The sequence below is a fragment of the Prunus dulcis genome, chromosome 3, assembly GCF_902201215.1.
Source record: "Prunus dulcis chromosome 3, ALMONDv2, whole genome shotgun sequence".
Taxonomy (NCBI): domain Eukaryota; kingdom Viridiplantae; phylum Streptophyta; class Magnoliopsida; order Rosales; family Rosaceae; genus Prunus; species Prunus dulcis.
In genome coordinates this window covers 13,659,091-13,730,653 of record NC_047652.1, presented here as the reverse complement: position 1 = coordinate 13,730,653, position 71,563 = coordinate 13,659,091, and the positions used below count along the sequence as shown (strand labels likewise).

The 71,563-nt window shown below is 37.6% G+C and overlaps 4 protein-coding genes and 1 long non-coding RNA gene across 8 annotated transcripts; 4 read left to right on the top strand and 1 right to left on the bottom strand.

Annotated features, from left to right (window-relative positions):
• The first annotated feature begins 13,392 nt into the window (after window positions 1–13,392).
• Window positions 13,393–16,309, top strand: LOC117620664. 2 transcript variants are annotated; one of them, XR_004584831.1, is made up of 4 exons: window positions 13,393–13,700; window positions 13,825–13,872; window positions 15,048–15,148; window positions 15,711–15,745. It is a non-coding gene; the product is annotated as an uncharacterized LOC117620664 (long non-coding RNA). The 2 variants fall into 2 exon arrangements; XR_004584830.1 differs by lacking the exon at window positions 15,711–15,745 and adding an exon at window positions 16,070–16,309 and having other exon boundaries at window positions 13,394–13,700.
• Window positions 16,310–18,577: 2,268 nt separating this feature from the next.
• Window positions 18,578–24,246, top strand: LOC117621238 (2-hydroxyacyl-CoA lyase). The gene is made up of 2 exons (XM_034351593.1): window positions 18,578–20,233; window positions 23,612–24,246. The coding sequence occupies exons 1-2, from the start codon at window positions 18,809–18,811 to the stop codon at window positions 23,924–23,926; spliced, it is 1,740 nt and encodes a 579-aa protein (XP_034207484.1). The 5' UTR covers window positions 18,578–18,808; the 3' UTR covers window positions 23,927–24,246.
• Window positions 24,247–38,901: 14,655 nt separating this feature from the next.
• LOC117621805 (protein DETOXIFICATION 8-like) lies at window positions 38,902–42,710 on the top strand. Its single transcript, XM_034352351.1, has 7 exons — window positions 38,902–39,141; window positions 40,098–40,642; window positions 40,925–41,011; window positions 41,115–41,171; window positions 41,309–41,547; window positions 41,733–41,938; window positions 42,648–42,710. The coding sequence occupies exons 1-7, from the start codon at window positions 38,902–38,904 to the stop codon at window positions 42,708–42,710; spliced, it is 1,437 nt and encodes a 478-aa protein (XP_034208242.1).
• Window positions 42,711–48,791: 6,081 nt separating this feature from the next.
• On the top strand, window positions 48,792–52,034 carry LOC117622663 (protein DETOXIFICATION 12-like). 3 transcript variants are annotated; one of them, XM_034353419.1, is made up of 7 exons: window positions 48,792–49,105; window positions 49,605–50,149; window positions 50,434–50,520; window positions 50,634–50,690; window positions 50,788–51,026; window positions 51,289–51,352; window positions 51,461–51,576. In XM_034353419.1, the coding sequence occupies exons 1-6, from the start codon at window positions 48,878–48,880 to the stop codon at window positions 51,306–51,308; spliced, it is 1,176 nt and encodes a 391-aa protein (XP_034209310.1). In that variant the 5' UTR covers window positions 48,792–48,877; the 3' UTR covers window positions 51,309–51,352; window positions 51,461–51,576. The 3 variants fall into 3 exon arrangements, with proteins under 3 accessions (XP_034209310.1, XP_034209307.1, XP_034209308.1); XM_034353416.1 differs by lacking the exon at window positions 51,289–51,352 and adding an exon at window positions 51,711–52,034 and having other exon boundaries at window positions 48,793–49,105; window positions 51,395–51,600; XM_034353417.1 differs by lacking the exon at window positions 51,289–51,352 and adding an exon at window positions 51,711–52,034 and having other exon boundaries at window positions 48,845–49,105; window positions 49,771–50,149; window positions 51,395–51,600.
• An 11,016-nt stretch (window positions 52,035–63,050) lies between these two features.
• On the bottom strand, window positions 63,051–66,433 carry LOC117620522 (nicotinamide/nicotinic acid mononucleotide adenylyltransferase-like). Its single transcript, XM_034350603.1, has 10 exons — window positions 66,134–66,433; window positions 65,855–65,918; window positions 65,445–65,518; window positions 65,185–65,270; window positions 64,737–64,820; window positions 64,514–64,598; window positions 64,334–64,413; window positions 63,846–63,947; window positions 63,410–63,468; window positions 63,051–63,332 (listed from the first exon to the last, which is right to left on the bottom strand). The coding sequence occupies exons 2-10, from the start codon at window positions 65,911–65,913 to the stop codon at window positions 63,230–63,232; spliced, it is 732 nt and encodes a 243-aa protein (XP_034206494.1). The 5' UTR covers window positions 65,914–65,918; window positions 66,134–66,433; the 3' UTR covers window positions 63,051–63,229.
• Window positions 66,434–71,563: the final 5,130 nt, after the last annotated feature.

The window sequence follows — 71,563 nt, the reverse complement described above, 5'->3', positions numbered from 1 at the left end:
TAGGCCGACATATCCAAAATTCAGCGCGATCCAACGATTACACGACACTGCACCCACGGATCGCGCGATATGGAAAATCCGTTCGGGGCTCAAACGGACTCCGAATCGAGATCCGCGAAATCCCACGCGCTCGTGACGACACGAGGACCTCAAAACTGGCCAGAGCCGTGCCACCACCCTGGGCCACGCGCCGCCACACGCGCGGGACAGATCGGGTGTCCAAAGCGATTTCGGGTGGCCGAAAAATCTCGGAACCAAGACTCCAAACTCCTACCCTAGGTAAAACACCCCATTTGGAGTCACTTTTGTTCTTGGACCACCCCCAAAAAGTGACCGGATACAGTAGTTTCGAAGGGCCGAAGTTCGGCCGAATTTTCAAGTTCAAAATCGAACCCCTTAGAGCTAAAATCGATCGAACCCCATACACCCATCAGCTAGAGCACGAAAAATAGCTGAGAAACCATACCTTACTCGATCGATTTGGTGGAGAAACGAAGGAGAATTTCGAGCTGGAAGTTTGGGTAGCTTCGGACGAACCTCCGTCGGAAAACACGATTTTCCGGCCAGCTCAGGGCGGCCCCGGGGTTGAGGTCGGTTGGAGAAGGTAGGGGACTCGATGGCGGTTCCAACGCCACCGGTCCCGTGGCCATTGGAGCTTGGAGGCGGCGCCAGCACCCTCTGGAAGTCGGCGGCCCGTTTCGCGCAGAGTCTGGGTTTATATAGATTCAACTTCGAAATATTTACGGTTATGCCACTGAGACTCTTTTGACCATAACTTTTTCGTTACAACTCCGATTCGGCCCCACTCCGTGTCTACGGACTCCTTTCGCCGGTGCTCTACGCAATGGTGCAAGCGGAATTCCCAAATTCTTTCTCAATCAAAAAGTCAAAATTTCCCCTATTAAATAATACAAGGGCAAAATTGTCTTTTCGCTAAAAGATATTTTCCTTACTTTTTAGATATTTTCTTTCTTTTTAGATATTTTATTTTGGGTTCTTACATGATTTGTTGTGATGAGAGTTAACAGAAGAAGATAAAGTAGTGTCTTCAAGGTTGGTCATAGCTTAGGATCGATTTGAGCACTAGCTATTGCTAGGCTCTGATACCATGTAGAGAAAGAGGTTTGAGGTAAGAGAGAGAAGTAACAGGTAATAGGCAAGAAATATGAGAATGACCCGATGAGGGTTCTGTGTATTGATATTGCTTTATATAGTTACATGTGGTTGACAAATACAAGGATATTTACAGTAAGTAATTTACGATAGGCTAAAATAAAGGTCCATAAGTAGTACGTAAATAATAGCAAATCAATGAAGAGTAATCAGCTATGATGTAGTGATACCTGGGCAATGACTTCCCAAAATCATGGTCATGACGTCTAGAATCATGGCTAGACAATGGCTGTCTTTTCTTCAGCGATGGCCAGGATTTGCAGCTCAGTTTAACTTGGTGTCGCCGAGGTCTGCCAGGATTTGCAGCTCGGTTTGACTTGGTGTCGCCGAAGTCTGCCCGGATTGCGGATCAAGCTGACTACGGTCCCCTGAATCCTGCCAGTTTGCGGCTCGGGTTGACTTTGTGTCACCGAGACCTGCTAGCGGATCAGGCTGACTATAGTCCCCTGAATCCTGCCAGTTTGCGGCTCGGATAGACTTTGTATCGCAGAGACCTGCCAGGGGAATTGACGGAATTACAGGGGTACATCCGAGTGGTAGTTTTAATTGATTGCAGTGCTTTTATGCAAGGTTTGAGTACATTGCTTTTATGCAAGTTTGATTACAGTGTTTTTATGCAAGTTTTAATTTCAGTGCTTTTATGGGAGATTTATCGAGTTTGAATATGATTTACATATAAATATATAAATCTGTGAATGCCTTGAGTTTAGTATGCTTCAAATGCAGAGTACGTATTCAGTTTTATTTAACTATTTTTACAATGGGGGTTAGTATATTCTTAGGATATTTTGTGAACCTTTATTTTTGTCCACTCACATTTTCAAATGTTTTGCGCCCCCAGGCTATAGCGTGCACAGGAAATCCACCACCGGGCCATCTTGCCTTCCGCTCCTTCTTGTTACAAAAGTGTTGGTTTGTAAAAAGATTAACTTATCTGTATACTATTAGAATTGCTCTGATATCTGCCCTAGATTGAGAACTGGACTGGGTATTGTATCTTAAGTATGCTGGCAGTTGGTTGTGTGGATATTTTTGCTCGTTTTGACAGGTGAAAATTTTGGGATTGAGCAAATTACAGGGGAGACTCTGCCGAATTTTCGGCAGGAGTTGAGGTCAAAGTACAGTTCGAAGGGTAAATAGGCCAATTGTGCCCGACACTCGCCAAGTGTCGGACATGCACAGGGTCCGACTCGAATTCCAAAGCGGAATTTGATTCGGGTCCTGTCAATTTGGTATCAGAGCAAGGTTTCACGTCCTGTAGACTTTGCACTTTGTGCATTCTCGTTTTCTTTTGAAATCCGTTTTCGTGACAGGACAGATGGGCCCTAAGGGTGGTGGTGTCCGTAGGGGGACTAGACAGTTGTCCCGACGTAAGGGGATGGGATATCCAGATCGGGTGGGAACTGCGCCGGTATCTGAACCGGTAGAGTAGTCTTTTGTTAGAGGCTCGTCAGGAGCCGTACCTGTTGTACCTAGTATGCAGGGAGATCTTAACGTCCAGTAGACTTTGGAGTTGTTAGCTTAGGCTTTAGCTAGGACTGGGCAGCCCAGAGATCCATCCATGAGATATGCGGACCAAGCAAAGAGGATTGGGGGGCTACAAATTTTGTTGATGGTGGTACCCTGCAGTAAATGAGGATTGAATTGAAAGGATGGAGCAGATCATGGAGGTCATGGCTGTTCCACAGAATAGTAGGATTACCCTAGCCATCTCCTTCTTGAACAGAAATGCCAGACATTGGTGGGACTCGGTTAAGAAGAGATACCGGGATCCTTTGACTATTACGTGGCAAGTATTTTAGAGCCGCATTTGATAGTCAGTACTATCCACAAGTCTATAGAATGTGAAGATGCAAGAGTTTTTACAGCTGGACAAGTGATAATGTTGTATCAGAGTACGAGAAAAAGTTTTAACCGTCTAAGTATTGTTTTCCACTAGTAAGGATTGAAAGTGAGAAGTACCACCTTTTTACAATGAGGTTAAAGGCCTCCATCAGAGGTATTGTGATCAGTCAGTAGTTGATTAACTTTGGTGATGTGGCGATGTCTGCCTCATTACTTGAAAGCAGCCAGATGATGGTCAGACACGGGGTGACATAAGTGGTACTAGTCAGGGATTATCTAAGAGAGGTAATTACAGTTCCAGATCATCGAGTGGCCGCAACTCTGGAGGCTACTGACCTGGATTCAGTTCCAATGGAGGTTCCAGCCAAGGTAGTAGTTTTGGAAACCACTCTTGGGTTAGTGCAGCCAAAGGTATTAGAAGACAGTTGTTGTCAGGATCTGGCAGGAGGAGTCACCCCTAACGTGCCAGGTGTGGTAGGTCCCATTCTGGGCCTTGCCAGAAAGGGCACTACTGGAGGTTATTACTGTGGACAGTCTAGATCTTTTCGAAAGGATTGCCGCTGTCCCCTCAGCACAGAGAGATCACAGCTGTATTGAAACAGGTATTCATGGTAGATTACAGGAGATACCACAATCTATGGAGGCTTTGTCCAGTGGTGGAGCCCAAACCAGTGTAGCCAGTCGAGGCAGCAGTCAGCCGAGGGGACATGGTGAACGTTCTAGGGCCACAAGCAGAGCATATAACATGTTCCAGCAGGAAGCATATGCATTACCTGCTGTAGTTACGGATTTAATTCCCTTTGACATGGTTGACTGGATGTCATCTTAGGGTTAGATTGATTGGCCAGATACCGTGCCTCAGTAGATGGCCCAGGAAAGAGTGCTCAGGATATCTAGCACGTGTAAACAATACCAGAGATAATGAGATGAAATTGAAGATATTCCAGTAGTACAGGAATTTACAGATGTTTTTCCCGAGGATCTTCTTGGATTACCTTCTCATCGAGAGATCGAATTCATTTTGAGTTCACTTCAGGAATGGAGCCCATTTCTCGGGCACTGTACAGAATGGCACCAGCAAAGTTGAAGGAGTTAAAGACTCAATTGTAGGAATTGATAGAGAAGGGATTCATTCAGCCTAGTTTCTCTGCTTGGGGTACTCCAGTGTTATTTAAGATAAAGGATGTCACCATGAGGTTATACATGGATTCCAGATATTTGAACAAGATTACAATGCGGAATAGATGTCCATTGCCTCGCAGTAAGGAATTATTTAATCAGCTAAAGGGTGCCGAGGGCTTTTCTAAAAATGACCTGAGGCCTGGATATTATCAGTTATGAGTTAGAAAAGAGTATGTGCCTAAAACAGCTTTTCGAATGTGGTATGGGCACTATGAGTTCCTGGTCATGTCATGCGGGTTAAGGACTGTCCTAGCTGCATGTTGGACCCCCCTTGAACAGAGTGTTTCGGCATTACGGAGATCGCTTCGTGACTGTGTGCCTAGATGACATTTTGGTGTCTTCTAAGAGACAGAAGGCACATATGAAATATTTAAACGTTGTACTGCGGACTCTGAGAAGGAAGCAACTTTATGCCAAGCTCAGCAAGTGTCCATGTTGGGTAGACAGAGTGAGTTTCTTGGGACACATGAACTCTGCAGAGGGCATTTTTGATTGATCCTCAAAAGATTGAAGCAGTAGTGAATTGGCTACGGCCAACCAGTGTTGCTGAGATACAGAGTTCTCTGAGTAAGCCGAATATTACTGTCGCTCCGTGGCAGGGTTTTCCACCATAGCGGCACCTCTCATCTCTTTGGCAAAGAAAGAAGTTAAATTTGCATGGTCAGATAAGAGTGAATAGGGTTGTGTTAAACTCAAGATCAGGTCGACCACTGCTTCGATTTCAGTACTTCAGGAGGTTAGTGGGAACTTCGTGAGCTACAGTGTTGTTTTGCAACAAGAACTGGGGTTTGTACTGATACAGCATGGTAGAGTGCGCACCTATTCCCCTAGGCAACTGAAGAAGCATGAGCTGAATCATCCTATTCATGAATTGGAGTGGGCCGCAGTAATCTTTTTGTTTAGAAAATGTGGCGGCAGTGTCTTTATGAGGAAATATGCCAGCTCTTTACAGATCATGAAGGTTTACAATGTTTATTCACACAGGAGGAATTAAAATTGAGGCAAAGAAGATGGTCAGAGTTGATAAAAGATTAGGACTACACCACCGAACATCATCCAAGAAAAGCTAATGTTGTTACAGATACACTCAGCATGAAATCCTCAGGAGCAGTAGCTTATCTCCGAGGGAGATATTTACCAGTGATGATAAAACTGAGGAAGCTCAAAGTTGGGCTAGAAACGGATAATCAAAAGGCACTGTTAGCCACCTTTCAGGTAAGATCAGTGCTAGTAGAACGAATACCCGCAGCTCAATTTCAAGATCTTTGATTGGTACACTGCGAGTGGAGGTTGGTTCTATGATTCTAATAATGAGGTTCTAAAAATGGAGATTCTACTAGTAGTCTTTTATGAAGAAAGAAATAGCAGAGTATGTCAGAAGGTGATTAATTTATCAACAAGTGATAGCTGAACGACAGGAACCATCAGGGTTCTTGCAACCACTTCCGATTCCTGAAGGGAAGTGGGAGCAACTTACGAGAGATTTTGTGTTCAACTTTCCCGAGCACAGAGTAAGCAGGAAGGAGTGTAGGAAACTGAGGATCAACTCAACAAGTTTGCTCATTTTCTGCCGGTGAGAGCCAAGTATAGTTTGAACAAACCGGCTAAGATTGTCACAGATGAGATCGTGAGACTTCAAGGAGTAACAGTATCCATTGTTTCAGATCGAGAATCACAGTTTACATCCCGTTTTGGACCCGGTTAAAGGAAGCTTTTGGAACCAAATTGCAGTTTAGTACTGCATTTCACCCCCAGATAGATGATCAGTTTAAAAGAATGATTCAGACTTTAGAAGGTTTGTTGAGAGCTTGCATACTGCAGTTTCGGGGTGACGGGGATGAGAAATTACTACTTTTAGAGTATGTCTCAACTGACAATTGTCAGACGAGTATCGAAATGTCTCCAACTGATCCCATGTATGGGAAATAGTATAGAACACCCTTATATGAGGATGTAATGGGTGAGCAGGGGTTAATGATGTCGGAAAGTTTGGTAGAGAACAAAGAAACATATTGGATGTATTTCATGTCTCGACGCTCCGGAAATACATTTCTGATCCTTCTCATGTTTTGGAGGAACAACCGATAGAATTACAAGAAGATTTGACTTATGTCGAGCAACCAGTTCATATTTTAGATCGGAAGATGCAAGTTTTGCGTTCGAGGGAGATTCCACTTGTGAAGGTCTTATGGAGGAGTCATGATGTGGAAGAGGCCACATGGGAACCCGAGGACCAAATGCGGGAACAGTACCCTTATCTCTTCGAGTAACCGGTATGTAAATTTCGAGGACGAAATTTCTTTAAGGGGGGTAGATTGTAATAACCCAAAACAAAAATTCTGAGTTAATGAATAATTTATTTTGAGAAAAGACAATTTTGCCCTCGAAATATTTTATTAAGGAAAAGGTGACTTTTTGATCTAGAAGGAATTTGACAATTCCACTTCCGTCATTGCGTAGAGCACGGTGAAATGAGTTCATAGACACGTAGTGAGCCTGAATCGGAGTTGTAACGAGAGAGTTATGGTCAAAAGAGTCTCAGTGGCACAACCGTAAATATTTTGAAGTTGGATTTATAAAACCAGCTCAGCCTCTTTCTCTCTCCTCGCGCGCGACCTCTCTCTCTCCTCTCCCATTTTCGTGTCGTCGCCTTCCAGAAGACGCCGGCGCTGCCACAGGGCACTATCGGCCACGGGACCGGTGGCGTTCGAACCGCCGCCGTCTCCCCTTCCTTTCCCAACCCTTCCCCGCCTGCGGCACCGCTGGTACTGGCCGGAAAATGCGAAAAACCGACGGGTGTTCACCGAAACTTCACAGCCGCTGATCTCCCTCCTCCGGCCACCATTTCCGTCGACCCAGGTATGGATCTTGAACCTCTCGAGCTGTTCTAGCTGCCTGTTGGGTAGGAATAGATCGATTCTCAGTGTAGCTATTGGATTTTTTATTTTGAAAATTCGGTCGATTTTTGGCCTCCGTGATCGGCCACTTCCAGTCAGTTTTTGGGGTAGGTCCAAGAACAAAAGTGGCTCCAAATATGGTGTTTTACCTAGAGTAGGAGTTTGGAGCCGTGGTTTGAAGTTTTTCCGGCGAGGTGTAATCGCTTTGGACACCCATCACTGCCGGCGCGTGGGTGAGGGTAGTGCAGTGGCACTGTGTCTGTTGCGATCCTCAGGTTGTCACGAGCGCGTAGGATTTCGCAGATCTCAATTTGGATACCGTTTGAGCCCCGAACGGATTTTCCATATTGTGCGATTTTCGGGTTCAATACTGTTGAGCCGTTGGATCACGCTCAATTTCAGATATGTTGTTCCAGATAATTTCAAAATCGTGTAGGATTCGACGGATTGTGAATCGGAGTCCCGGATACTCCGAAATCACGAACCCTGGGGCTAGGGTTTAGAAATTTTACGATTACACAATCGTGGTCAATCCGATCGTCAATTTCAGACCAGACTTGCAGGACTTGGTTAGTTAAATGTGAGGAACTTACAGGAATTCTCAGATTGGTAATTGGAGGTCGTGGACCCCCCGGGGTTCCGTATCGACCAATATGGAAGTTTATCGCTTAGTGAAGTCTCGAGTCTTTTCAAACGGTTTTAAACATCTGAAATGCCTAAGTGGGCAGAAAAATGACTTTAAAGTTAGTGCACGCACTTCTAGAAGTCAGGGGTCAGGGTTTTACTTAAAAACTTATACCGAGCAATTTTATTAATTAAATATTCCTGATGGTTTACCCAAACATCCGGGACCAGGCAGACCCGCAGAAGAGACCTTCAGGAGGTCTAGCTAGCTCAGACCAGGAGTGAGTGGGCTTTTCTTTTATAAATGATTTTATGCAAATAAATTTCCTTATTTGTATTGAGTATAAATTTTCTAGCATGCTTTGTTGAATTTAAATATCTTAATTGAGATTTTTATCAGATAAAATAGCAGCATAGTTCCAGATTTAACAAAAATTCAGCTATTCATCAGATCTTTCAGAAATATTATCATATTTATATATTATATTTTCTCAGAGTTCTTGATTTAATAAAAATTCAGTTAGTCAGCAGATTTTCCAGACATGTTATACTTGCTCCGAAATGTTATATTATTTTAAACCACCGTGAGTACCCAGCTACATTTATTACCCTCAGTTATGCCGATGTCTACAGACATCCAGTTTACTTTCAGTTTTGTCAGTGCACTTGACATTTGCCTCACGAGTTTCGGGGACGCCCGGACCATGAGTGCCAGGATTTGCAGCTCGGTTTGACTTGGTGTCGCCGAGGTCTGCCAGGATTTGCAGCTCAGTTTGACTTGGTGTCGCCGAAGTCTGCCAGGATTGCGGATCAGGCTGACTACGGTCCCCTGAATCCTGCCAGTTTGCGGCTCGGATAGACTTTGTGTCGCCGAGACCTGCCAGGGGAATTGACGAAATTACAGGGGTACATCCGAGTGGTAGTTTTAATTGATTGCAGTGCTTTTATGCAAGGTTTGAGTACATTGCTTTTATGCAAGTTTGATTACAGTGTTTTTATGCAAGTTTTAATTTCAGTGCTTTTATGGGAGATTTATCGAGTTTGAATATGATTTACATATAAATATATAAATCTGTGAATGCCTTGAGTTTAGTATGCTTCAAATGCAGAGTACGTATTCAGTTTTATTTAACTATTTTTACAATGGGGGTTAGTATATTCTTAGGATATTTTGTGAACCTTTATTTTTGTCCACTCACATTTTCAAATGTTTTGCGCCCTTAGGCTGTAGCGTGCACAGGAAATCCACAACCGGGCCATCTTGCCTTCCGCGCCTTCTTGTTACAAAAGTGTTGGTTTGTAAAAAGATTAACTTATCTGTATACTATTAGAACTGCTCTGATATCTGCCCTAGATTGAGAACTGGACTGGGTATTGTATCTTAAGTATGCTGGCAGTTGGTTGTGTGGATATTTTTGCTCGTTTTGACAAGTGAAAATTTTGGGATTGAGCAAATTACAGGGGAGACTCTGCCGAATTTTCGGCAGGAGTCGAGGTCAAAGTACAGTTCGAAGGGTAAATAGGCCAATTGTGCCCGACACTGGCCAAGTGTCGGACACGCACAGGGTCCGACTCGAATTCCAAAGCGAAATTTGATTCGGGTCCTGTCAACATACCTCCTTCTCTCTCTCTTTCTCAGCTCTCTCTTGTGACTTTGTTTTGTTTTTTTTTTTTTTCTTTCAAAGATCCGAGAAACAAATAGAGAAGATAAAAGGAAAGAAAGAGAGAGAATAAAGATGGCGGAGAGAAAGAGGAACAAGAAAAGAGAGATAAGAAATAAAAAGAAAATTGGATAGAGAGAGAAGAAAGAGAAAGAAAAGAAGAAAAATGAGAGATAATACAAAAATGACAAAGAAGAAATAGAAAAGAGAAAAGAGAAGGGTGAAGGAAAGGAGGAACCCATTTTCGAGAGGAAGGAAGACAAGGTTTTGGGCTTTTTTTTTATTTCCTTGGTCAAAGTTTTGATTGTGCTTAATGGACCAGTGGACTGACTTGTGGAGAGTCTTGAGTTGATTTCTAACTTAACTATATTAAATTGCAAATATAAGCCCATTTTGAAAAAAACAAGGTTGTGCTAGAGCCCACCCCAACCACCCCCTGGTTCCGCCCTTGACGACGATGACGACAATCCTCCAGTGCCAAGCTACGATGTTGATCAATTATTGGAATAATATATTGTTTTCGCTTAATTACAGTATTATGTTCAATTTCTATATATGAAAAAAAAAAAAATTAAGAATTCTCTTTCATACTTTTTAATGATCCGATCCATTTCCACATATAGTATGAATCAAAATCATGGTATTAATTAAACATCAGCGTGGCTCTTGATAATAAATATATCTTACTAATTAGGTGCTTAGGATTCAATCCAATTCGTCCAAATTGATATATACAATTTAATTTTGATCAATAATTTAGTGTGGTTCTTGATAAAAGACATCACATATATTTTACTAATTAGGATGCATGGCATTCCCATGATCTCTTGCCTCGTTATACAAATAATACATTAAACTCCTTATTGCATGCATGTTAATTACCACTACAATTATCAAGCTTTTTCTTAACTCTTATATTTCTGTTAAAAATATATTTAAAATATATTAAAATTTGAAGTTCAATGAAAACGTGCTAGAGTTCGTTGGCCAAACAAAAAAACATTAAAACAAACAGTTGGCCAAAATAAAAGTTTTTCTTTTAATTAAAAAAATACGTTTTTGTTTGGTCAAGTTAAGTGTCGTGATTCAAATTGGACTTTACATATGGTGACCCTATTTCTGATCCAAATTCCTATATCATTCAATCATAGGACCACTCCATATTTAATTTGAACACGACTCAACACCCACTCAGTTAATCAAGTGTGTCAATACCTTCATTCCTCAACCACAACACACCATCACAACAATTAAAACAATACTTCAGTATCCAAAAGTCACACCACATTATGGAATACACATCACAAGGGGATCACCACATCTTCACTGGTACAAAAATTGCAAACAACGGGTGGTTTATGGTCTAAAACCGACGTCTAGTCGACCGTCGTGGTTTACATAGTCAAACCACGGCGAACTGCCTTTATTCAAACGTTTCTACGTTGGCTTTTTTTTATTATCTAAAACTTGACGTAGTTTCAAACATTACCACGTCATTTTTTTATAAAACTCGACGTCGTTAATAGCTTTTCACAGTGTTTTCTTACACAAAACCGAAGTATGATTTAAAATATAAAGCGTTTTTTCTTTAAAAAAATGACGTTCATATAGTTACAATTATAGAAAAGTCGTAATGTGAAACAAATTTGTACGGCAAACTTCCTTAAATAGTGCCGTGTGATTGACATACTGCGTCACTTTTTTCAAAAAAAAGATGCATGTTATCCAAATCTATGACAAATTTTTTTTTATATAAAACGATTTGTGAATCAAAATCTATGGCGGTTTTTATAAATAAAACCTCCTTTTTGAAGGTTATTGCCAGATTTATTTTTTAAAAGCAAAGCACCGTGTGATACCAATTTCGAACGCAATTTTTTTAGATTTGGTTAAAAAGATTGAGGATGTAATAACCCAAAACAAAATATCTAAAAAGAAATAAAATATCTAAAAGTAAGGATAATATCTTCTAGCAAAAAGACAATTTTGCCCTCGCATTATTTAATAGGGGGAAAATTGACATTTTGATCGAGAAAGAATTTGACAATTCCATTTACGCCGTTGCGTAGAGCACGGCGAAACGAGTCCGTAGACATGGAGTAGACCCGAATCGGAGCTGTAACGAAGAAGATATGGTCTAAATACCGCGAAGGGCAAAACAATAATTTGAGAAAAAATCAGATTTTTTATCTCTTCTCTCTCCTCTCCCCCGTCAGTTTTCTCTCTCTCCTCTCTCCTTCTCCCGTCGCACCCAGCATTGCGACTCTTCAACTTCTCGGCGACGGCCCGGCCACCACAGGCCGAGCTGATCTCCGCCGTGGGCACCGTCGGCTCCGCCTCCCTCTCGCCGTCACGACCTGACCGTCCTCCATTCTTGGGCCGCCCGGAGCTGGTCGGAAAGTCATGATTTCCGACGGATGTTCACCCGAGTTTCATCGATCTTCCAGCTCGATTTTCTTCTTCGTTTCTCTACCAAATCAATCGAGCAAGGTATGGTTTCTCAGCTATTTTTCGTGTTCTAGCTGATGGATGTATGAGTTTCGATCGATTTTAGCTCTAAAGCGATCAATTTTCGACTTGAATTTTGGCCGAAACTTCGGCCGCCGTGATCTACTGTTTCTGGTCACTTTTTGGGGTATGTCCAAGAACAAAAGTGACTCCAAATGGGGTGTTTTACCTAGGGTAGGAGTTTGGAGTCTTGGTTTCGAGATTTTTCAACCACCCGAAATCGCTTAAGACACCCAAATCTGCCCGCGCGTACTGGGGCTCGTGGGCGAGGGGGGTGAAGTAATTCTGTGCAGTTTTGTGACCCTCGTGTCGTCACGAGCGCGTAGGATTTCGCGGATCTCGATTCGGAGTCCGTTTGAGCCCCGAACGAATTTTCCATATCGCGCGATCCGTGAGTGCTGTGTCGTTAAATAGTCGGATCGAGCTGAATTTTGGATATGTCGGTCTACGTGATTTCAGGATCACGTAGGATTCGACGGATTGCGAATCGGAGTCCCGGATACTCCGAAATCGAGAACCCTGGGGCTAGGGTTTGGATTTTAAGCGATAATGCGATCTTGACCAATTCGACCGTCCGTTTCGGATCAAACTCACGGAACATGGTTCCTTCTCTATCAGGAACTTTCAGAGAAGCCCAGATTGGCCATCGGAGACCGCGGACCCACGGGGTCCCGAATTGGCCTGTTTGGTGGTTGATCGCTTAGTCAAGCGTCGAGTCTTCCAAAATTGATTTAAGAGTCCGAAAGGCTAATGTGGGCATAGGAGTAACTGAAAAATTGAGCGGACGTATTTCAAGGAGCCGGGGGTAGGGTGTTTAATTTAAATTCTTTTTATTCAGCAGTTCATTGATTTATTATTCATGGTTAATCAGGCACCAGAGGTCCGGTCGACCTACAGGAGGGACCTACGAAGGGTCCAGATAGCTCGGATCACCTGTGAGTGGACTTTCTTTCATAAACGATTTTATATGCATGAGTTATATCATAAATGATTTATATAAATGAGATTACTTAAGTGATTTATATAATGATTTTATACAAATAAGCTTTTACAAATCAGTTTATATGGGTTAATGTCATTATTTGATCTTGAAGAAGTTTTATGAACTATTCATTTCGAACGTGATTTGTACTGTACAATACTTTGATTTACGTGTTGTTTAGTTACTGAAGCTCAGTAATAGGGGTGGGCATAAAAACCATAAACCGATCAAACCGACCGAACCAAACCAAACCAAACCGAAAAATAAGGTTTTTTTGACCAAACCGAAAAAGTCAACGCTGGACCTGAACCGAACCGTTGACTTCGGTTCAGGCTTCGGGTCTAAAATTTTTTGAACCGTTGGACCTGAACCGAACCGATCATTATTTAATTATATATGCATTTGACACATGGCGTTGTCTCATTGGCTTAAATAAGAACTTTGGGTGGGTCTGCTTGCACTATATTAGAACCTCTCTCAATTATTTGTTTATTATTTTGTCAATAACCCTCTCAGACTCTCATTCACTCACTCGGCCGTCTCTCTCTCTCTCTCTCTCTCACTCACGAAACTCACGAAACCAAACCCTACACTATTTCTCTCCCGATCTGAGACTAACCCTCACCTCATCGGCCGCCGTCGGTGCGCGCTCTCTGTTTCTCTCTCGACTCGTCACTTGGCTCTCTCTCACTCTTAGTCACATCTTTAAGTCTCTTAGAGTCGCGCGAGACTCATTCTCTTTCTCCAAACCGAACCAAACATCATCCAATTTTATTGGTTTTTGGAGCGAATCCTTGTAAATTCTGGAGGGCTCTGGTTCATTCTAAGGTAATTTGTATGTATTTGGTTTGAATTCTTAGTTGTTTTCATTTTCCCTAATTTAGTAGATTATTAGGGTTCTGAAATTTTGGTATTCTGTTGTAATTAACACAATTTGTTCTTAATTTTGCAGTAGTTGTGCTTAGTCTCTGTGGGTTTGGATTAATAGGCAAAATTGAAGGTATAAATATTTCTGTCTCAATCTCTATTTGTGGCTTAAAATTGAATGTGTGCATTAGAATTACATATTTTTATATCATCAGCTCCACATGGCTTTACTTTCGATGTATGGATTTTTGGTATTTCTTTCTTTATGCTTATGGTTTAGGCTGTTTAGGGGGTCCAATTTGAGCTGGATTGTTCCACAATCTTGTGTGGCTTTATTCTGCGAGAGGCCTAAGTTGTTTGGTGATAGTAAGAGGGGTGTGGTTCTGGGGATAATTCTTTCGTTTCTATATATTCAGTTTGGAGAGTTGTTTCCTAGTGCCTTGTTCTGTTGTTGTGGATGCTTGTTTTTGCTGCTTTTGCTGAGAGTTTTTTTTAGTGTAGTGGACTTCTTGTCCTCTGTTTTTGTATTTGTTTGCTTTAATCAATGAATTCTGTTTCATATAAAATAAAATATGATCTAGTCATTTAGTGTAAAGTTACCTAGGAGGTACCTGTTAGAAATCCATGCAATATATAAAGTGTTAACCTTGCTCATAAATATGGTATAATGTTCATTAAAATATTAATATAAAAGAAATGAACGGATTTTTGAAGATGCGAGGGGGCAGAAGTGGAGGAGGTGCGGGAAAAAGCAAAGTACTGGGCAGTGCTGTAGGCTTCTGTTTCTCCTATTTTTGGGAATTCATCTCTTTCAACCATTTTGCTTGATTGGGCTGCAGTGTCTTCATTAGGATTGTTTTTCTCATAGTTGTAAATGTCGGTACTAGTTTTCTTGTTTCCTTCTATTATTGCTGGAATACTTGTCCACTTTTCTGTATGGTTTTTTAATGAAAAAAAAATTTCTCCCTTTCTTTAAAAAAATATTTATATATATAATATAAAAGAAATCTGCATATACTGCCGCTTTTTAATTATTTATTATTGCAAATTTGTGGACCTAGAACCTTAGGGGAAGTAGACGATTGGGTAACTAGTTCACTTATTTTATTTTGATGTGATTAAATTGCACTTTAGATGATTATTGAAACTTTTTTGGGTAGTTAGTTTAATGTGTTTTTCTGGTGGAATTTCATTAATTTAATAATTTGTTTGTAACCTATCTTTGCTGTTGCTGTTTTGAGTGAAGCTTGTTTATGGAACGAATGAAGTTTGTTTGTAACCTAACCCTTTTTTTGATTTCATTCACAGTTGTTTAGCGTCGCTGCTGCTGCTGCTGCTGCCTGCTGCCTCCTGCTGCTGCTGCTGGTATTCTGAGCTTTGAAAGTTTGGAAAATTTTGCTTAAATGGAGGTAAATATTCGTTGCTGCTGCTAATCTCTTTAAATCTGTTTCTGTAATCTGTATAAATCTGTTTTTGTAATATGTTTAAATCTGTTTTTGTAATCTGTATAAATCTGTTTTTGTAATATGTTTAAATCTGTTTTTGTAATCTGTTTAAATCTGTTTTTGTAATCTGTTTTTGTTTAAATCTGTTTTTGTAATCTGTATAAATATGTGTTTGTAATCTGTGTTTGTAATCTGTTTTTGTAATCTGTTTTTGTTTAAATCTGTGTTTGTAATCTGTTTAAATCTGTGTTTGCAATCTGTGTTTGTAATCTATTTTTGTAATCTGTTTTTGTAATCTGTTTTTATAATCTGTTTTTGCAATCTGTTTTTATAATCTGTTTTTGTAATCTGTTTTTGTAATCTGATTTTTGGATAGGATATATGTTTAGGGAGTTGTATGCATAGGAAAATCTGTTTTGACAGTTTAAATGTGTTTTTTTTAATAGGATATATGTTTATGTTTTAATATGTTTATGGTTTTAAATATGGCTGTGTTTAAATATGGTTTTAAACTGTTTATGAATAGGAACCTGCTTCTAATGAGGCTGAAATGCATGGGAATGATGATTCTATACCTTGTAATGATGCTGTTGTACCTCCTACAGCAGCATCACAAAATCCATTGAAATGGGTAATATTTTCATTTCTATATGTATATTTGAATCCGATTATTTTCTTATTTTTATGTGTTCTAACTCAAATTGGTTTGATTTATTTTATTATATTTTGTAGAAATGGGGAGTAAAACATCCATGACAAATTTGAATAAGACTCTCCCTTCTTAGTGTGATTAAGATATGTTGGAAGGGATTTTTATTGCATCTTATTTTAATTATGATTTGTTGATGGTGAAACTTTGTGTTAATTCTTTTAAGTGTTGTGTAGGTTGCTTTGTGAAGGCTTTTGGAAGAATGGATGCAGCATATTTTTTTGCAAGGATATTATCTCTATGTGTATTTTTGTGATGGGTTGTAATCTTTAATGTCATAAGTTTAATTTGGTTGGTGTATTATTTTTTGTAATGGTTTGTAAGAGATTATATTTCCTTTCCTTGGTTGGTTGGTTGAATGTGTGTGTGAGATTTATTTAGTCTAGAAACTTAGATTGGAATGATGGATTTTTATAGCTTGAATGTCCATAATTTCAGGTTTTGAAAGACAAGTAAAAAGTGTTTTGGGCTTGTTCATAAGAATTTAATAGGTTTTGGCAATTTGACAACAAAAAAAAGGGTTTTGGCTGAAATGAAATCGGATTGGGCTTTGTTTTGCTAAAAAAAATATGATTTGGGCTTTTTTTGGCCCCAAATAAATCAGATTTAGGCTTTTGAAAAATTGTAAAAATGGGCTCAAGCCCAAACCGAGACAAAGCTGACCCGACCCGAGAACCGAGCCCATTTTCGGTTCGGCCCATTTTTTGGATTTCACCCTATACCCGACCCGACCCGAGAACCGAGCTCCACTTCGGTTTGGCTTGCGGGTCGGCCAAAATTTGATCCGACCCGAACCGTGTCCAGGCCTACTCAGTAATATAAAAAGCAGAGTTTGAGAACTCTATCAGATGAGATAGCAGCAAAATTTCAGTTTCACAAAAAGGCAGTGAGTTATTAGATTTTTCTAAAAATAGTTTATTTTAGAACCACCATGTACCCACCCTTTATTTGGTGATTACCCAGAGTTAGACCGATGTCTACGGGCATCCAGTCCGATTTCAGTTTACGTCAGTGCACTTGACTTTGTCTCACGAGTTTCAGGGACGCTCGGACCGTGAGTGCCAGGATTTGCGGCTCGGCAGACTTGGTGTCCCGAGACCTGCCAGGATTGCGGCTCGGCTGACTTTATGTCCCCGAGACCTGCCAGGATTACGGATCAGGCTGACTACGGTCCCCTGCATCCTGCCAGAGCGACTCGAGCTGACTTGGTGTCATCGAGGACTCTGCCGGCGGGACAGGCTGATCATAGTCCCCTGATTTCGCCAGTTTGCGGCTCGGGTAGACTGCGCGGCACCCGAGACCTGCCAGGGGAATTGACGGATATGACAGGGGTACAAATAGGTGGTATTTTCAAAGGATTTTGAGTTTTCTTTTATTCAATTATGACTTTCAGTTATTTTATATCAGTTTCTTTGATATTCGTGCATTTATATCTTTACATATTTATTCAGTTATACGAGCACATTCATAAGTAGGTTTTTACATGCTTATTTGAACACCTTGTATTGAAAGATAGACAAACCCTCGATTTAGATCCTTACTTATTTTTAAATGGGGGTTATTATGTTTATAAAATTGTTTTCAAGAACATTATTTTTGTTCACTCACATTTTCAACCTGTTTTTCGCCCCCAGGCACTAGAAGTGCGCAGGATCCACCACCGAGCCATCCCTAGCTTCCGCGCCACCAAGTAAGGTAGAGTTTTGTGGAAAAAAAAAATTCTTGAAACCCTGTGAACTTTAGAATTTGCTATGATATCTAGTTTTAGTGGAAAACTGAAGCTGACAAATATTTGGTTATCCTATTCTGGTAGTTGGTGTGGATTTATTTGATTGTTCAACAGGTGGAAAAATTTGGGTTTGGTCAAAATACAGGGGAGACTCTGCCGAATTTTTGGCAGAAGTCTAAGAGAAATTGTAAAAAGCTTTTGAAATGAGAAGGGTAAAAAGGTCATTTGTGCCCGACATTTGCCAGGTGTCGGACACGCACAGGACTTGGCTCGAATTTCAAAGCGAAAATTGGGTCGGGTCCTGTCAGAGGATCATACTAGACAATACTCATCATCAATGTCCTCAACCTTTACAAGTGACTAATCTACTACTAAGCCCATGTCTTTGACAAAATGAGTAAAAACTAGAATAATACTAAAAAACTTGCCTTCCTCATAATACACCTGCCTTTGACATTAAGATGCAATATTTTTTAGATGCATCTTCTTTACCAATTTTGTCATATTTCAAAAATTCGCCACATCTATACAACCTACCACTATCGATATACAAAATACACAAAATAATCACTAGCTAGGCTAACTAACATAGAACTAGATAGCTAGTAACTCACAAATATTGCCCATTCATTTCTCACTTCATCAAGTCGTTGTGGAGTCTACGTGTTATCTTTTCTCTTCTCTCGCTGTAAAAGATTAGACATAATTTTCTCCCAAATTCCCTTGTTCATTTTCTCTCTTTCCTTTTCTGTTGAATTATTTTCAAACAACTGGCGACTCAATTTTTAAAGGTGCATAATTAAAGACTTGTGTATACATAAATAGACGTAGTTTGAGTGTACAAAATTTGTATACGAGGTGCAATCACTTGCGTCTGCCACTTTGCCTCCTTTAACTGTTCCATTCATTCGTTGACAGACCGACCGTCCACCAAACCAGAAAAGCGCGAGTGGCTGACACAGCATATTCCAGATACCCCTCTCAAATTTGCTTTCTCCATCTACCACTACCATCCATCTCCGCCGCCACCGGGCCCAGACAACAACGCACATTCCCAAAATCAGTCCGTAATTACAACCCTTTCATAAGGGCATAGTCGTCATTCAAATTCCATATCTATATATACCACTCCACTCACACATTCCCCTCCCCCCCCCCAAAACCAGACACTCCACAATCAGCCACAATGGCAGATTCGTCAGACCCGAATCCCCCAACCACCCACAATTCCCAAACCATCCTCGATGGCAACCAGCTGATCGCAAAGGCCCTTGCCCGTTTCGGTGTGGATCGCATGTTCGGCGTCGTCGGCATCCCTGTGACCTCGCTCGCAACCCGTGCGGTTTCTCTCGGAGTCCGATTTATCGCCTTCCACAACGAGCAGTCGGCGGGTTACGCCGCCTCTGCCTACGGGTTTCTAACGGGTCGACCCGGTGTCCTCCTAACTGTATCGGGCCCCGGATGCGTTCATGGGCTCGCGGGTCTTTCCAACGCCATGGCCAATGCTTGGCCCATGGTGATGATCTCCGGTTCGTGCGATCAGAAAGATTTCGGCCGAGGCGATTTCCAAGAGCTCGACCAGATCGCCGCCGTGAAACCCTTTTCGAAATTCTCTGTGAAAGCTAAATCAATCAAGGAAATACCGGATTGTGTGTTTCAGGCCCTTGCTAAAGCCGGTTCGGGCAGACCCGGTGGGTGCTATTTAGATTTTCCGTCTGATGTTTTGCATCAAACAATTTCCGAGTCGGATGCTGAGAGCTTAGTGGCTGCTGCGGAGAGGTTCCGAGAGCTGGAGAAGGTTGTGAATGTGCCAAGTTCGCAGATTGAAGAAGCGGTTTCGCTGCTTCGACACGCAGAGAGGCCTTTGATTGTGTTTGGGAAAGGAGCGGCATTTGCGCGAGCGGAGGATGAGTTGGGTAAACTGGTGGAGCGCACTGGAATCCCATTCTTGCCCACTCCAATGGGAAAGGGGTTGTTGCCTGATACTCATGAGCTGGCGGCGACGGCAGCAAGGTCGCTGGCAATAGGGAAATGTGACGTTGCTCTTGTTGTTGGTGCGAGGCTGAATTGGCTTTTGCACTTTGGTGAGCCGCCCAAGTGGTCCAAGGACGTGAAGTTCATTTTGGTTGATATTGATAAGGAAGAGATTGAGCTCAGAAAACCCCATTTGGGTTTGGTTGGAGATGCAAAGTTGGTGTTGGAAAAGATCAATAAAGAGATTAAGGATGATCCTTTTTGCTTAGGGAAGTCTCATTCATGGGTTGAAGCTATATCGAATAAGGCCAAGGACAATGTTGTGAAAATGGAGGCTCAGTTGGCTAAGGAAGTTGTGCCATTTAATTTCTTAACGCCAATGAAAATTATTAGAGATGCAATTTCAGGATTGGGGAGCCCTGCTCCTATATTAGTTTCCGAGGGGGCAAACACTATGGATGTCGGTCGGGGAGTGTTGGTTCAAACAGAGCCTAGGACCAGGCTGGATGCAGGGACTTGGGGGACAATGGGGGTTGGTCTGGGTTACTGCATTGCGGCTGCTGTGGCTTCTCCTGACCGGCTGGTAGTTGCAGTGGAAGGCGATTCTGGATTTGGGTTCAGTGCAATGGAAGTTGAGGTATGATCCCTTACTTGCTGATTCTTGTGAAATATGGGCTAATGCTTTTTAAGAATGGTAATTTTTCTGCTAGTGTTATGTTCAATAGATTTAATTGCTTAACTAAGCATAACCTGTTTGTTTTACATTAATAGTTTCATACGAAAGCATACAAAGTTTCTATGTTATTTTTTCTTTCCTAGAAACTGTTTTAATTTTTAGTTAGTCAATTCTCAATGAAGCTCTAGAGAGCTGGAGTGACTTAAGCTGATTCTTTCCTTTCTTATACCAATAAGCTTCTTTTGTATCCGTGGATTGTGGCTCTCAAGTTCATTTGAGCTCTAATTTTTGGTTGTTGGTTTTGATGCACTTCCCTTTGGTCCAAAGGATGTGAAAGAAAATTTGATGATCTTATGATTGGAATAGAGGGATTAAAAACTTTGGCGCTCTGATACTTTATTTAGACATGTTTGCTGGATTTATCAACCTAGGAATTGTTAATTGGGGCGGGGAAACAAGTATTACACATATGGGTGGCTTAGATGGGCGTGGGGCTCTAAGAAATGGGTGGCTGAAGTGAGTGTGGGGATTAAGAAATGGGCTGGATTATGTTTGGAGAGATGGAGAAGGCTGGGTCTTGAGGGGACAACACGCATACAAGGTTTTTCGTCTGAAACCAATCTTCATAAATAAGACTTAGAAATGGGATGGGTTATGCTTGGATAGGTGGAAGGAGTTGGTCTTTGAGGGGGCTACCCATGCAGTTTTTAGTTCCAAACTAAGAAGCACGGATACGCGGACTTAGGTCCGTATCCCGTATCAGATACGCAGTCGGATACGATACGCTCCGATATGCGTTGGATACGTATTGGAGTCGACGGATACGATCTTTGACTAACGGATACGCGTATCCTAGGTTCTGGACACGAGTATCAGACATTTCAAATACGTTTCTGGTCAATCTTGAAGCCAGAACCCAAAGAGAGGGAGAAGGAAAGATTAGAGAGAGAGAGGAGAGGAGGAAGAAGAAGAAAAGATAGGACGTACGTTGGCCGCTGCGTATGAGGGAGGGAGAGAGAGCGAGATGAAGAAGAGGAGAGATGGTGGAAAAAGTTAAAGGAGCGGCCCAAGCTCGAGGAAGAAGAAGACCTAATTTTTCATTTTTTAATATAAATTCTCAAATGAACGACGTCGTGGTTGTAAAAAACATAGATATGCTGACCAAAAATAATTAAAGATCTGTTTATGGGTTTTGGGTCTTAATTAATAATATTAAAATGGGCCTAAAAAGATATGAAACAAGCTATACAGGCCTAAAAAATATAAGAACCAGAAAAGAAAGCCCAAGAATGATACACTATATTTATAATTTATAATTTTATGTTATTTAAAATATATTTAAAATTATATATGTATTTATTATTATATTTTAATTTCCGTATTCATAACGTACCGTATCCTAGTTTTTGGAGATTTGCCGTATCTTTGTGTCGTGTCGTATCGTATCGCCATATCCATATCCGTGTCTGATTCTTAGGTTTCAAACCAATCTGCTTAAGGGCTTTCAAATTTTGCAGGGGCCATGACCCCCTTTCGTCTCTATATAAAGTTTGCTGTTGGTTTTCCTCTGTATTTTTTTTTTCTTTTCTTTTTGAAGTGAAACAGAACTTTATTAAAGTAGGAAAGCTGATTACAAAGAGTGGATAAGGAATCCACAATCTGAAGAGAAAAGAGAAAGTACAATAAAAATCAGCTGAAACTGATGCCCATAAAGTTGCCCAGAACCTCACTGTGTCCCATAGTTCATCTACCCCGGCACCCTTATAATCCTCAAAGATTCTTGTTTTACGCTCCATCCTAATGTTCCAGAAAACTGCCAACAAGAACAAGAAGCAACCCAAGGGAAATATCTTCCCAAGGGCTACGACTTGAGCTTCTCACCAAAAGATTTGCATCCCACTCATTAGCAGCCTCCTCAAATTTACTCCTAATCACCTTATGGCACAATGAACTTGTTTCCGTTGGATTCCTCCATAACCACTGAGCAAGTAAAAGCTTTATTCCTCTCACTTGAATTGCCCACATCTAAACCCCCTTTGTCCTTACTTGTGGCCATCATCTCCCACCTTACTAAGTGATCTTTCTTTCCCTCCTTTTATTCCTTCCCACAAAAAGCTTCTCATTAACTTTTCCAACTTACTACCACAAGGAATTCTGAGCAGGGACATATAATAAATAGCAATACTGCCCAAAACAGCTTGAATCAATATCAGCCTTCCACCTCTAGATAAAAATGCCTCCTTCCAATTTTGAAGCCTCGTTTCCACCTTCTCCACCACTGGATCCCAAAATTTGAGTGCTCTAGGTCTAGGGTTCCCTCCGAGTGGAAGACCCAAGTACTTCATTGTCCATCTGCCCACATCACTCCCCCATGATTATGCCGGCTTAGCAATTTTCTCACAACTTGAAGCATTTAAACTTTTACTGGTTATGAGGTGAGCTTTCCTATGAGAATGAGTTTCTATACTTGATTTCCTATGCAGATACTATGCTTGTCTCTTATTGTTAGAGCATAAGGTTTAAGAGACTTGAACAAATATGAGGCATTTGCTATCTTCGTCTTAGTTTTGCTGGGAGTGAGAAAGGGTGGTTAGCGGCTTCCAAGGGTCTTTTGTGTTGTAAAATCTTATTCATTTGTCTTCAGCATAGTCTTTGGTATGGTTTTTGGTAGAACTGCAGATTAAAATAGTTTAGTCCAGGTTCAAAAACGTCAAAGTTAGTGTGATAGTTGTAACAGCTTAATTAGAATGCTGTACAAGGTTTTGGTGGTTCTTAGGGAAACATAGTTCCATACTTTCATTACATTGGCGGTGCGCTGAGAATCCTTGCGAGGGTAGGTTTCTTCCTGTGGTTTTACCATGTAAGATCTTGTCCCAAAGTTGGTATAAGCTTTAGCCATATTTTCTTGTGAGAGATGTTGGTGGTAGTGCCTTTGGTTCAAATTTTAGAAGAGGGTTAGGTGGTCTTCTGTATAATTAGAAAAAAATAGAAAGAAAAGAAAAGTTGATGAGAACTTGAACGGGACATATTACCAGACTATTTTACCCATTCAATTTGCCTTTGTTGGTTCTATACTATACGTAGCTTCTGTTAAGGAGGTCAGCGAGAGAGATGTAAGCAATTATTTTGTTATACAGCTTAATTGTTTTCACATGATTATCACTCTCATCTTCTTTTCTGTAAGCAAGAACCTCTTTGAACTTTACATAAGGCCATTTATGTTTTTGTTTAGTCATTTTTCTTCACTGATTATATTCATCTTAGTGCCTGCCTGTGTGTTTCTTTGGCTGCACAAGAGACAATATTTCATTTATGCACACTTTTTCTTGACCTCTGCAGACATTGGTTCGATACCAGTTCCCTGTTGTTGTGATAGTCTTTAACAACGGTGGTGTATATGGCGGTGATCGAAGAAGCCCAGATGAAATTAGCGGGCCTTACAAAGATGACCCTGCTCCGACTTCTTTTGTCCCTAGTGCGGGTTATCACACTCTGATTGAAGCTTTTGGAGGCAAAGGCTATCTTGTCGGGACACCTGAAGAACTCAAGTCTGCCCTTTCGGAATCCTTCTCAGCACGAAAACCAGCGGTTATAAATGTAATAATTGATCCTTATGCTGGTGCAGAAAGTGGGAGGCTTCAACACAAAAACTGATGGTAGGCCTCAGCTGCGTCTTTTCATGCCCCTTTTCTGTTGGTAAAGTTGCTTCTTGTATGAATAAAACTTGCATCAGCTTTCTAGTTACCATTCCATCACGAATTGTACTCCTCACAAAGTTCTGATAGACCTGTAGATTAAAGAGACTTTCAAATGAATGCTATTGACTCTTTGACTCAAAGGGTCCTACCATTTTTGTTTATAATATTGTGGTTCGAAAGTGTTCTGTATATGATTTTGTTGGAAAAAAATAAAAATAAAAACATTGTTATAAATCTATGGAATGTGGATGACCACCATAACATCCATTACGTCCACCCCTTATTGCTTTGTAACCTATGGTCCTTATTATTGTAATTAGTAGCTATAAATTGTGGGTTAAGTACTTCTATTGTAAGCCTATAAATAGATGTTTATTAAAGATGAATAAGATAAGTTCATACAAGTTCATAGAACAAATTCTTTGTATTTCTCTTCCTCTTATTGCTCTCTACAATTCCCCCTAGTTTTATAACACGTTATTAGCACGACATTGCTCTTGGTATGTTTTCTTTCTCTAATTTTTCTTTCTACTTATATGAGCTAGGGTCATCACAAGGTATATGGTTTCTTTGTACTCACCATCAGACTTCATCATGCTCGTTTAAGAAAAAAAAAAAAAAATTTCTTATTCTTATTACACATGAATATAATGCCATGTTTTTTTCATTTGTTTGTTTATTTAATTTGAAGTATGATCTTAATTATTATGATGAGTTTGTATTATACAAAAGATCAGGGCCCGGAGTTCCTCGATCCTCATCATATAACTAGATTAAGAATTGAAGTGTTTTTTTTTTATTGACAGAACCTGAAGTTCTTTGATTCCAAATAATTAAGCACGTGAAGTTCCACGAATTTAAAAAGCACATAAGGACATGAAACTCCTTGATTTTATATTAATCAAAATCAGAATTCCATGAGGCCTACATATGTCAAGAACCCGAATCAAAAGTTTCGAGTGCATATACATTGATTTGAATATGAAGTTCAAAGCACAACTATTAATTCAATTTAATTAGATCTACGTATTCGAACGTGAAGCTTTGAATATGTGTTGATACAAACCTGAAGTTCATAGCTTTTCATGGATCTTAATACTATATATGAATCTGAAGTTCATTACTTCTTTGTGTCTCTTTGCCATTTGAACTTCATAGAACCTGAAGTTCTATCCATGAGATGTATTATCAAAAACTCAAAATTTATGATTTCATGGAAAAATAGCCTACTTTGATGCACATTGAATTGGTTGGATATCTGATTCTTAAACTTGTAGTTCTATCTACATATTGAATACACAATAATATTGGATTATCTTGCATAGTTTTTTAATTTATTTATTTTATTCATCGTTTATACCACTTTGTTTATTTATTATTATTATTATTATTATTATTATTATTATTATTATTATTATATTATATTTAATTTTATTTATGTTGGGTTATTTGTAAATTTTGTTTTACAATGGTAATGTTTTGTATTACCGCCGCCCCAATATTGACAGCTAAAGGTGTCTATTGAACAAACTTCCTACTTGCTTTTGTGGGTTGTATTACACAACCATTAAAGTACTTGAATATTATAATGTCATGAACCAGAAGTTCATTGATCCGATAACTTTTATGTTGTGTCATGATTGGTAATCCATGGTCCACAATGATGCATAAGATTTCTATAAATTCCTAAGGACATCGTTTAAAGACTCAAAATATTATCTTGTCCAACGAATATAGCATGCTCACAAAGAACAGCTGTCAAAAGACCATTTCAGTCAAAAATTGACTTTGAGCCATTTTTCCTTAAATAATTCAAGGAGATGTTTATGAGCCTATGAAACATTTATTTATGGACCACTTCCCCTTTTTTTTTACTGGATGCACATAACAAATGGTCACATATTTGTCTCTTGTCACGGAAATTCTGAGCACAACTCCCATATTATCCAATTAAGTCAATTTGACTCGATAATGATGGTGAGTTTATTTTCCTAAATGTTGATGACAATTGTTGTGACAATTTTCCCGCTGTTAAGGGGAGAAATGACAATTCCTAAAGAATGTCCGGAATTAGCGTTGAATACATCCGCTTTTGTTACATATAAGCATGAATTGATATCCGCTTTTGTTACATATGCAAGCATGAATTGATATTCATGTATCAGAATCCATTAACATGACAATAAGTGGCTATATATAATGCATGCTTGGAGCATGACATAAATATAGGTTCTAAAGACTTAACTCCCCAGAAGTAAAGATTATTTGAAAAATTCAAGCCCTATAAAGAATAACTCTCTCTAGAAGGTTATGATCCACATTTTCTAAATAATCACCTTAAAAGAGATGTTTGTCCCATAAGTGACAACATAACCCCCTGAAGAGGCATTGGTACCCCAAAGCAATGAGATGCTTATAAATTATGCATGCGCATGCGGCATGCACATGAGAATTGTGGGATCACAAATCGATGATACATTTGGTTTATTAGTAGCTACTACAATCATCAAGGGCTATGATTATATTAAATCACGTTTTATGAATGTCAGCAAGTTAAGTGATAGGCCAAAAATAGAAATAGGCAATACTACATATGAAGGGTTGGTTATTGAAAATATAACTCAAACACCAAATTACAAATGTTAAGTACGAAAGTTATGGATTGGTGTTTGTGAAGTGAAATAAGATCACTAATATGATATAAGGTTCCTGGTAGAGACATGATTTTAGTCTCCCATCTCATCGTAGATGCACCCAAATTTCTATAAGTATAGTTGTTATTTTAACGCGAAACTTATAGTATGTGTTAAATGCATATTTATTAAGACTGTATGGCACATGGAGATCCTCAAAGCTCATGAAATACTTGAGATATATCGCATGAAGCGACCTCTTGAAGGATATAAAGTACCACGATATTTGATGTGAAATTTATTGCAAGCACACAACTCGCACACGTAATAGAGTGATGAGTGAAGTATCGTTCCCACGAAGAGTGATTTAATTTATCAAGTACCGATTGTGATTAACCCAAGACTTTATTTGAACAATTGATGATGAGATTCGATTGATTAATTAACTAAAACAATGAATAAAAACAAGCGTAGAAAAATAAAGTAGTGAGATTCAAGTTATGAGAGCACTAGAGCTTCCGATTTCACCATAGCCAATTCTACCCAATTCCCTTAGCATGTTAATCCTAATTATTCTCCATGTTGACAATTGAGTGATGAGTGAAGTATCGTTCCCACGAAGAGTGATTTAATTTATCAAGTACCGATTGTGATTAACCCAAGACTTTATTTGAACAATTGATGATGAGATTCGATTGATTAATTAACTAAAACAATGAATAAAAACAAGCGTAGAAAAATAAAGTAGTGAGATTCAAGTTATGAGAGCACTAGAGCTTCCGATTTCACCATAGCCAATTCTACCCAATTCCCTTAGCATGTTAATCCTAATTATTCTCCATGTTGACAATTGATTTTCCCTACTTTATTCGATACTCCATCCCTGGTTATACCAAAAGGATTCTTATTACCAACCCACTCTATCCCTAGTAATGGAATTAAGATAATAAGAACCCATTAAATTCCTTGGAAAACCTACAAAACAACCACATAAGTCATGACAAACATCCCTGTCTAATCATGTAACTCATGGAATCTATTACAAGAAGCAACCCCAAATTGGATATCCCTATCGTCAATTTAGCATCAAAACAATTAAATGTTGGCCAAACATTCAAAGCATTAAGCATGGTAATCGATACTCAACATGGAAAAAATACTTGGAATTAACATAGACTGAAGTAATTGAGTATTCATGGCTAGGCTACATCGTAGCCCTAGCAAAAAGAAATTAGTTCATGACAACTTTAATAAAAATGAAATTTAGGTTACAATCTCTGTATTGAATCCTCTGATTCGATCTCCAAAGTGTTTAAAGAAAATTTGTGTTTGATACAAGGGTCGTAGAGACTTGATCTTGATCAAACGGGTAGCATGAAGCTTGTTTGGTGTTTGGGATTTTTCTATGGTGAAGGAACCGGCACGTATTTGTTGTGCTTGGTGGCTCTTCCAAAGTAGGGTGAAGAATGCAGAGAGTTTTCTGTTTCTTCTGAGTGCTAGGTTTTTTCTGACCCTTCTTTCGTCTTGAGGCCTCCTATTTATAGGCTTTTGTAGGATGCTTGACCTAAATAACTTTCCCTATTTAAAACCCTTGTTTTGTGGGATTTTGATTTGATTTAAATCAATTCCCATAATCTGGCAATTTAACCAGATTATCTTCAATTGATTGACCTGATTAATATTTGATTTAAATCAAAGTCAATCACAGAAGATTCTTTCCCTTAATTGTGTCTTCATCTTGAACCGTTTGATGCACTCTGTCGGATGTCGCCATGTGTCACTTTTTGACAATTAATTCGATTTTGATGAGTCATACGCCACATGTGCGAATTATGAGGCCCACAATTCAATCCACCGAACCCTAATTATTTTCTCGTCCAATGGAATTTATTTCACCAAAATTTCTTTGTCTACAAATTGCCCCCACTTCCTGATTCACTATAGGTACGTGCTTGTCGCATGTAGGAGGTGCAGCTTGAAGTACTCCTTTTTTTTTTTTTTTTTGGGAATGATATTATTAAAATAATATCCAATAATCACTTTGCTTTCAACGTTGGCTTTCTATTTCCAACGTGAGCTTCCCTTCTTTTTTTCTTTTTTTTGGGGTGATATTATTAACCTAATAATATCCAATAATCATTTTGCTTCCAACGTTGGCTTTCTATTTCCAACGTGAGCTTCCCTTCTTTTTTTTTTTTTGAGTGATATTATTAACTTAATAAAATCCAATAATCACTTTGTTTTCAACGTTGGCTTTCTATTTCCAACATGAGCTTCCTTTTTTCTTTTTTTTTTGGGGTGATATTATTAACTTAATAATATCCAATTTTGTTAAGATTTTGTGCGACAAAATCCAATATTTTCCTAAACTAGGAATGAGAAACCCTAGCACCACCAAGAGCTTTAATGGCCTTTGGCTTTTTTAAATTGCATACTCTCATGGATATTGAGATTAACCCAATAGAACAGCGAAGACTCCTCTTGTCGGCAAGAAGGTTTATAGCTTTGAAGTTTGCATAATCTGAATTCTCAGCAACCAAAGTGGTGAGAGTTGGCTTTTTTTCCTTCAGTTTGGTCTACCAAGAAACTTGTTGGTAAGATTGAATCCACTCTTTATTTCATCATTCCACTTCAGTTTTTAATTTTTAATTTATTTATTTTTCTTCTTTCTTCTAGCCACAAGAACCTACCCTTGGCATGATTATTCTTTCTTTGTGCCCGTTCTTCTTCATCATCATTTTTTTTTCTCTTCTATTTTGGGTGCACTCCCACCATGCAATATTAAATTCAATATTGGTATGCTGTTGTTGTGCTTGCGTTGTCTTTTTTTTTTTTAAAGGTGCTTCAAAAGAAATTGAAGAACGTAAACGTCCTACACCGCTTGGGTTTGATCCATCTCTCCGACTTGGTGATAACCCGGTCAAGCGCTTAGGCTTTACGTAAGTGGAGGATGAGTGAAGAACATAAACGTGCTATACCGCTTGGGTTTGATCCATCTCTCCGACTTGGTGATAACCCGGTCAAGCGCTTAGGCTTTACGTAAGTGGAGGATGAGTGAAGAACATAAACGTGCTATACCGCTTGGGTTTGATCAATCTCTCCGACTTGGTGATAATCCGCTCAAGCGCTTAGGCTTTACGTAAGTGGAGGACGAGTGAAGAACGTAGACGTCTTATACCGCTTGGGTTTGATCCATCTCTCCGACTTGGTGATAACCCGTTCAAGCGCTTAGGCTTTACGTATTGGAGGTGTAACACCCCGACTCTATACTAAATTCCTAAATTTAATGTCTCAAGTTAATTATTTTTTGAATTTACGGATTTACCCTTGGGGTAGGGGTATTTTGGTCATTTTACTATCCGGACAGAGTTTGGGGCAGTGGCTGGTATTTTTGGGTAGATCGTTTTGAGTTGAGTCCGTAGACACGTAGTGGGCTCGATTCGGAGTTGTAACGAAGAAGTTACGATCAAAACTTTGACAATGGCAAAACCGTAAATATTTCGAAGTTGGTTTTTTTTAATAAAAAAACTAGATATATATATATATATATATATATATATATCTCTCTCTCTCTCTCTCTTTCTCCTGCGAACAAGAAAACACCCCCCCCCCCCCCAATTTTTATTTTTGGCTTGCGACGGCAGCGACTTCCCACCGTCGCCGCCACCACCACACGCCGCCATTTGGGGCGGCACCGGTTCCGTTGGAACCACCACACTTCCTACTTTCCGTTCCACCCCACCGCCACCTCGATCCGCCGTCGTGGTCGCAGGAAACAGCCACGAAACATAGCAGTTTTGACAGATTTTTACCCAACTTTCGCCCTCTCGTTCTCTCTCATTTCTCCACCAAATTTGACTAGTAAGGTATGATTTTCTACCTATTTTCCATGCTCTAGCTGATGGTTGGGTAGGATTTCGTTAATTTTGAGCGTAGGTCAACTGAATTTCAACTTAGGTTTCGGCCGGTTTTGGGTTTCCGATTCCGGCCACTTCCGGTCACTTTTTGGGGTAGGCCCAAGAACAAAAGTGACTCCAAATAGGTTTTTGTACCTAGGATAGGAGTCCTGAGCAGAGGTGTTGAGTTTTTCCGATGAAGGGTTATCGCTTTGGACACCCACGCGCTGCCAGCGCGTGTGGCGGCGCATGGGCACTGTAGCAAATGTGTATTTTTGTCCCAATGCGATCTCCTGGTTGTCACGAGTGCGTAGGATTTTACGGATCTCAATTCGGACATCGTATGACTATCGAACGGATTTTCGCATTTTGTGCGTTATCCGGGTTCGATAGGTTCGGACCGTTGGATCGACTCCATTCCAATATATGTTACTCTAGACTTTCCTAGGAACGAGTAGGATTTCACGGATCATGAATCGGAGCCCCGGATGTTCCGATTCAATAATTTAAAGTTTGAAGATTTTTCGTTAACCGTTCGATCGTAAGCGATCTAACCGTCTTTTTCGGACCAAACTTACGGGACTTGTGTCTTAAACCTTGTGGAACTCTTAGGAACTTCCATTTTGTTCCGTTCCTCGTACACTCGCTAGAAACCCAGGAAATTAGGATTTTTAATTCAAGTTATCGTTCGAAACCCTTTATATTAATCCCGTATTTGTATTCTGAAATAGGTATTCCGACCACGCATTCACAGCAGGCGGGACCCTCTCAGGGTCAGGCAGTGTGGGACTACTTGTGAGTAGACTTTGTTTTTAACTTATAAGCATGGTTTTATAATGAGAATTTTATGCATATGATTTAAATAGTCATTGAAATGCATGTTATATTTAATAGTTAAATTCTTTATTTTCATAAAGTATTGGTAATATATTTGGGTTTTGACATATTTGAGTATATTGAGTATGTATATATGGATTTTGAGAATTTATATATATGTTTGGCTATGTGTGGGGTACTTGGGTTGTTAAGATGAGATTTTGGAAAGTGATAAGTATAGAATGTCAGTTTGGAGTGCTATAAGCACTACCCTATGTACCTCCCCAGTTTTGGAACTTGGATACGGACACTTGAGATACTTGGAATTGTCGGAACCCAGAGCATCCTTGACGGGATGTTGCTGTAGACCCTTGATTGGGTAGCCCGCGCGCGTAGGACTGGTCACAGACGTACAAGTTTTGAGGGTATCGACTGTACGTGCTGGCTAAGAGTTAGTCTCCCGGTTGGACGGCTCGTTCCTTAGTTACATGGTGAATTGAGGACTCTTCATGGGTACTCTGCCATGGTGACTAGTCAAACAATCCCCCGGTTGGATTGTTTCCCTGGTACAACTAGGTGTTGGTCATATTTATATTATTATTATATATGTATATATATCTCTTATATTCATTCATTCTTGTTTTTTGGTGAGGATACTTCCTTGCCGGTCGTGCCAATGGGTACGCTTTCGAGAGTTTGGTTTGGGACTTATAATATTTAATTGGTGGGTTTGTTTAGTGTTCTGTTGGATTTCGGACTTGGCATCCGGCTTTGGTTTGGTTTTGACTTATGTAAATATTTATTTGATTTTGATGATTTGGGATACATTCGGATTTCTTGCTTGGTTTATCAAACAGTGGGGTTATATTATGTTGGTTTACACTGAACTGAACTTTATTTTTGTCCACTCACATTTTTCTGTTTTGCGCCCCCAGCCAGTAGTCTACTGAGTTCCGCAGCTGAGCCGGATCGTGTGCTCACGAGCTTTGAGCCATCGTAGGATTCCTTCATCCTGTTTTCCTTGAACATTGTTTTTGTTGTATTTAAATTCCTTAGATATGCTCTGCTATCGCCCTTGCTAGGGTTTGATCTTTGAGGCCGAAGGCCTTTGTTGTAAACTGTTTATTTGCTTTAAAGCATGCTGCTGATTGGGTACCTTAAACTGTGAATTTTGAGTATGTTGAATTTTTTGGGGAAATGTTCAATTTACAGGGGAGACTCTGCCAAAATTTTTGGTAGAAAGTCTCGATTCTTAGTAAGTGGGCCGGGCATCGGGGAGATGTTGGTAACGAGACGGGATTCGCTCCGATTTTTGGGAATTCCGGGGCGGGTCCTGTCAGGAGGACGCCCAACTTGATCGAGCACAGATACTTTCCCAAAGAGACTTCTTTTTTTTTCTTTTTTTTTTCAAGATTCACCAAAGAAATGATCCATAGTGAAGCAGCTCGATGTTGAACGAAAGATGTTAATGTAGCCCTGACGGAATGAATTGGAAGTCGAATAGTGCCAAACTAATGAGAAACTCCAAATTTATTTTATTATGTGACTGAACTCAAAGTGGTCTCATGAGCTGCCTACGTACCCTTCTAGGAAAAGAAGAGATCAAGTCATGACGTAGTTCAATGTTTTTTATTTATTTAATTTTTTTTTTCAGTTTGCAGTTTTGGCTCATGCAAGCGAGTGAGCATTTGGTGCCTTGTGCATTTTTAGCTTTTGCAGGTGAAGGAGCGTTTTGGTGCCTTGTGCAATTTAGGCTTGTGCAGGCGAATGAGCACTTGGTGCATCTTGCAGTTTCGGCTCGTGCAGGCAAATGAGCATTTGGTGCCTTGTGCAGTTTAGGCTCATGCCGGCAAACGAAGGAGCGTTTGGTGCCTTGTGCAGGAAAATGATCATTTGGTGCCTTGTGCAGTTTAGGCTCGTGCAGGCGAACGAAGGAGCGTTTGGTGCCTTGTGCAGGCAAAGGAATATTTTAGTGCCTTGTGCAGTTTAGGCTCGTGCAGGCGAACGAAGAAGCGTTTGGTGCCTTGTGCAGTTTTGGCTTGTGCAGGCAAATGAGCATTTGGTGCCTTGTGCAGTTTTGGCTCTTGTAGGCGAAGGAGCGTTTGGTGTCTTGTGGTACGTTGTGCAGTTTTGGCTCGTGCAGGCGAAGGAGCGTTTGGTGCCTTGTGCAGTTTTGTCTCGTGGAGGCAAAGGAGCATTTGGTGCCTTGTGCAGTTTTGGCTCGTGCAGGCAAATGAGCGTTTGGGTGCCTTGCAGTTTTGGCTCGTGCAGGCGAATGAGTGTTTTGGTGCCTTGCAGTTTTGGCTCGTGTAGGCGAAGGAGCTTTTTGGTCGAATTTGTGTCAAGTGAAGTGAGAAGTATCCTCCTTATGTTTTTCACCTCGGGAGGTGCTCGACGCATTATTCTTGAAGAATCCCTTGGGGAAGAAGTCATGTAGCGTGATAGGGCTAGGTGACCTTTGTTTCAAGAGTTCATCTTTTGGAACCATTTTGTTCATATTTGATAATTCATTTCCTCTATGCCTTTTAGGTGATTGAGGAGAACTTCTTTTGCTTACAAATCTTTTTGATTCAGCGGTTCTTGGCAAAGGTGCACTCTTCTGATGTAGCTTCCTCCGAGTGACCAATGCCCATCCTTCATTATTATCATCGAATGAATCGACACTAATTTGACTTAACACCCTAACACACTCATACGGATTGAGTTGATGGGTTTCATAGAATGCCCCTAGTGATTGAAGTGAGGGCGAAGGTGTCGAACCAGATAAGACAAACGAGATCATAGCACGGTTAGACTCTACCACCTTGTCAAGATCCATTTCGATTCTTCCTTGTTGTGCCAACTTCATCATGAGATCTTTCAACACGAAGCACTTTTCCACTGGGTGACTGATGACACGATGGTACATGCAGTATTTCGGGTGGTTAATATGATTCATCTCTTCAGGGCGTTGGCACTCAGGTAACTTAATCACCTTCTTCTCTAGTAAGTCTTCCAGCATGCCTTCTACGTCAGAGTCTAAAAATGATACTTCTTCTCCTTCATTTCTTTTAGGGTGTGTCGTCGTGATTCTTGATCTTGAATCGACTCGGCCTTCCTCGCATCTTTCTTGCCTCGAGTGGAAATCTTCATTGGAGTAGCACTAATCGTCATTGACTCCAAGATGCGTGTCCTCAAAGAGTCTGCCCCATTTCTCGACGACTTGTTATTTCGATCACTCACCATTTCCTTTCTTCCATCGTGATTAGCGATACTTAGCTCTATGTCATGTGCACGAGTGGTCAATTCTTCGAAGCTTCGGGGTTTGATCCCTTGAAGAATATAGAGCAGACCCCAATGCATACCTTGAATGCACATCTCTACAGCCGATAACTCTGAGACTCGATCTTTGCAGTCGAGGCTTAATGAACGCCAATGATTGATGTAGTTAACAACAAGTTCGTTTTTTCGCTGCTTTGTGCTAGTGAGCTTTAGCATGCTAACTGAGCGACGAGTGCTATAGAAGCGGTTGAGGAATTCTCTCTCCATTTGTTCCCAGCTGTCAATTGACTCAGGTTCCAAGTCAATGTACCAGTTGAATGCAGTGCCTCGAAGTGATCGGACAAATTGGTTCACGAGATAATCGTCGTTAGTGCTAACGCTGTTGCACATATTGATGAAGTGGGCAACATGTTGTTTAGGGTTACCTTTTCCATCAAACTGCATGAACTTTGGAAGTTGATAACCCATTGGCATTTGAAGGTTGTCTAACCTTTTGGTGTAAGGCTTGGAATAGATAGATGTATCTTGAGAAGGCCCACCATATTGAGCCCTGATGGTGTTTGTGATCATGTCATGAAGTTGTTGGATAGATAAAGAACCAACCGAGGCAGTGTCGCCTTTTCCGTACGACTTATGACCCCACTATATTTCGTGACCCAATCCTTTCTTACTGGATTCAGCTTCATGATGTGATTCTTTCTTATGCACGTCTTGACTATGTTCTTTATCTTGATGTCTCTCCCACTTGTTAATGAGAGAAGCAATCTGCACATCCTTCTCTTCGACCATCTTCTTCAGTTTCGTGACCGCTTCGCTCATATGGGCCAGCTGTTCTTCAATAGACATTGCTCCCGTCACCATGACCTGCATAGCCATAGAATAAGACTCACCTACAGACGCCAAGGCAATCTTCTTATGTTGGTCGTCAGGCGGGGATCCATGGTATGACCTTTGCTCGAGTCAGCGTCTGAAACAGGCGAGAGTGAGCGTTTTCTTGAATTCTTCGAACCTGAAAAACTTTTTTCTTCGTTCCGAGAGTTTCTCTCATCCACTCGGGAGATAGTCTTCTTTGCCCCCAAGGAGACCAAATTGATAACCGGTTCACGCCTTCGGTTCACATCTTTCGCCTTGGCTTGAGTCAGTATGGAAGTGACATGTGGAGTTACGGATATCGCCTTGGCCTTGCTTTGGGTGACGACCCCAGCAGAATCTCCGCTTGAGAAGGAGGTGCTCACGCTTTTGCCTCTCGTCGCGGGAACAGATTGAATCTTTTTGGAAGCCATCGTTTTCGGTGTGTTGGTTGATTTTGGAACTAGAAAAAGAGATGAGAGGCAGAGATAGTCCCATCAGGCATGCCAAATTTGTAAACACGAATTTCCTACGACAAATGAGACAAGAATATGTGTATAAAATAATATTATATTAATGAAATTTAGGGTTACAATCTCTGTATTGAATCCTCTGATTCGATCTCCAAAGTGTTTAAAGAAAATTTGTGTTTGATACAAGGGTCGTAGAGACTTGATCTTTATCAAATGGGTAGCACAAAGCTTGTTTGGTGTTTGGGATTTTTCTATGGTGAAGGAACCGGCACGTATTTGTTGTGCTTGGTGACTCTTCCAAAGTAGGGTGAAGAATGCAGAGAGTTTTCTGTTTCTTCTGAGTGCTAGGTTTTTTCTGAGCCCTTCTTTCGTCTTGAGGCCTCCTATTTATAGGCTTTTGTAGGATGCTTGACCTAAATAACTTTCCCTATTTAAAACCTTGTTTTGTGGGATTTTGATTTGATTTAAATCAATTCCCATAATTTGGCAATTTAACCAGATTATCTTCAATTGATTGACTGATTAATATTTGATTTAAATCAAAGTCAATCACAGAAGATTCTTTCCATTAATTTTGTCTTCATCTTGAACTGTTTGATGCACTCCGTCGGATGTCGCCACGTGTCACTTTTTGACAACTAATCCGATTTTGATGAGTCATACGCCACATGTGCAAATTATGAGGCCCACAATTCAATCCACCGAACCCTAATTATTTTTTCGTCCAATGGAATTTATTTCACCAAAATTTCTTTGTCTACAGGATCCTTTGAACAATGACCTAAACTCCTTATTTATAAAACTCCTAGAAATCGTACATAAGGTATAATTACAATTGTTATAAAAATAGGATTCCTTCTAATATAAGGTCTTCTTTATTTCTCCTTATTTGACTTGATGAGACTTGAACCATCTTGAACTAGGAACTTTGACAACATTCTTTGCAACAAAAAGAATGACTTGGCTTCTTTTTAATTAATTTCCAATCTTCATCTTCTTGCCCTTTTTAGCACACTTTCTCGTATTTCACAAATCTCACAAAACCAATTAAAAACAACCGATTTAATCCAAGAAAATTAACAAATAAATAAGCAAAGGAGGCATAAATATATATATATATATATATATAATATAGGCTAATCACTACTCTTGATTAAGAGTTTGAGTACTTTGAATTCAAATTTGATATTGTTGTAACATATTCTAACTAGTAGATTAGTTTTTGATGCTACGAAAGAGTTCAATCATTTGAAAAGTGAAAAACAGGTTGAATAGTGTGATACACGATCATGTATGAAGACAATGTTGCTTGTATTCCTCAAATCAGAGAAGGGTTCATCAAGGATGACATAGTCTCAGCAAAAAGCCAAGAGATTGGAGTTAAACAAATTCGTTCACAAAATAATCTGCAAACATTTTTACCAAATTTTTTTTCTGAAGCCTAAATTCCAAAATTAATGAAAATCATGGGGATAATTAATTAGGGGGAGATATCAATAAGGGGGAGCATCCCAATTCTACTACATAAAGGATATATGCGCGTTGTACTCTTTTTCCCTTCGCCTAGGTTTTTGCCTCATTGAGTTTTTCCTAGCAAAGTTTTAACGAGGCAACATAAGCGTGTCCAACACCATATCAATGATCCAGAAGAAAGTTGCACTCTTCTTCCCTTCTCTTCGGTTTTTTCTCACTGGGTTTCCAAGTAAGTTTTTTAATGAGGCAACAATGTCATTATATGGTGGACATTCAAGAGCGAGTGTTATAAATCTATGGAATATGGATGACCACCATAACATCAATTACCTCCACCCCTTATTGCTTTCTAACCTATGCCCTTATTATTGTAATTAGTAGCTATAAATTGTGGGTTGAATACCTCTATTGTAATCCTATAAATAAGCGCTTATCAAAGATGAAGAAGATGAGTTGATATAAGTTCATAGAACAAATTCTCTATATTTCTCTTCCTCTTATTGCTCTCAGCAATTCCCCCTAATTTTATAACAAACATTATTTTCCTTATTTTGGTTACTTGAAATTGAAATAAATAGACAAATACAAAGAACTTGTACAATCACAACAGAAAACTTTAATAAAGGGAAATGAAGGCATGCATACTTTATTACAGTGGAAGCAGTTAGAGGGACTGGTTTGGTCCTGAACTTTGCACAGGCTGAGTGACACATTAAGCAAGTGATAGTCTAAACTATAAAAGGAAGGGGAGTTTTTCACACACACACATTCTATCAAGGTGTCATGGGAGTTTTAACCTGAGACCACTGGTTTACAAGTAAAGTTCTTTTAACACTGGAGCTAGACTCCGTTGGCTAAAAATAATATGTTTTTGTTAGAAAAATTATAAGTTGACATTATTTTTGAAGTTACAACATTTGAGGAAGGTAGTATTGAAGCTTCAGATATCAACTTTAGTGAAATGAGTTTCATCTGCAGTGAAAAGTTATTACCCGATCATCCAAAGCTGAAGTGTGAACTGTTATTTTGCCATGACCAGTTTTCTGTCCAATATATAAATATTAACAAGACAATGGCAACTAGTGGTCAGGATTACAATCAACGTAACCTGTCGCTATTTAATTTTTGACCAAAAAGCTAACCAAAAATTCAAAACATTAACGTTTTGTGATTAAGCCATCAAAGAATCTACATCTGTACATGAAATCTATATATAATCAATTAAAAAATCTACATCTGAATTGCTTTTGACTGGATGTTTGCCACAAAGTAATAAAATAAAATAAATGTCACTCATTAATCATTTAAATTAAACCTATGCATAGTACAATTTGGTCTCTATGGGCCGGTAGAGACGGCAAGCATCATATAACTCTATGTATATTCTGAGAGCCAACTTAGGGAATATAACCCGCCCATTCATTCATGCTTGTTTTCTTTTTAAGTTGATAAATATAAATATATATTCATATATAACTGATAGACATATAATTTAGGCAGAGGAACACCATCGCCATGCAAAAGAAGGAAATGGATAAGGAAATCGCGGAGACGGTTGAAGACGAGAAGACATGGGAGGTGACATGGGGAACATTTGGGAGAGAGCTGAAGAAGGAAGGCTCTATAGCTGCTCCAATGGTGGCGGTCTCAGTGTTGCAGTATCTTCTGCAGTTTGTTTCCATGATAATGGTTGGGCATCTTGATCAGCTCTCTCTCTCTAGTGTTGCCATTGCCATTTCTCTCACCAATGTCACTGGTTTTAGCCTGCTTGTAAGCCATCTTTCTTCTTCTCCAATCCCACATTCACTATTTTCTTTTTTTTGGATATTTTTTTTTTCTTTCTTGCATGAAATTAATTTTTCTTTTTCTTGGCACTAAAATATGACATCTTGCAGTATGTTGTCTTGAATAAGGGGTCAATTATTGGCGTTACTTATCAAGTTGGCCATAATATATACAAGCGGCTGCCTTATCTGCTGACAGTTTTCTTTAATGAGCCGTTCAAGTGGTCTCTTCTTTAAACATTTTTTAAATACATTATGCTTTAGGTTATTAGATTATTATGATATTATGGGGGGAAATCAGGATGGATGTTGTTGGGGTACACTTGATAGTTGACGCATTGCCAACAAATAATCACTTTCTATGGAGAATCATTTTTCTATATAAATTATTTTTAGTGGTTTTAAATGATTTTATGAAGAAGCATAAGGGATGTGCTTCTCCTTAGAATCACATAAGTGATTATATAGAGAAGTTCATGGGAGGTACTTCTCCCCATAAATGATTCAGGCCCATCCATAATCACTCCCAAACGAGAATGACTAAAAGCGCTTTCAAATAATAAAAAAGGTTTTTGACAGTCATTTAAAAAAAAAAAAAAAGTTAAAAGTTAAAAAGTGTTTTTGGGTTTTTGAGTGTTCTTTCCAGAAAACTTTTCATGCACTTAACGAAATCTCTTTCAATGAAAGTGTTTAATTATAAGCAGCAGTGTTTTTTGTAAACACAATTCAAAACATGCCCCTATCTTCATGGTTTCTTTATTTAAAATTTATCCTTCTAAGTCAGATTCGGCGTAAAATTGGTATGTTGAAATTTGTGAGTGTGTTCAGTGAAAATTTGGGTGTTACTAGGATCGCTTTTTTCTTCGCCGTCCTCTTCTTTACACATCCATGGACATATCTACCAATTAAGTACTGATGAATTCATTTGTATTTGTGGATCAGTCGGGAATGGCTGGTGGATTGGAAACACTATGTGGGCAAGCATTTGGAGCAGGACAATATCACAAACTTGGAACTTACACTTGCACTGCAATGCTCTCTCTTCTCTTGGTTTGCCCCCCAATATGTGTCCTCTGGATTTTCTTTGACAAATTGTTACCCTTAGTAGGCCAAGACCCCCTAATATCCCTTGAAGCACGCAAATACTCTGTTTGGCTGATCCCGGCACTATTTGGTGGTGCAATTCTCAAACCGTTAACTCGCTACTTGCAGTCTCAGAGTTCAATTTTTCCAATGCTCCTGTCCTCCTTTGTCATTCTACTTTTCCATATACTTGCAACTTGGGGTTTTGTATATAAGGTGGGCTTGGGAAGCAAAGGTGCAGCCATTTCCTTTAGCATGTCCACTTGGTTGTATGTGATATTGCTGTTGTTCTATGCTTTAATTTCTTCGGCGTTTGAGAAGACCCGTATTACATTTTCTGTGGAGTCTCTTCTCCACATTCGACAGTTCTTTCGCTTAGCTGTCCCTTCGGCTGTAATGGTTTGGTAAGTTCTCCTCATTTTCTTTCCTTTCGATTTTCAATTAATTACTTTTTTTTGGTGAATTACTAGTTTGTTGTGTTCATTACCTCCTTGGCCCCTCAGTCAGTCTAACCTTCAAAGTAACCGTTTGTGTTTTGACATAGCACTCGGTAGGCCAAGAGTGTAACAGTTTGTAAAGTTACAGTTGCCTTTGACAAATCTTTATTTGTGTTTATGCTTGCTATATATTCCCAATTCCAAGTACTTAATATCTTATTTTGTGTTGCTTTGGACAAAAATATATAGTCTTAAATGGTGGTCTTGTGAGCTGATTATTTTGCTGTCCGGCCTTCTACCAAATCCGAAGCTGGAGACTTCAGTACTTTCCATATGGTAAATACTTCAAACTCAGTACTTGACCACCTTTTATTTTCACAAGAGGAAGAAGAAATTACATTATTTCTCAGCTGATGCGATCAAACTTGTGATTTTATAGCCTTACAATCTCTACATTGCACTTCACCATATCATACGGATTCGGAGCTGCTGCGAGGTATACTCTCAACATTCTAATTTCTCACTCCATTCTGATTGAAGAACAAGAAAACAAAAATACAAAACAAATACGAAAAACGTTACCAAATGGGCCCAATTGATTCAAGTAAACTAAAACATCCAACTGTTTTACAGCATTCGGGTGTCAAATGAATTAGGAGCTGATAATCCACAAGCAGCTCGAGTGGCTGTTTGGGCTGCCATGTTTCTTTCTGTCACCGAGGCAGTTATTGTGAGCACAACTCTCTTCTTCTGCCGCCATGTTTTGGGGCATGTTTTCAGTAGTGAGAAGCCGGTCGTCGATTATATTGCAGTCATGGCACCTCTCATTTGCCTCTCAGTTTTTATGGACAGCTTACAAGCAGTTCTTTCAGGTTAATTATTATTTATCTTATCATATATGGGAGTGTGAGCAATGCTACATGGATTAAATTCGTGTGATGTCTTACTTTTTAAATTTTTACAGTAACTGTCGTCTATGAGATTTGAACTCAGAAGATCTTTGAACAGATTTCGGATATATAAGACCTATTTTCTTTGTTTTTGTTGTATCCATCAGGGATAGCTAGAGGAAGTGGATGGCAGAGTATAGGGGCATATGTGAATCTTGGGGCATTTTATCTAGTTGGACTTCCAGTGGGTGTTGTGCTCGGATTTCCTCTACGCTTAAGGGGAAAGGGCCTTTGGATTGGAATTGTGGCCGGATCCATTGTGCAATCAGCTCTTCTTGCTCTTATCACTGGTTTCACCAGTTGGTCAAAACAGGTTTGTGAGTCCAATAATTTCTTTTCATTATTCCTTGGCTAAGTATATTTGCATCCATCCTTATTCAATACATGACGAAATTTTAAGAGAACTGTCGAAATTCCCTGAACTTGTAGCTAATTTTAAATTTCCCCTATGTTTTTCCTAATAGAATAAATGCCCTTGAACTATTAAAATTCGCAATCTTTCTCCCACCCATTAAATTTTCTCATTGTTAATTCAATTTGCTGTTAAAATACAAACCAATAAAAACTTGATTCCGATGATGCAACTAGTGTGGGCCTCTTCAAAATATTGCCTTAAAAAACCTCCAAACAAAGGAAAATCCAATCCAAAAAAAAAAAAAAATTACCACTGCATCAACCAGCAGAAAAAAAAACATTTCTCCTAATAAACTGCCCTCCTATATGTAGCAAGAAGGTGAATCCGCTTCTAGTTGATTGGCAATGAATCCAAAATTTAATACACTTCATCAAGATTGACAACTTAAACTTGAGATGAGACAATCTGACATGTTATATTACTTGTTAGAACAATAAACTAAACTAGACACTCTCATTAATTAACTGTATATATAAGAGGATTAATTTGTATTTGAATAGGTCTAAATTTGTCGCGTGATAACACAACATAACATCTTTTTCACGATAATTTGCCTTACAAACATAAGGGACACACATCTAACCATCTCTATACGTATCTATTTCAGGCAACGAGGGCAAGGGAGAGGGTCTTCGTGGAGAGGTTATCAGAAGACAGCGAAGCAAATTGAATTTTTTTTTAAAAAAATATTTTTAAAGTCAGCTTCTTGGAGCCGTTTTATCTGCTAGCTAGGGTTTGCAGTCTTAATTACATCATCTTTGCTCAAATTAATCAGAAGGCAAGAAAAAAATGAAAGTTGAACACATACAACTGGCTCCATTCCAATTTGTCCAGCATGATAAACATAAGAAGATCAAGTAAATTTCGGTCGATTGGATAAAAAGGTTTTATCTTGCTGGACCTGAAGCCTGTGCCCTTTCTGAATCCTTGTACTCAAGAGAACCAGCTCTTATTAATGTGTGTATATATATAAATGCTGGTGAAGAAAATGGGATGGAGGCTTCAAGTGAAGAAAGTAGGCCTTAACCACTCGCGTGTAGACGACTGTTCGTAGCATTCTCAATCGACAAGTGTCTTAAAATCACTTGAATAAAACTAAAAGGTGAACTATTAATTACAGTATTCGGGTGTCAAATGAATTAGGAGCTGGCAATCCACAAGCAGCAAGAGACGAGCGAAAGCTGGGGGCCGAAGGTTTGGCCATAACCACAAAAGTGCGTAGTTCATCCCATATCTCGTATTGTTCATAGTGCGCTATTCACGGGAAGAGGCGAATCAGACGAAAAGTGGCTATCAATAACTTTATCAGTATGATCATGTTAAACGTAATACATTTGTATTAGTTGTTAAAGTAGAGTTGTGTCTCCTCTTTAGAAGTTAAGAGTTATGTCTGTATATGAAAGGGTCTGAGTGTTATTATATATAGCCAATGATATAGGCTGCTGGTATATATCTAAGAAGTTAATAAAAATCAGTTTGTCTAATTCCCTATTTTAGAAACACTCTCTGCCTCACTTTATATTTCCATCATACACTTCAGTTTTGTGATCATTCCTCCAACAAATTTGGTACCAGAGCAGTATTTGATCTTATCGCTACCGCTGTGATTAGCAATGGCATCAAGTTCAAATTCCTCTACCATTGGGAATATCCAGAATCTAATGCCTATTTTTTATGGTGAGAATTATGAGTATTGGAGTGTTCAAATGAAGACTCTGTTCATCTCCCAGGATCTTTGGGATATTGTTGAAGATGGGTATGAGGAGCAAGAAATATCAAAAGCAGGAAAGGAAACGCAAGAAAAGCAGCAGACTTACAAGGAAAATAAGAAAAAAGATGCCAAGGCGTTGTTTCTAATTCAACAAGGAGTAAGCAAAAATCTTTTTCCAAGATTACTTCCAGCAACAACATCAAAGCAGGCTTGGGAAATTCTCAAAATTGAGTTCAAAGGTTCAGAAAAAGTTATCTCAATCAAACTGCAATCCTTATGGCGGGAATTTGATAACTTACTTATGAAAGACACTGAATCCATTCAAGTATTCTTCACAAAGGTTTCTGGGATTGTGAACCAAATCAAATGTTATGGGGACACTATTCCAGACAAGAAAATCGTAGAGAAAACTTTACGAAGTCTTCCGCCAAAATATGATCATGTCGCTGCTGCAATAGAAGAATCAAAAGATTTATCTACACTTTCTTTACATGAATTAATTGGTTCATTGGAAGCACATGAAAAAAGAATCAACAGATCCACAGAACAATCTGTGGAGCAAGCTTTCCAGTCCAAGGTGAATTCGAAAGAGAAAGAAGACAAACAAAAAGGAGGACAATTCCAGAAATCTCAAAATGGGAGAAACAAAAATTTTGGGCGTAGAAACTACAACAAAGGAGGCAATAGTTTCAATAATCAACAACAAGGCAGCAGTCTCAATCATCAAGAAGGAAGCAACAGTTCCAATAATCAACAAGGAAGCAGCAATTCAAATAATCAAAATGGAAGATCATCCATTCAATGCTATGTTTGCAACAAATATGGGCATAAAAGTGCAGATTGCCGATACAAATGTACCCGATGCAGGATACCCAATCATTCACAAAGAGACTGCAGATATCAGAAAAACAATGAAGCAAATTTTACGGAGAACAATGACTCTCAAGAGCAATTATTTTATACATGTTTCAGTTCTCATAAAGATTCCCAAGATGTTTGGTACGTGGATAGCGGATGTAGTAATCATATGACAGGAAATAAGCAATGCTTTGTCAAGTTAGAAGAAAAAGTGAACTCACAAGTCAAGCTTGGTGATGGAAAACTACACAACGTGGAAGGCAAGGGTATCATTTCTGTGCAAACAAAAGGAGGTATTCCAAAACTTGTCTATGATGTGCTGTATGTTCCTAATTTGGCTCAAAATTTACTAAGTGTTGGACAACTTTTGCAAAGAGGATTCTTGGTGAAATTTGAAGATGATTATTGTGTTATTTCTGATAAAAAGAATAACACTCTGATGGCAAAGATAAAAATGACAGCAAACAAAGTTTTTCCGCTGCTGATGACATCAAAAGAAAATTTGGCTTTAGAAGCAGAAAAAGTTGATGGGTCATTGTTATGGCATTTAAGATATGGGCATTTGAATCAAAGAAGCTTGCAGCTGTTACACCAGAAAAGTATGGTGGTTGGACTTCCCTCCATTCACTCTGAAAAGGAAATATGTGAGGGCTGTATCTTTGGAAAATTCCATCGATTACCATTCTCACAATCATCTTGGAGAGCAAAAGCCCCTCTTGAATTGGTACATGCAGATATTTGCGGACCAACTCGTACACCATCCTTCAATAACAAAAGGTACTTCATTCTATTCGTAGATGATTTCTCAAGGATGATGTGGGTATATTTCTTAGAACAAAAGTCAGAAGCATTTTCTGTTTTCAAGCAATTCAAAGCTTTTGGAGAAAATCAAAGTGGTCACAATTTGAAGGTGTTAAGAACAGATCGTGGTGGAGAGTTTACATCAAATGAATTTTCTGAATATTGCAAAAGCAATGGTATTAAAAGAGAGTTGACAGCAAGGTACACCCCACAGCAAAATGGAGTTGCCGAACGAAGAAATCGAACCATTGTCGAGATGGCAAGAAGCATGTTGAAAGCAAAGAGTCTGCCAAATACATTTTGGGCTGAAGCAATTCATACAGCAGTTTTTATTCTTAATCGGTCTCCAACCAAAGCAGTCAAAGATAAGACTCCTTTTGAAGCATGGCATCGTTTTAAACCAAAGGTGGATTTCTTCAAGATTTTTGGGTGCACTGCATATGCACATATCCCTTCTCAAAAGAGAGAAAAATTTGATGAGAAAGGTGAGAAATATATTTTTGTGGGATATAGTGATCAGTCCAAAGCTTACAGATTAATTGATCCAAGAACCAAAAGTTTGGTAATTTCTAGAGATGTTATTTTTGATGAACTCAAAGCTTGGAAATGGGAGAATTAAAATATTGAAGTGCCAAGATTTTTTGAGGAACCAGATTCATCACATTCAGAAGAAACTCAGTTCCTTCAAAGTCCAATTCCAAGTGCAAGAACAGCTGATCCTAGTTCACCAGATTCAACTCCTAGACTAAACGCAAGAACGCGTTCATTGGCAGATATATATGAGTCATGTGATCTTGCTTTGAGTGCTTTGGAGCCTCAAAAATTCGAGGAAGCTGTAAAAGAAAATATTTGGCAAGATGCAATGGATGAGGAAATAAGAGTTATCAAGAAAAATAGAACATGGGAACTTGTTGATCGACCCAAATCAAAAGATATCATTGGACTTAAATGGGTCTACAAGACAAAGTTTAATGAAGATGGCTCAATCCAAAAGCATAAGGCTCGTTTGGTTGCAAAAGGATATTCTCAACAACCAGGAATTGATTTTAATGAGACGTTTGCTCCGGTAGTTCGAATGGAGACTATAAGAACTGTTTTGGCTTTGGCTGCACAACTGAAGACAAAGGTTTATCAATTGGATGTCAAATCTGCATTTTTAAATGGAGAACTTGAAGAAGAGGTTTATGTGGAGCAACCTCAAGGTTATGTTGAGAAAGGGAGGGAAGATAAAGTTTATCGCCTCCGTAAAGCCTTATATGGCTTAAAGCAAGCGCCAAGAGCCTGGAACAACAAAATTGATCACTATTTTCAGCAAAATGGATTTACAAGAAGCTTAAGTGAGCCATCACTTTATCTCAAGAAAGAAGGTACACATGATTTTCTGATTTTGTGCCTCTATGTTGATGATTTGATTTATACAAGCACAAATCCAAGGATGGCAGAAGTTTTCAAGAAGAACATGATGAAGGAAGAGATTGAACTGAAATTTTGTGGTACTGATGAACAGATTGCAGATGTTTTTACAAAAGCACTTCCAAGAGAGAAGTTCTACTATTTCAGAGAAAGGCTAAATGTCGCAGGACAAATGCATTAAGAGGGAGTGTTAAACGTAATACATTTGTATTAGTTGTTAAAGTAGAGTTGTGTCTCTTAATGAAAAGTTATGTTTAGGAAGAGTTGTATCTCTTTAGAAGTTAAGAGTTATGTCTGTATATGAAAGGGTCTGAGTGTTATTATATATAGCCAATGATATAGGTTGCTGTCATATATATCAGAGAAGTTAATAAAAAATCAGTTTGTCTAATTCCCTATTTTAGAAACACTCTCTGCCTCACTTTATATTTCCATCATACACTTCAGTTTTGTGATCATTCTCCAACAGATCACTCACGATGTCATGCATAATTTTCACGATGTCTTTAGCATTTATGAATCTGTTCGCCTTAGAAGACCTCAGGAAGGAATGAGCATGGGCAATCTGCTAGAGAGTTGGGTTAGTTTCATGCAGAGCCCTTCGGCTACGGGTTGTGCCTCCCTCTCCACCCCTTATATTAGTTCGTTCTGGCAGACATCAGCGTCGCTCCTACTCAGATAGAAGGATGGTGGGAGCCTGGAGCTTGTTCCCTTCCTACTTGGGAACATCATGCCTTGGTGGGATACGATGTTGGCCCTGTTTCTAGTTCTCCTAGGGTGAGACACCTGGGGTAGCGTGCTGGTCCACAGTTGTACGTATGGTCGTTGTTTGGCCTTAGGGGGCCTTCGTTCTCCCTGTTTGGGACTGAGTAGCCTAAGGAAAGGCTAATTCTAGCCTACCAATCATTCGGGTCCTGTCACTTCCTCAAGTGGTCTAGGCCTAAGTCTTTTGGACGGGCCTAATTGATATTTGGTATTAACAAAGTTGATGAGTAGAGCTTCTATTAAGAAATTCCTTAAATTAACTTATTTGAAGGACACTTTTGTAGGACCCACTTCATATTGTATTTCATTAATTCAAACATTCTTATGTTTTAGATAATCATTCAAAGATTATCTCTATAAAAAATCACTTGAATATATATATATATATATATATATATGAAAGCTAGCAACCTTCTCTCTAACTTTCTCTTTTGGACCTTCTCCATTTTTCTCGTGGCATGTATCACTTTCCTTACACTTAAAATAATGTCATCAATGCATCACACAAGCTGATTTTTCTTTTCCAAATTAACTCTTATTAAATGTATTTTTTTTTAATACAACAAGCTAGCATTTAAATAACTTTCTTTCCACCTTATCGAAAAATTAAATAAGAAAAAACGTAGGCTTATATATATATATATATAAAAGTATGCTTTTCGTTTTTCCAAAGAATACAGACTGTAATAATAAATTGTGGTCCTAGCATAGCATGAACTTCTTTTGTGCTTAAAAAAAAAGGTTCTCACTCAAGAAAAAAAGAAACACACTTTTTTTAACAGACCATTTTTATTATATATATTTTTAATAAGGTGGTAAGAAAGTTGTTATAAAAAAAAAAATTAATACATTTTGGAAAACAAAATTTAGCTTGTGTGATGCATTTATGACATTGTTTTTTATATTTTATTTTTTTGAGGACCTTTTCTATGGAAAGGGGCGATAGCATATTAAACTCACACACACAATACTGATGCTATGACTCGAAACTAGGACCTTGCCTGAGGGAGTAAATACTCCAAACTACTACACTATTGGGTCATTTGCTATGACATTGTTTTAAGTGTATGGAAAGTGACACATATCATTAGTAGGTTGCTAATTGGTTTGATTGTGATTTTGGTAGAAAGGAATTCCTCTATTCATATGGTTTGTCTTCATACTCTGTAGACCCCATTAATGCGTTCAGTTTGGTAGGTTTCATATCTGTAAAATTTCTCTTTCAACATCCTAAATTATTAAAGTAGCTAAATAGCTAGCTAGAGTTTGATTACTTTCGGTGAGGATCGATGGAAGAGGCACTGTTGGAAAGGAGGAAAGAGTTGACATGGGGCAGTGCCCTTGTAGAAGAACTAAAGAAGGTGATGAAGATGGCGGCTCCGATGGTGGTGGTGACTTTGTCTCAGTATCTGTTGCAGGTTATTTCGATGATGATGGTTGGACATCTTGGGGAACTCTCTCTTTCTGGTGTTGCTATTGCCACCTCTTTCTCCGTCGTCACTGGCTTCAGTCTCCTTGTGAGTTTATAATGCTTTTTCTTCTTAGTTACTTTCTCTAGTGTTTCTTGATTTGTACATGTTTTTTTAGGACCCTTTTTACTAAGAGTGGCGATAGGATACTTAACTCAATCACACTATAAAGATGCTAGGACCTTTCTTTCTTGGAGCGATAGTATACTCAACTCATGCACACTGTATGGATGCTAGGACCCTTCTTTCTTGATTTGTACATTCTTTTAGTTTGTCTTTTTTGGTTGTAGTTATTATTGTGTTCTCAATTAATGAATATGGAATCAACCAAAAACATGTACAAATAAATAGCTGAAGCACAAAAAAGGAGAACTGGTCGTATACACTCCTCGTTACTACTGCCATGACGATTAAGCACCAATTTGAGAAGACAAATAAATTTAAGGGTGAAAGTTGATTGAGATTAAAATATGAACATATACATGCATGCTGTTTAAGGTTAATTTCGTCAGGTTGAGAATTGAAATGGTATTGATATGTCCTGAAGTCTGGAATGGCTGGAGGTTTGGAAACTTTATGTGGGCAAGCATATGGAGCAAAGCAATATCAGCAGCTTGGAACCTACACATACTGTGCCATAATTTCTCTCACTTTGGTTTGCTTACCAGTGTCTCTCCTTTGGATATTCATGGAAAAACTGCTAATATTGTTAGGCCAAGACCCTTTAATCGCACAAGAAGCTGGCAGATATGCAATTTGGCTCATCCCTTCACTATTTGCCTATGCCGTTCTTCAATCGTTGGTTCGATTCTTCCTAGCTCAGGGCCTGATTTTCCCAATGCTCTTAAGTTCATCCTTGGTTCTGCTTCTCCACATACCTCTATGTTGGGCTCTAGTCTTTCATTTGGGATTAGGAAATATTGGCGCGGCTTTGTCCACAGGTTTATGCAATTGGTTGAATACAATCATCCTTTTGACTTACTTGAAGTATTCTTCAACATGTGAGAAAACTCGTACCCACTTCTCAACTGATGTTTTCTTAAGCATTAAGAAGTTTTTTGTCTTGGCCATCCCCTCTGCTGTAATGGTTTGGTAAGTAATTAATTCCCTTTCTGTTTCTGTTCTTGTTATGAATATATAGGTATGTATAGGGTAACGTTTTCTTGTCAAGCAAAATGGTTGCATTGTCGGACTCTGAATTTAGAGCGCATGTTCAGGCAAAGATCAACGTAATCAATAGTCCTTATTCACAATTTGGTAACACAAGATACAAGACTGTGTGGCAAGAGAACATTAGCTTGTGTTTAGTTGTTTGTGATTTCCTGCTTTTGGCTTGATCAAGCACTGACATCTACTCTTCCTGCTAATAATTGTAGTCTTGAATGGTGGTCATTTGAGCTGCTTATTTTACTCTCTGGGCTTCTACCAAACTCGAAACTTGAAACTTCAGTGCTTTCTATTTGGTATGTAATCTCTTATCTTTCCTTCTATATGGTTGCTGATTATAGATGTGTATGTATATATATATGTGTGTGTGTGTCAGTGTAGTTCTAATACCTCCCAAACTCGTGAGCAGCCTCACAACAACTTCATTGCACTACTTTATACCATATAGTGTTGGCGCTGCTGCAAGGTTTGCTCTAAATCTCTCTTCCTGAAACAATCCGTCTATGTGCCAACAATTTAACCCCTAATACTCTTTTTGATGAAATACATTTGCCACTTTGTAGCAACCGAATTTCAAATGAATTAGGAGCCGATAATCCACGTGTAGCTCGAGTAGTTGTTTGGGCTGCAATGGTTCTTGCAGTTACTGAAGCTGTCATCGTGAGCACAATTCTCCTCTGCTGCCGTTCTGTGTGGGGTTATGTTTATAGTAATGACATGGAAGTTGTCAATTATGTCAAACGACTTGCTCCACTGCTTTCCCTCTCACTTTTCGCAGACAGCTTACAAGCTGTACTTTCAGGTCAGTATATTTGATCAGGATTCATCCCTTAACCTCGAGTCTCTTGGAATTTGTTTGGCAAAAGTTACGTACAACTAAACATTGAACACGTGTAGGGAAACATCGTCTCTAACAGTGTTACATGTTTTGTTGTCAAGCTATCAATCTAGACAATTGATTTTGTGAACTTTTTCCTATTACTTTCTTTCAAATTGATGTTCATGCAATACATATCATATATCTGTATACTTGCATTTTTTTTTTCCCCCTTTAAAAATCTTAGGACTTCACTTTCAAGAGTAAAGGAAGGATCAAATGATGTTCTTACAATTTACAACCTAATCAAGGTAAGGCTGTTCATAACTTCATTGAGTTATTTATTTGGACAGGGGTTGCTAGAGGATGTGGGATGCAGCGTATAGGGGCTTATATAAATCTTTGTGCATATTATATAGCTGGAATTCCGGTTGCCGTCGTATTGGGTTTTCTTCTACATCTGAGGGGAATGGGGCTTTGGATCGGAATGATGACAGGCTCTTCTGTACAGGCATTGTTGTTCATTCTCATAACGTCCTTCATAAATTGGCCAAAACAGGTTCGCAGTGTAATGCTTTCCCATTTTGTCAAGGTGCCTTGTTATTGTCATATTTCAACACAAATTAACAACTTCAACAATCGAATTGATTTTCAATATAAATGGCGCAGGCAACCAAGGCAAGGGAGAGGATATTTAAAGATTCATCTGCTGGGAATGTGTTAGATTAAATCCATGTATGTTCCCGAGATTTCAACAAGCAAATTGAAGTCATTTCAGTTGACTGCAGTGTTCTGATTTCGGGGCTCATGTACGGAAAATCATTTTCTTCCCTCACCTACTCGGAGCACATGATGTTCCCATACCACATCATAGCAATTTTAAGAAAAAATTCACACAGCTTTTGAGCTTTACATGTTGGCTTGCCATATAAGTTGGTGAAAAAGATGGGTTCAGCTTCATATATAGCATTATTGGAATCTTCGAGTCTTCTACATCCGTATCGTTTATACATATACATACAGTCCCATTCTATTGTTTGAGGAACATTCTTCTGGGTTCCATACAAATTTTTTTTTCCAACAATCCAAATCATCTATTTTTCAAGTCGTCTTTAATAGATCATTCTTGTAAAAAAAATCAAGCAAATTGAATTAAAACATCTAGTTGAGAGCAACAAAATAGATGAAGACAATGCATCAAGAAAACGCTACAATAACAATTATCTAATTGAGTGGTCAAATAGTTCAAAATTAAAATGATTTTTTGTAGAGATGATATTTGAGAAAATATCTAAAAACTAGATGGTCCTTTTAAGGAAAAAAAAAAGAGAGAGAGAGAGAAGGAAATAGCATCATACCAACTATTTATAGTCCAGAACTTTTATTTTGAGTTGTTTCCAGTTGTACTATTTTGAACAAATTAAAACTTCAAATAACAAGAAAGGGGAAAAAAGACAATACAAAGCCAGCACGTGTTGCCTTTTGAGAAAAAACTCCACGCGCGGCGTGGATGGGTTCATGGGCCTCATGGACAAAGGTGATTATAATCAAAAATTTTATATAATCCAAATTTTGTGATCATGAAATTACTAATTAATAATAACCAAGAAAAAAACAATAAAATATAAAATATAAAATATAGGAAAAATAAAATCTGAGAATTTGAGAGAGTGAGAGAGTTGAGTGGTTGAAAAAAAAAATGTAAGATACATGCGGCTGGAAAAAAAAAAAACTGCATACAAAGTTGTATGTTAGAGATCTCTTACATTGGGCAACATGAAAATCAATATTAAATAGGAATAGAAAAATCAATATTAATAGCATCCTATTAATATAGGAGAAGCCAGATACCAATATAATAAGGATCCAGATCCAATCAATAAAATAATATTTATTATGGGGCCCAACTTTCTTTATTTCATACTGAAAGACAAATAAAAAGTGAATATTAATGATATTAAATTAAGGTAATTTTCACTTTATTGCGGTAAAGTTTATCAACTTTTAGAGTTTGATATATCAAATTTTTTTCATCTTAGTCGCATACACAAAGTTGATTTTCTTACTAATTTCATACATATCGTGAGTCTTTCTATTAACATATTTGTTAATTGTTGATGCCATGTACACTCACTCATATGATGCCATGTGATCCAATATATTATTAAATTAATAAATAAACATTAATTAAAATCTTAAAATTAAAAGGAAGAAAAACAAAAAAGAAGATCAAAACCCTAAAGCTTAAGGGAATAGGGCGACGAGAGAGAGAGAGGAGGTGAGTCGGGGGTGGAGCTGGTGGGCCTCGAGAGAAGCATCGGGCAGAGGAGGAGGGGGAGAAAAAAACAAAAGGGAGGGGGAAGAAAAAAAAACTGAGTTCTGTGTTATTTTTTTCTTCTTTTTTTCAAAATTCTTTTTTTAATGATTTAATAGAAAATTAAATGAAATGTTGAGATGTAGACGGCATGGAGGAAATCGACGAAAAAAAGAAGTTCATATCCTTAATTTTCTATAAAAGAAAAGATAGGGAATTAATCAAAAGTTAGATACAAATTCAGAGATCAAATCACTAGTATACCCTTAATTTAATGGGTAATTTTCACTTTATTATAGTAAAATTTACCAACTTTTAGAGTTCTATACATCAATTTTTTTCTTTTTGTCTCAGTCGCATACACAAAATTGATTTTCTTATAACTTTCATACATGTTGTCACTCTTTATGTTAGAGCAGGCATTGGGATCAAATCCTTTTGGAGGGGGATCAATTACAGGTTTTGGAGGAACCGTAGTGACCGGGTTTGTTGCAATGAGTTGAGAAAGTAACTGGGATAATGGCATCGGCACAGGGTCAAATCTCCTCTTTCCCTTCTGTTCAATCCCCGTGGTGAACACTAGAAGAGTCAGCAATCGGGTCTTTCGTAGAAACCCCTGCCTAAGTCCAAGTTCTTTCTGAGTCCTAAGACTCGGATTCGTACTATTAGTTCAATAAAAGCAATTACCAATATTTGTCATACCAATGATATTGGTAAGTACTTTAGGAGTGCCTTTGATTCACAAAAGAGTGTCAAGAAAGAAAACTAACTACATAATGAAGAAAGTGCAGCAAAGACTTGCAGGTTGAAAAACAAAATTTAATAATAAACATCTTGAGTTTTTTGGGTGGAAGGATTTTGATCTTGAATTTTTTTTCTTTGGTGGCTGTTTGGCTGTTTGGGTTTCTTGGGGAGTAAGGTGAGGTTAATAATAAAGATCTTGAAATTTTTTGGGTGGCTATTTAGGGTTTTGATCTTGAAATTTTTTTTTTTTTTGGGTGGCTGTTTGGGTTTTCTAGGAGGTGAGGTTATGGATGTCGAAGAAAGAGGGAGGAGGGGGCGGGTGAAGGGTGGGCGGTGCTGATGTCTGTGAAGAGAGAGAAGGGGAAAGAGAGTTAATTAATTAAATTTTATTTATTTATTTAATAATGTATGTTGACCACGTGGTATCATATGAGTGAGAGACGCAAAAAGAGAGATTGGGAAGGAGAAAGAGGAGGGGGTGGGCACATGGGGGAGAAGAGACAGAGGGTGGAGAACGGTGATGTTGGTGGATGTTGAAGAGAAGGAGGGGGAAAGAGATCGAAGAGAGAGTGGTGATTTTGTTGGCTATCCAACAGAGGGTGAATATATCATTATTATTTCAATTTTTAATTTTTTAAAATTTTATTTATATATTTTTTATTTTTAATATTTGAAATGATCAATATGCCTTCATATTTAACGACAAATTGAATGAAATGTTGAGGATTTAGACGGTAGGGGGAAATTCGAAGGAAAAAAAAAAGTTCACATCCTTAATTTTTTTTAAAATAAGATAAGAAGTTAATCGAAAGTTAAGTACAAATTCAAGGAGCAAATCACTAATATACCCTTAAATTATTATTATTACTAAGCTACAACAGCATATTAATGTAAATTAATATTTAATGTGGGGCTCCTTTTAACATGGGGCCTACGGTTGCCCACTTTGCTCATGCCAAATGCAGCCCTCCCCTGCTTTTGAGATAAAACTCCACACGTGGATGGGTCCACGGGCCTCATCAACACCGATGGATAAATGTGATTAATGTTAATGGGTCCTATAGTATGTTGAAATAAAATTAAAAAAGCCCAACACGCCTAGCCAGCCTTTCCCCATTCACGACCACTACTGTTTTAGTCTTATCTCTTTCTCATTTTCTATATCTCACTTTCTCTCTCCTCTCTTGGCCACGTAGGGTGGCTGGTGATTTATGTTGTTCTGTTGTGAGGAGAGAGAGGAAGATATGGAGAAATAGAATGAGTGGAGAGGGATAAAAAAAAAAAAAATACATATATTATGGTAATTGCAAGCTCTTGGAAGAAATACACAATCAAAACCTTGCGACATATAATTAATGATCTCTATATATATGTAATCAAATACACGGGATCCTTATATACCAATCAACCTTGCTATATATTACATAATTATTGATAACATGAAAAATAAATAAATAAATAAAAAGCAGGGTCTGAATCTGAAAACATGAACTACATGATGGTAGCTAATAAAATACCTGAACCTTTTATTCCTCTTTCTCATGAAGTAGTATAGCCTCGATCGGTTGTTGCCAGTGCATCCAACGTGCGTACGGAGACCATATGGGGGTATTCAGTAGCGTGGAGGAGGAGGAGGAGGACCCCAAGGGGGTGGTGGCCTGTAGGGGTCTGAGTAGGGTAGTGGAGGAGGACCCGGCGGTGGAGGGCCTGGCGCGTAAGGTGGGGGTGGAGGACCAGGTGGATAATAAGGTGGCGGTGGAGGTGGAGGATAGAATTCAGGCCGCGGTGGTGGCGGAGGCGGATGGCCATGGTGTGGAGGTGGAGGAGGCGGTGGTGCAAATGGATCAGGTGGTGGAGGTGGCGGCGGATTTCTTCGGAAGGCCATTTTCTTTTGGAAAACTTAGTTACAATAAATGAAGATATATAAGGTGGAGAATTGGACGGTTTTATATAGGCTTGGAAAATGCTTAACACCCTAAGCTTTGTGCTTAATATAATTTTATAGTTGTTATTTTGTGAGAAAGAAGTTTCTGGATATGGTATAAGTAATTCGTGACAAAGACTGTTAGTTGGAAAAGACTGGTGGACTGAAAACGTGTCCATGATGGGTCCATGGTTATTAATAAACCATTCACACCAGTAACGTGGACTAATGTATCAATTACTCATTTCATTGCATCAGACTCTGCTAGGCTCAAGTTTTTCAAGGCACCAAGTTTTTACTTTCATGTTCTTATTTTCCTTTTTATATATATATATAAACGATACTCTAAATTATTCTAAATTAATTTAATTTATAAAAAGGAGACTTTAACTTAAGTAAAAAGAGACAAACTCACTGTCCTCATTAACTGACCTAACTCATGTCAAGGATCCTAAACCTCTATATTTAATTATCGTGGGTTTTTTTTTTGGTATTATCTCTCTAATGACTTATGGATCGGTACCTATTCCTAGAATCTACATATGTATAGGGTTTGTTCTATATGTTAGGGAGGTATTAGTTTTGGTGATTGGGTTTGTGAAATTTTATGTATACATTGCATAAACTAATGAATGGGTTCGTAAGCAGAGAACGGAATTAAACGGCAGTTAGTTTGGAAAAGAAAGGCCCAAAACTTATTAATCTTATGTGGTATAATATGATGAACCACTAGATTAATGGAGTGGACCAAATTTTATGAAATGCACCAAAATGCTTGATAGCTAAATGATTTTCGTCTTCGTATACCAGTTTGCAAACTTTTCAATTGCCCCCTTCTATTTGTAATAGCTCAGTTTGGCCAAGAGAGTAAAAGGATATATGTTCTTGTGCCTCCAGCATACGCGTATTTGCATTCATAAATCAAAGGAGTTCTTAGATCTAAATTCAAAATGATTAGTTGATATTGAATTTAGTTCATGCGTTTTTAGTTTTAGATGTAGGTCCTTGAATTTTATTTATTTTTTTTATTGTGTCGATTTTATCCTTTGAGGTAAATAAGAAAAACATATTGAAAATCTAAATTTAATGCATAATTTTCTTGTAATTGAATTTTGAATTCTTTCCTTAATAATATTTACCTAATATATACCATTTAATCAATAAAAATAAGACCCACATATTATATCTATGCGATGGACAATAGGATAATATATCTATACCATGGGATAATATATCTACATCATAGGCTGAACAAACCACAAAACATGTTACCTATAAGTAAGGTGGAAAAATAAACAAGCAGAATATTAAATTACCTATAACTTAGGTGCATAAAAACATAAGTCAGACAGTATATGCTACCTATATCTCTGGTACATAAAAAAGATAAGTGGTAAAGCATATGTTACCTATAACTTATATTCATAAACAAAAAGGCAAAAAAGTATGATACCTATATCTCATGTATGTAAAAACACAAGTCAATTAATAACTTATTTTTTGGTTAAAGAAATATGTTACCAATAATTTAGATATAAATATAATATGAAGAAAAATATATCAAAAAAAATGTATTATCTATATCCCAAGTATACTATACTTAAAAGAACAACTATAAAGAATAAAATAACTGAACCTGATTCAAAGTTGAGCATATATTCAACATAAAATAATAATAATAATAAATAAAAAAGAAGAAAAAGTTGATACTATGACTGCATAGCATATAGATATTAGACTATGCTTTAGCAATCATTTATACCTTGGAATGAATCCCAACTCTAAATCTCCATTATTTTCTCATCTATTTTAACGAGCGTTTGGCTTCCTTTGAGTACTAAACTCACTCCATTATTTCTTTCTTATGTCAATGTACAATATTTAAAAAAGAAAAAAAAAAACAGTCTTCCTAATTAGGTGCTTTACTTATCATAAATTTAATAATTTATTATAAAACCACTATAAAAATTTTCTGCAGTTAATAACTTCATTATTTCTTACGTTCTATGTGCTCAAGGGTAAATTGAATAAGAAATATAATATTAACTAATTATCTCATTAAAATAAGTAATCAAAGATAATGAGCCATATTAGAACAAAAAATAATTTTAAAAATATATAAATCAAAAAATTACATCATACAATATTTAAAAAGAAATATAGCCCTATGTGGCAAAAAAGTCAAAAAAACTTGTATCAAAATCACCAAATTTGAGAATTAAACCCAACTACTAGATGAGAGTTTAAATCTATATCAACTTTTCTATAAATCAAACCAGTAAATTCTTTATGGATATTTTCTTATCGATGGGCGAAGCACATTGATTGATTGGGGGAAGCAGGGAAGCTTGTCACATAGAGGGAAAACGTAGTTCATTTTATTATTCACCATTTGTTATGTATGAATTTTTAACGTAATCTAACAAAGACAAGAGATCGAGTGTCACAAGATCAAAACATTCTCGATCCTTGTTGTTTTATAAACACAATCGAAGATTGTTAATTACGCAGAAAAGTAGAAATAACAGAACATTCCAATGGATAAAACATCACGCGCACACACTTTATTTCCTATATATACATGCACATACTACTAAAATACTAATGTACTGGTGGAGATGAGACTGTGATGTGAAGTGATACTAAGGTGGTGGTGGAGGACCACGTGGTGGTGGAGGACCAGGTGGTCCTGGAGGAGGAGGACCAGGTGGTCCTGGAGGAGGTGGAGCGAAAGGTCCACCCGGCGGTGGATGCCCTGGCGGGGGTGGAGCAGGAGGCCCTGGTGGAGGTGGTCTTGGCGGTGCGGGGTCCGGTGGTGGAGGAGCAAACGGGTCTGGCGGTGGTGGGGGTCCTGGTGGATGATGGTGAGGCATATCTCTGAGGAGGCCTTGCGAAAAATGAACTATCAATTTGTAAGCTTCAAGTGTGTATATGAGTTAGCATTTAGCTAGCACAAAACTTGTTTATAAATGAGTTGAAAGAAGTGTGTAGAAACCTGCAGAAGATTCTAGAGACTGGTAGTTGTGACTTGTGGGTAGAAAACGTGTAAAAGTTAAACCATGGGCCATCATTTTTATAGAAAATATGCTCCATTAACCATTACTTTACAACGTACCTTAATCCAAACAATTTCTTAATTGACTGGTATTTTACACATTTGAAAATAGCCGACCATACCACAAAACACAGACAAACCAACCATTTATATGTACACGTGTTAACAAAACAAGATGAGGTTTCGTGTAGATATGAAGATCGATATTTCATGCCAAGAAATTCAATGCATGATTTTTTCTGTTGACTATAGTCGGGTAGCCACGTGTAATATTGTGACTGGTAAACTTGGAAAAATTCTCTCTCCTGGTTGTTGTGATCTTCTGCACACCGCGTATTGCTTACATGGATGGATGGATGGATGAGATGAGATGAGACAGATGGGTTTGGAAATAACCAAATACAGGGGTAAACCTAATAAACCACAACCACTGGTCAAGTTTCGTGAGGCATTTGTTTCATATGATCAATTCCCATGGTTAACAGAGGAGAGGAGAACCACTACTCGCCAACTTCTTTGCGTGGAAGGGTTAAGCACATTTGGCGAGACTGTAATGAGGTGTTATAGTGAGCAGAGCAAGTCCTTAATAGTCATCCGATTAAAGTTCATTATTATCTATTAGTATTAAGTTTGTAGGGAGCATTTTTGCTCACCATTTTAACTTAAGATGTGCTCTCATCATTATTCTTAACATTTGACACGTGTTATCGATATAACCATAGTTCTATAATACAAAGCAAAGAGTTAACTATAGTTATGTCTAAGGTCTAAAATATCGATGGTTTCGGAAATATCCGTGGTCCAAAAACATGAAAATTTTGATGAAAGTATCGGGAAACTATCGATATCGGTAAAAATTGAATAAAAACCACGAAAATTGTAAGAAAAACTTGAAAAAATTTATTGAAACTTTGAGGATCTTTATTTAGTCAATTATTTATTAATTTATCACAAAAAATTATAAGGAAATGCACGGTGTGTTTAACTAATTTAAGTTGATTATATAACAAGCTGACAAACACTGCGAGTATAGAAAATGTGTAATAATTAATGAAATAAGATTAAACACACTATAATAATTTACTACAATATTTTACACTATATATATATATATATATATTATTTGGACGAAATATTTTACACTTTATACATTGCATGGTAAGATACATGAGTGACTTAGTATCACATAGAGTTACTGTGAGTTCAAATTTTTGTCTTCATCATTTCTATGTGTAGAGTAAGTGCATTGTGAAGAATAATTATCAAATGATAAATCCCCAAAATAGTTTTGCATGTAGTTATTAACATGCCACCCATATGAATCCAAGATTGGTTGACGTTGTCCATATAGCGATATTTTTTATATTTATCGATATTATCGCGATATTTTGACTAAATGTTGTTGAAGCGTGTGAGAAATTATCGACTTCGATAATTTTTGATATTATCGATAATTATACTGTATGTGTATGGACAAGGGCAGAACTAAGAATTTTTCAACGGGTGAGCTAGCTAAAGTTATTAGCTTAAAATTTAATGATTATTTTTTTTGGTACTTACAATTTCTATAGTCTTTCTAAAAATAAAAGCAAACAATAAATCATATAAACCAAGCTAGTTCATAGCTCCATAGACTAATTTTCAATAAGTTTTAACATAAACCAAATAGGGTTTAACTCCATAGTGGATTGAACATCTAAGACTTTTCACCTAGATTGACCTTAGGTTCCTTCATACATTCATATCATATATGAAAAGTTGTTTTATGTAAAAATATTGACTAAGTATGAAAAGTGGGTTTTCGGAATAATCATTTTCTCAAAATAATTTTTAGCTACTTTTATTCCTCACACATCAAATAAGAAAACTTGATTTTATGAGATTTTAGTGTGAAGTATATATTGACTTAATGAGCCATCATTTTTAGCCTAAATCGTATTTTGCACTAAAACTGATTTTTCATATTTTGATTTGGTGGGAATTTGATTTTCTAGTATTTTTATTTGAATCCAAATGGGGGGTACTTCCTTATTTACATTGTAAACTTAAGTAAATGTCTTTGTCATTTTACTTTTATTTAGACATTTACTTAACACTAACTGGGCTAATATTGAAAATAAGTTAAATATATACTTTTTTCTTAAAAAACCACACTGGGCTACAGCCCACTGTAGCCCTTAGTGTCGTTCCGTCCTTGTGTATGGATATGTTCCAAAATATTCTAGACTCAAAAAAACCATAATTTCGTCGATATTGTCGATATTTTATACATTGGTTACAATAAAAAACTTGTATATCAAGAGGTCAGTATTGATTTGTTATCCCCAATCAATCATGTTTTGGCGGATAATTTTTCTACATGAAAGAACTTGATTAATTAAAAATAACAAACTAATATTATTCTATGACATGCAAGTTCTTCTCATTAAAGGAGCTGTGTACTCTCCTGTGTCATGAGTCACTTTTAGAAAAGATAATGGAGCATAGCTTAGCATAACAAGCACTAGAGTTGCATTCAAAAGAGCACTAGCAAAAAGTTTCAAAATCATAAAGTGGCAAACACATCCATGCTTCCTCCAAGTTGATGATGACCATATATATTATATGTATATAAAAGAGACATCTCCATATATAGAGAGCTGTGGGCACTTGCAAGGTCTAAAATATCAATGATTTCGAAAATATTGGTAGTTAAGAAAAACTTGGGAATTTTTTTGAAACTTTGGAAGATGTTTATTTAGTCAATTATCTATTACTTTATCACAAAAAATTGGAAGGAAATGCGTTGCATGATGGGTTTAACTTATTTAAGTTGATTATATAACGAGCTGACAAACACTGCGAGTGTAGAAAATATGTAGTAATCAATGAAAGAATATTAAACACACCATAATCATTTATGTATAATGATTTACGATAATATTTTATACTTTATACATTGCATGGTAAGATACATGAGTGACTTAAAACCACATAGAATTCCTATAAGGTTCAAATTTGAGTGATTTACATTAACACCTCCTGAGGTTTTTGACTTTTTTACAAAAATCCTTGAGGTTTTATAAATTACAAGAACACCCCTGAGATTTTAAATTGTTTTCACAAAACTCCTTTTCATTGATTTTTCATCCAAAGAGTGATGATTTAATACAAAAAAATTCTCCAAATGACCAAGTTCGCCTTTGAGACTAAATTGCATATACTTCATTGAGATTAATTTTGTCATTTGTATAAGTTTTTTTTTTTCCAATGAAATCATCAATTTTTGGACAAACAATCAACGAAAATGGGTTTTGTGAAAACAATTTGAAACCTCAGGGAGTGTTCGTGTAATTTTTGAGACCTGAGGGGGTTTTGTGAAAACACAAGAAACCTTAGGGGATGTTAGTGTAAATAACTCTTCAAAATTTTCATAGTCTTCATCATCTCGATATTAAAGCAATATTTTGGCCAAATGTTGCGAAAGTGTGAAAGAAATTATCGACGTCGATATTTTCCGATATTATCGATACTTATACGATATGTGTACGGATATGTTCCAAAATATCCTAGACCTCAAAAAACGATAATATCATCGATATTTCGTCGATATTATCGATATTTTACTCATTGATTATGTCAATAGACACAAGTCAAGTGGTGAGAAAGGTAGTGAGAATATACCTTGAGTTAAAGTGGTGAGTAAAAATATTTCCAAATTTCTAATGCTCCATGTGAGAGGCCCGTCCAACTCGCATTCCACATCATCTCCACATAAAATCCATGTGGCATTCTTACTTTGGTAAAAGTACCAACTCTTATCCCGACTGATGGCTATTTACCTCTTCCGATATTGAAAGAGAAGTGTTAATCAAAATAAATCGGTGATGAAAGGTTGGAAGAATAGTTGGTGTGTCTGTAATTACTTCTTCGCAATTTTTGTATTACTTACAAATAAATGTGATGCCCTATGACCTCTTCATCCATTCCCAATTAGTTTTGAATTTGGATACTCTTTAATGTAACTTGAGAACTGCGATTTGGTTTTGTCATATCTTTCTACAGAATAATCTGATAAACATGGCAGAAAATTTGTTTTATCAATCAATGGATTCCTTTCTACAGAATGATCTGATAAACATGTGCTGTGTTTGATGAAGATATCTTCTTCCTCACATGTCATTTGAGTTGGAGTAGAGATGATGTTCTCTGATGTAAACAATTACTTCATCTGCAGTCAGATATTTAATCGACAATCCTCTTGAAATGCAATCCCTGAAATACATTTGTAAGTTTTCAGTTCCTTCCACATTCCCCTTAACATGTTTGCCAATGAATCACATTGCCTTTACCTTATTCTTGTAGAACTTATTTGGTTCGGTACAAGATCGTCCACGATTCTTATGTTGCCCTGTAATAAAAAAGAGAAGAACTAACATTAAATGGCCAAGAAAAGCAGCGGACTGTAAAGAAGCTTCAAATCAAAACTGTTCAAGAAATAAAACGTTTTGCACTATTTCAATCCATCACGAAACTTTCGATTTCACAATTTAGACCAATTTCGACCCTTGTATACAATGCCAATTTGCATAATTTATATTCAGAAGAGACATAGGTGTAGAACAGAGAAATGCAAGAGAGAAATATCATTTTGGGTAATAGTTAATTGATCTAGGTGTGTAACTAAGAAAATCCAGTGTTTTACAACCACTGAATGACAATTTGATTGACTATTACAATATATGCGCCAAAAAGCACCAAAACAAATCAAGAGATGTGATTGATTACCCTGTTTTCTTTCAAAATTTCATCATTTGAGATAATTGTATCAACATCTTGTCCCTCCCTGCGAATGCAAACCACACCATAATCTCTGCATATGCCTCTGACCTGACCAATAAGTACAAATGTTATGGTGGATTAACACCTTATTTGACCAGAAACGGACCAATTCAAAGGGATTAATTAAACCGTACCCCACTTCGAGTGTTATGGTACTTTGCATTATACAACAAAGATCCACCAAGTGCTCAGTTAATTTCTAGTCACACACTATACATCTCCATTCATGTATGATTGTTGTTGGACATTATGACCAAATATTCTCCTAAGAATTATTCAACACCTTTTTAAGGTTACTGAACTAAGATATAAGTAAAACTCTCCAGATGAAGTCATTGTATTCTACGGTAAGTTAGTAATACAGGAAAAATGAGATGGTTCTCTTGTAAGAATAAACTACACATGACCACTAGAATATAGAATTACAGACATACCTGTTCAGAAATCCAAACTCCAGGAATGCCAAAAGAGTGGAGTAGATCAGAGCCACACACAAGCATGCACTTAAGAGATTCTATCAATAGCAGACACAGAAGTCAATCATGTTGCCTCCAAATTAACAATGAAGCAGCTTCTCAAAGGAAAACGAACGATAACAGTTTTGCAAATCTTACCACTGGGTATCAGCCCAGCCTCAGACAAGAAATCCTTGACTCTAGACAGAACAGTTAAAGTGCGTTGGAAGTTACTTTGTCTTGCCTGTAAAATTGGTTTATAACTTCTATTTTTAAGTACACAGAACAGAACCCTAATGGCAGTAAATAAATAAGTCACATACTGCACAACAGAAGCATCATCTCAGATTCCAGAGAATCTGTACAGTGGAGAGAAAGATACCTCCCAAGGATCAACCATTATAAATTCTGAACTCTGGCAGGCTAGATGGCACAACTGTATACGATGTTCAGCCGATATAAGGCCCTACATAACCAACCAAGTGACCATGTCAGTTTGTGGCAATAGAGGGATTCGTGATATCTGATCATATGATCTAGCTACAGCAATTATTCAGGCATAAAGAAGTAATAAACCCCATAATTGCATTAACAAACTCATTCGAGTAACCTACGTAATAAATAATAAAAAATGGAATAAATGTGTTGCTTCGACAACCCTGGTTGAAAGGGGTCCAGGAAGAAGTTGAGCTATGTGAATAACTTCCTAATGTAGCCTCATCCCAGAACTCCGTTAAAAATTGCCATGCATACTATGTACCTTAATCCATGTGCTTATGAAAGCTCTTTCTACTCCAATGCCTACAGAAATGCTATTAAAGGTTACATACCTTCTTATAGTACGCATCATTAACAGGCGACATATAACCTCCAATGACACAAAAGCCTTGTGAATTCAGTGCATCTCTCGCCAGCTCTGTGCACAAAAGCAAAATTGATCAAAATATGCAATTGATCTGCAATTTCCAGTGAAAAAATGAGCAAAAGATCCCAAAGTCAAAAGTAGAAAATGAAACCCAAGGGGCAATTACCAGATTCAAATAGAGAGCGCAATTCACATATATGTTAGCTGTCAAAATGAGAAACTTACCGAACATTCGTAAATGCATATAAGTAGGAGGATTGAAACTTCCAGTTGCTACTAGAACTACATACTTTTTGTCCCTAGTTTAGATGGAGACAGAGATAGAGAGTCAACATATTTTAAAAAACATTACACCCCCTAGTATTAATTTTGTCAACCTTGACATTCATGCTTGAAATTTAACCAACAAATGCAATTCTTCCCAAATGAAAATGTAATGCCCTTAAGATAGACAGGACTAGGATTAGCTAAGTCACTGATTAAAACAGAGAAAAGCATAAAACTAAATAAATACATTCCTTTTACTGAAGTTAAAAAGCCAAATTCAATCCTTGGAAGGCAGCCATATCCAACGATTCCCCTAGTAACAAAAAACAGCAAAAAACAGTAAAATAAAATTGACAATATGAACGTACTTGTCGTCGCGATTAACCAAATGCTGAGCTAATTTACTAAGAGGCAGAGGGATGTCCATGGCACCTGAAAAAGTTTTAAAATCCATATTAAAATTAACAAGGAAAAATAAAACAACAGATAACAAACGGAACAGCAATAGGTCTCCGCATTACAAGTTACATATATTATCTGTAGTAATTTAAGATTAAATCAGAAGATGAAAAAAATAAAGCACAAGCAGCCTAAGTGAAAATTAACCCAAATCAGAAGCTAGTCCAAGACTAATATAAGAGTCTCACCTTGTCTGTCTGCAAATGGCTGGTCTATGTAGATTTTGGAAAACAGAGAACCTGCACCTGTGCTTTGACTAAGTTACTCAAAGATACATACACTATTGACAGAGACGAAACTGACTTGCTCTTCCAAATTAATCAAGTGGTGAATAACAATATAAAACAGAAAGAAAGGTTTGCAAAATTTGTTTTCACGCAGACACAAAGGTTTTTCACGCAGAACACCGAGAATCTGAAACTTCTGTTTTTCTTTTCTTTCCTGGCAGCTTCTGATCGAGTTCTTCCAGTCAGACACGCCCAATCCCATCTGTTACCTAGGTAATACCAAGCCCAATGGATCCATGGTAACCACCTATTGATGCTTACTGGGCCCTCCTAGGCGTAGACCCAAGAAGCCTCCATCTCTCACCACATTCCACATCATCTACATGTGCCATTCTAACTGCTGTAAACAATCATCAATAAAGTTAATTATTTTATTAGTCCTTAAACGTAAACTTGATTTGCATTTTAGTCTCTCAATTTTCAAAATCATTCTTGTGGTTCTTCAACTTCAGTTTCTTTATGACAAATGGTCATACTATCAATTTTGTTAACTTTTCTGTTAAATACAGGTACAAAATGGTATATTTGTATTAAATTGATGAAAATATGAATAAAAAATTTAAAAAAAAACTATAAAATTAAAATTAAACTCCCTCTCTCCCCTCCCTCTATCCAAATTTCTATTCCCCAAAACTTGATTTTTCTTTTTTTTTTGTTGGTTTTTTATTTGATTTTTCTTTTATTGTTATTTTAAAGATATGATATTTTTTTCAATTTTTTTGTTGTAAAATAAAAATACCATTTTGCCCCTGCATTTAACAGAAAAGTTAATAAAATTGACGGCATGACCATTTGTCCTAACGAAAGTGAAGTTAAAGGACCATGAGAATGATTTTGGAAATTGAGGGACTCAAATGCAAATCAAGTCAAAATTCAAGGACTAATAAAACGATTAACCCATTATCAATAATACTACTTGTAGTGAAATTATAGAATAGTACTGGATACTGTCATGTGGTATACCCTGTACATATATTATAATATGAGTGGATAACATGGTTGATATTTCCCCTTTTAGGAAATAGTATCAACAAATATCCACTTATATTATAACATGTGCACAAGTTATATCACATGACCGTATTACCGAAATATACTATAATTACTCTTATTTCTACCACATTTACTAATCACCTTGTTCATCATCTCTTTAATAGAGGTGAGCCTAGGTGAGACCCACTTGTATTAGGGAAGTGGTCAACAATGTGGTCATGGGGGTGTATTCAATTGCGATTTTAATATATTGTAATTATATGATTTTAATGTAATGGATTTCAGCCGGATTTATAATTATACTCATGATTTTAACAGATTGCAATTACATGATTTTACTTTTGATTTTAATTTACTTAGGATTTTACTTACGATTTTAATAGATTGCAATTACATGATTTTACTTATATTTCTATACAAGCTTGAACTCTATCACCCATCATCATTCAACTAAATACATAACCTGAAGGAATATACCCAATTTTTAGGGTTAATACAAAGATGCAGGCACAGTAACCATCAAAGGTTAGTCCAGGGAGAATACACCGAAATGAACAGTGTAACTCCCAAGATAGCCACACATAGCCAAAATGAATACGTTGAAGAAACACAACAAATTGAGAAACCAACAATAGAAATAAAAAAGCATAAGTAGAGGCTACAAGCTACATCCAAAATCACCATCACCTAATGCAAAACATATAGCACCAGAAATACAAAATAAAGAAACATAGTTAAAACTCCTAGCCCAACCCCGTGACTACTAGCCCAACCTCGTGACTACTCCTACTTTTTGTCAAAGCTTGCACCAAAACTGTGGAGTAAAAAAACACCTTGCACCTTATCAACGTCTCTTCTAGATCATGGATAAGGCTTCTTCTTTCTTCTTTTGTTTTGTTCCTTGTCCCAAACATTTTAGGACAGGGAATTAGAAAAAATATTTAGCCATGTGTACTGTATGCGCAGCAGCTACGCATAAAAAAAAGAAAAAAAAAAGCCTCTTTGAGGCATTAGATCAAGCAACTTGTGGGCACATCGGCAGAGTTGTGGAGGGCTGCAACTCTTTACGAGGAAATGTCTACAATGAGCAGGAAATTCTATAAAACAATAAATAAAAAGTATCAAAAATATAATTTTGCTCCAAATATGCTTGTCTACAAGGAAATAAGAGCTATTGGAAAATGCCCATTAGCTCCAGAAGAGGCAATATCGTCTTTCTTGTTAATGTTTCTTTATTGTCTCTCTTATGAAAGTTTTTTTTTTTTTTTTAATGTATAGTTTAAGAGTGCGAAAAAAAAAAGTATGAGAGCATATATGAGAATAATGCATAGGAAGATGAGATTTGTTATGTGATTTGGTATTTATATCACACACTCAAAAGTCTCACAATACATCATTTAATGAAATACCTCAAAATCAGTAAGTTTTTGAATACCACGGTACTTTTTCTTATATTTTAAAAGTCCTAATTGAATACCACCGGACTTGTATTGATTATTTAAAAATCCTAATTGAATACCACTGGACTTGTATTGATTATTTAAAAATCCTAATTGAATACCACCAGATTTTTATTGATTACTTAAAAATCCTAATTGAACCACCATACTTTTAAGCTTCAAAACAATCTATTAAAATCACAATTGAATACACCCATAATTACAATCTATTAAACTTGCAATTGAATACCCCCCCTTATAATCAGTCATGATCTCTTGGACCCCTGTAGTCCAAGAGATTTATGGTCACTCACCGTTGGATGTAAATTCAACGGTTGACTTGAACCGGGTAATAATCATTTATGTCATATTGCATTTATATATATCATTTTGAACCATTGGATTAATATCCAACGGTGGGTGACCATAATCTCTTGGACTCCTGTGGTCCAAGAGATTACGTTGTCTCTATAACATTGTTGGAAGCCTATATTTTGAAATATTTGGGCCTGTTTGATAACTATTTCAATTTTTAGTTTTTAGTTTTTAGTTTTTATTTTTAAGAAATTGAAAACATAAAATTTATTTGGAAACTGATTTTGAAAACAGTTTAAAAGTTTTTTGGTAACTGATTTAAGTTTTCAGTTTTATGCCGGAACTTGGAAATGACATTTTTTTAGGATCAAATTTAAGCTCATAGAATGAAAGTACGTGTTACAAAGAGTTAGAAATATTTTTCAGTGTTAGGATGATTTTTTTTGTGAATTTTGAATTTGGAGATCCCGAGGCTTGGATTGAGTCAGCGGCCGAATGCAAGAGTCGAGCACCCGAGTCCAAGTCGAGAGGTCCCAAATATCGAGTTTTGATAATTAGAGTGCAATGCATGTGTGGTGCTGTGAAATTGGTGAACTAGAAAGGAGTGCCCCAAAAAAAAAAAAAAAAAAACAATAACTAAAAACTGAAAACACTTTCAAGTTCTTTTATAAAAATAAGGGTGATTTGAAAACTAGATTTTACTTTTTAAAAAACAAAAAACGAAATTTGTTACCAAACATGTTTTTCAGTTTTCAATTTCCAAAGAAGTGAAATGTGAAAATGAAATAGATATCAAACAATTCCTTCGCAATTTGTATTTGCACTAGTCATCAAACTTTCACAAGCGAGTTGATCATCATCATTTCCCCCATTTTACTAACCAATTTCTTCATCTCCTTCTCCACCGACACCTAACATATGAGTTCTCACCAACACATCACCTCATTAGAATTGTTCTCGTGTTTTGTGTAAGTTAAGTCACGCGTGAGGGGCATGTTGAGAATATAATCTCACAAAAGAAATGTTAAACCTTGCATTAGTACTACATGTAATGAATTGCCCTAGGCCGTCTTGATTCATTCCTTGTTAGATTTGAGTTTGGATATATACTCTACATTTTATGATACTCCATGAAGTGACTTGCTTATTCCTTGATAATTGTGATATGGTTTTGCCATATCTTTTTTTTTCTTTTGATTAAAAACACCAGAAGATATGTTTTTCCATTCAAAGAGACGGTAAGTACATATAGGATAAAAAGATCAAGATCTTCCATACGTTGTAACAGAACAAAAACAAAACCCGCAAACAAGATAGTTGTTAACAACTTCTATTCTATTTTGTTAGTTGGATCTGTAAGTTATGAAGAACTTGAACTATGGTTGTAACATCAAGCCGCAATTATTGACCCAAAACAAAAAAACATCAAGTAGTAAATTTACTTCATAACAAGAAAAGGAAAAAGTGTACTTTATTGTGGTGAACAAAAGTTGAAGTACACTGTTAATTGGATGAATGTTGATATGTCTCTCTCTCTCTCTCTCTCTCTCTCTCTCTCTCTCTCTCTCTCTCTCTCTCTCTCTCTCTCTCTGAACACTGTTAATCTGCTAGCTCCAAATCACCTTGATCAGCTGATTGGCTTTGCCTTTTTTCTTTCGGTTGTTTTCTCTGGTACTTGTGCCTTCTTGCGTTGTGTGCTGGGTGGCTTTAATTTGGCGGCGGTTGGATGGTGGAGCCTTGTTTGTGGTGTCTCTCTTGTTGTGCAGACGAGTTCACACTTGACACTAATTATTCACATTCCCAAGAATCAAGGTTGATAAAATATATACATATATGAATGGGAATTAGATTATTTAAGCAAGAAACCCAATAAGATTTGGGGGAGAGAGAGAGAGACATGGGGCTGAAGGTGTGATGACAGAAGCATAGAGAGCACAAAGGAGAGAGATGCTGCCTGCCATTTCGATGTCCATGCATTTCTTCATCTGTGCTCTCTATCTTCTGTCAACAAAACCTGGTGCTTCTTCTCCCACACACATACATATATACCCTATAAATATGGGAAATTTAAAACAAGAGTTCAACTTCTTAATTATATAGTAAGATTCAAAGAGGATAGATTTCCTTTTCCTTCTTCTTATCAAACAGATACCAATTAAAACTGCAAAAAAAATACAGTAGCTAGAATAGAACCCCTTTATTTAATTAGTACCTACCCGAAAAAGAAACAGACAAATCAACAAAAAGTACGTCTTTAGTTGTGGTTGGACGAAAAACTATCCAAAAAGGGGAAATTCCAAATCATGTGTTAATGCACACAAAAAGATTCTTATCATTTATATGCATCCCAAGATGTACTGATGACATGCTTTTTATATATATGCTATTACCAGTTTATGCAATACATGAATATGGATAAATTTAATTAATTATGGGAAATCAAATTAATAAGCAGTAGCAATAGGGGAGGTAAGGGGATGAAGGTGATGACAGAAGCACAGAGAGCACAAAGGATTGAGATGCTGCCTTGTTCATGCATTTCACCATCTGTGCTCTCTATCTTCTGTCAGCAAAATCACCTATG

Coding starts and splice junctions, on each gene's coding strand:
- LOC117621238 (XM_034351593.1), top strand. CDS start 18,809: ATGGCAGATTCGTCAGACCCGAATCCCCCAACCACCCACAATTCCCAA. Junction 20,234..23,611: donor TCAGTGCAATGGAAGTTGAG/GTATGATCCCTT, acceptor TGACCTCTGCAG/ACATTGGTTCGATACCAGTT.
- LOC117621805 (XM_034352351.1), top strand. CDS start 38,902: ATGGATAAGGAAATCGCGGAGACGGTTGAAGACGAGAAGACATGGGAG. Junction 39,142..40,097: donor TCACTGGTTTTAGCCTGCTT/GTAAGCCATCTT, acceptor TTTGTGGATCAG/TCGGGAATGGCTGGTGGATT. Junction 40,643..40,924: donor CCTTCGGCTGTAATGGTTTG/GTAAGTTCTCCT, acceptor AAAAATATATAG/TCTTAAATGGTGGTCTTGTG.
- LOC117622663 (XM_034353416.1), top strand. CDS start 48,878: ATGGAAGAGGCACTGTTGGAAAGGAGGAAAGAGTTGACATGGGGCAGT. Junction 50,150..50,433: donor CCCTCTGCTGTAATGGTTTG/GTAAGTAATTAA, acceptor TAATAATTGTAG/TCTTGAATGGTGGTCATTTG. Junction 51,601..51,710: donor TCATAAATTGGCCAAAACAG/GTTCGCAGTGTA, acceptor TAAATGGCGCAG/GCAACCAAGGCAAGGGAGAG.
- LOC117620522 (XM_034350603.1), bottom strand. CDS start 65,913: ATGGACATCCCTCTGCCTCTTAGTAAATTAGCTCAGCATTTGGTTAAT. Junction 63,469..63,845: donor AAATTTTGAAAGAAAACAGG/GTAATCAATCAC, acceptor TTTTTATTACAG/GGCAACATAAGAATCGTGGA. Junction 63,333..63,409: donor ATAAGTTCTACAAGAATAAG/GTAAAGGCAATG, acceptor AATGTATTTCAG/GGATTGCATTTCAAGAGGAT.